Raw genomic sequence first — 71,766 nt, 5'->3', positions numbered from 1 at the left:
AAATAATCAGGTTTTACCAGAAGAGAGCTCGATAAAGTGTCCCCAGCTGGAATGGACTGGCCCGTAGTTTCCCCATGGACAGCACATATCTGGCCTCTTCCTTCTCAGAAGCGCGCAGTGTTTTGCCATGTTAATCTCATTAACCTTCCCTATCCGTTTCAACGGGACAGAAATGAAGACTTGAGAACTTAGAGTTCCTGGCCGGAGAAGTCAAGCTTTGGCTCGGAGCCAGTACATTTGATCTGGCTCCCCAGGCCTCTTCCAGGGGCTTTTTTTGGAGCAGAGGAAGAAAGCACAAACAAGGGAACCTTGCCATAGGAAACCCAGCCATGTGTGATTCCTTGCTGCCCTCTTCCCTCCTCCTGCCCCCAGGAGAGTCCCCATTGCCCTAGAAGGGAGCAGAGCGCAGCTGAGCTGACGGCGGGCCATTCTCCAAGGGCGGTCAAGCATGCCCATATCCCCCGGCCCATTCCCTCCGAGAAGCCTTTGGGGCAGGCAAGAGATAGAAAGGAGGGACAGGGCAGGGGGAGGGAAGAGAAAAGGTTTTCCTCCTCAGCAGGTCTGTAAGGCGAGACTGGGGCATGCTAACCATTTCCCGATGTGCAAACGCGGAAACTTGGACTTCTTTTCTTGTTAGATTTCTTAGATATGCAAAAACCTAACCCAACAAAAGCAAGTAGCGAAATAGATTTAACTTGGACTGGTTCAGACCCTGGTGTCACCTCTCTAACCAAAAAAAAAGATAAAAAATCAATTTCCCATTTCTAAGGGCAATATTTAAAACCTTAGAAAGAAAACCCCAATACTAACTGCATCAAACTCCGCAAATCTGGGAACAGTGTCATTTCCATCCCTGTCAATAGTTACGTCAAAAAGAGTCAGGATGTTGCTCTTTAAGAAGCAAATCCCCATTAGGAATTAATATTTGAAGGAATGGTGGTTCTTAAACACGGACCTCACTTGCTGGAATAACAGAGGCAGCTTTAATGATCTGGGAAGGTTTACTTTACAATTAAAATATTTAACTATATTTCATTTAAATGTATATTTAAACTATAATTAAGTATATATTCAAATTACATTTAAATATTTAATTTAAAATTAAAATATTTCCAATTCCTTCTTTGCTATCTCTAAATGAAGAGCAGAAATTCCGAAGAGCAGAAATTCCAAAGACCAGGCCGCTCGCAAGTTTTCTAAAGCCCCATGGCAACAACTCTTACTTGCCCCAGAAAGAGCTGTGCCCAGTGCCTCTGGGGAGATGCCGTTTTCAACAGCCTCACCCACAACCAAAAACTACAAATGCTGACAAGATGACAGCACCGCTAACCTCTAAACCAGCGATTCCCAGCCTGTTTGGAATTAGGGCACTTAACTCTTTAAAAAAACTGGCTTACACTTATTTTTAAAAACTTAAATTGCTTTGGGCTGGGCGCGGTGGCTCACGCTTGTAATCCCAGCACTTTGGGAGGCCGAGGTGAGCGGATCACGAGGTCAGGAGATCGAGACCACGGTGAAACCCCGTCTCTACTAAAAATACAAAAAATTAGCCGGGCGTGGTGGTGGGCGCCTGTAGTCCCAGCTACTTGGAGAGGCTGAGGCAGGAGAATGGTGTGAACCCGGGAGGCAGAGCTTGCAGTGAGCCGAGATCGCGCCACTGCACTCCAGCCTGGGCGACAGAGCGAGACTCCGTCACAAAAAAAAAAAAAAAAACTTAAACTGCTTTCAAATATTATTATGTGATTAGAAAAATGTTTTCTGTGATTTTTCTTAAAACCTGTTCCAACCTCCACTGCCAGGACCAGTATGGCCTGTGGCAACTATATAAACTTACTTTTTCCTTGTCCTTTCTCCATCAAGCAGTGAAAGTTATCCTAAAATAATTAAGTGAATTATCGCACCTCCCCACCTCCATTGCTGGCTTAAAACTCTTCCACCAGGGAGCTTCCTGATGCACTGACGGTAAAACTAAGACCTGGCTCCCATCTACATTGCCAGTCCTCTGTGGTGCTTCTCTCCCCTCTTCATTCTTGTGTTCAGTTCCTTGTGCTCAACTTCTTTGCTCCAGGACCTTTGCACATGCTCCCCTCTGCTTGGACTGGTGTACTCTCACTCCTGGCATCCCTGGCTTCTTCTCTTCCATTAGGGATCAACTAAAACACCACCTCTTCACAGGGGCTTGCCCTGACTGTGCTATCTAAAGTAGCCTTCTCTCCCCCATTCATATCTATCCCAGCCCAAGTTTTTGTCCTTTGCAACACATATTCCAGTCTATAGATGTTTTAGTTTTATGTGTGTCTACTTGTTTTTGTCTGCCTCTTCTTACTGGAATGTAGGCTCCACGAGAGAGGAACATGGCTTTTTTGTTTACCATCACCAGCAACTTGCATATTGGCTGGTACAGAGTCGATGCACCATAAATATTTGTGGGAGAAAGGAAAGAAGGAAAGAAGACAAAATACTGACTTGAAGTCAATGTTCTGCTTTCCAGCCTGGATCTATTCTGCATTATTCAGGGTCAAACCTAAGCCTTATATTAAACAGACCCCAAAATAGAGTAGCTCATAAGGTCGAATTGATTTTTCTTTTTTTTTTTGAGATGGAGTCTTGCTCTGTTGCCCAGGCTGGAGTGCAATAGCATGATTTTGGCTGACTGCAACCTCCACCTTCCAGATTCAAGCAATTCTCCTGCCTCAGCCTCCCAAGTAGCTGGAATTACAGGTGCCTGCTACCATGCCCAGCTAGTTTTTATATTTTTAGCAGAGACAAGGTTTCACCATGTTAGCCAGGCTGGTCTTGAACTCCTGACCTTAAGTGACCCACCCACCTCAGCCTCCCAAAGTGCTGGGATCACGGGGTGAGCCACCGTGCCCAGCCCCAGTTGATTTTTCTTTCACATATATTGTGTCGTTGTTTGTTTTAGGCTGGGAGGACGTTCTGTCACACATAATGATTAAGAGATCTAGATTATTTCTCCTACTCCTCTATCCTGCGGGGCAGTATTCATCTGCTTGGTAGAATGGGATTACCAGCACATCAGGTGCCCACCTATTGGAGGGGAGAAAGAGAGCACGTCCAAGAAGAGTGATTTCCATTTAAGATGGGAAACAGGAGTTGCACATATCACCTATGCCCACATTTCAAAAGCAATCATTTAGTCTGCAAGGGAGGCTGGGAAATATAGTCTCTAGCCGAATGGCTTCATACCCAGGAAGAAAGGAAAGATGGATTTGGAAAGATGGATTTGGAGGAAACTAGCCATCTGCCACATGTTCCTAGACTTCTCTCTGGGTATAAAACATTCTGTGACCTGCCCTGGAGTAGTGGAGCCTGTGCATAGACTCTGTCCTTAATTGGACAGGGAAGACCTCCACCCAGGATCCCTCTACCACACTGCAGAGCTCATGGGAGCCAGAAAGGCAGCACAACTTAAGGGTGGCAAATGGCTGCAGCCACATTGAATACTGAGACTCCAACTACTCCACCTTTCCCTACCTCTCTTAGCTCTAAGCTTAGAAAATATCCAGATGCATTTTTGTCTTAGCACCTAAATTCTCCCAGTCCGTTCTTCACTTACAGTGTAAGAAGAACATGCAAAATTCAATTGCCCAGAGTGCCAGTGATTTTCATTTGTAAGGAAGAAAATAGATAGGTAGACCTCTTCCGTATCCCCAAAACAATCCCAGCTCAGTGGTTTCCTTCCAGGTGATCTTCAGCAGATTACTGAATGTCCTTAAGACTCAGTTTGCTCACTTCCAAAATGGGAGCCAAAATACATTTGTCATATGGTTATTAAAATGTAAAGTCATGAATGCATGTAAAGTTCTTTGTTTTTCAAAAAGAAATGCATGGCCAGGCTTGGTGACTCATGCCTGTAATCCCAGCACTTTGGGAGGCCAAGGCAGGAGAATTGCTTGAGGACAAGAGTTCAAGACTAGCCTCAGCAACATAATGAGACCCCATCTCTACAAAAAATAAAAATAAAAAAATCAGTTGGGTGTGGTGGCTTGAAACTGTGGTCCTAGCTACTTGGGCAGGAGGCTGAGGTGGGAAGATCACTTGAGGCCAGGAGTCTGAGACTGCAGTGAGCTATGATCGCTCTGCCGCACTCCAGCCTGGGTGATAGAGTGAGACCCTGTCTCTAAATAAATAAATAAGTAAATAGAAATACCTGACAGATACATATTTTCTTACAATTAGTGGCTTTTCTTTTGCCAGTTTCCAGCCTGGTAAACTATCTCTCTTCCTCAAACTAATCAAATTCCTCCACACTATATTAAATTCCCCTGTTGCCTAAAGTCTTCTCGGAAGTAGTCCAGTAGTCCTTCTCTCTCTCTCTTTTCTCAATTCCTGTCCTATGAGTGTTCACATATTTATGCAATGTCTTGGGTTATCCTCTGATTGTTTCATAAGTATTTATCTCATTGCCAAGACTGCATGCTTTGTGAAAGTAGTAGAAACCATGTTGGTGGGTTCTGGTAGCTCCTAGCATCTAACACAATGGGGGCTACATCATATCATGCAACAGACACCCTGTTGAGTTATTGAAATGGAGACATCAGCAAATTAAAGTTAGGTCTACATGATCCTAGAGAAACAAATTAATTCAGCAGATTATTCCCAAACATTTGTTGATTCGAGATTTCTTTTTTTAAATAGTTAAATCTGCTGCTTATCTGAACTGAATGACTAACTTTCTATCCCTGTGTAGAAGAAGCTGAAAATGTTGCCTAAAATTATGTTATACACAGGGACTTCTGGTAACTTACGATACTGCCTTCTGGGTGGTGTTTATTCTATGCCACAAACACCTGAATTACTGAAGTTGAAATCCATCCAGGTTCTCTGTTTGGGGTTCCAGCACTTTGTGGACTGGCACATGTGTCTGACAAAAATCTGGGGAATGCTTGGCCTTTCATTCCTCTGAGAATTATGCCATTTTCCAAGAAAAGCTAAATAGCTCATTCATGTTTCACCCTCTGTTCTTCCAGGCTGGTTTCCTGAGGATATTTTTTAGCCAGACTGGTGTGTTTTCTTTTTTTTTTTTTTTTAAATAGGCTGCTATACATTGAGAATATTCAACTTAAACTGATACTGAATGATTCTTAAGTGCATAGTTAAATAACGAATATTATCCTTATTTCGTCGATTACAGATGAAAACAATATACACATTCGTGGTGTCCACTCAGTGACATATGTTGACAAATTCCCCCAGAGTATAACTCAAATGCACGTGAAATTTCTCAGTACTGCTTCCGAGGGGAGCTAACTAATAAGTACCGTCAGGTAACAAAACTGTTATTTTTTCTTTCTGCGTCACTTTTATCATCAAGAGAAGTGAGGAATTTCACATTTCAAGGGCTTTACGCTCAGGAAATTCTAGTGTGGCCTTAACACAGATTGATGTCTCTAGGGGGGAAGTAATGGAGTAACCTGAAAAACTGAAACAGAGGAGCAAAGCTCCTTGACTGGATGGCATCCATCTGGGGCTTCCAGAAGGAAACTGATAAGTCTATATACCACCCGCAAACACGGAGCAAGCTCCAGACCATCTGAATCCTTGGAACGTATTTTCAAAAAGAGGAGACGCATGAACTGCAGAGCTCTGAGCCCAGGTTCACTCCCCAAAGCTAAGCAATAAGCTTAAATGCCGACAAGGAAAATACTGGGTTTGGCTTACCTAGCTGGTTCAGGCCAGTGTGAACTGGACAGGGTAAAGAGCCCAAGAATTTCTGAAAGTTACTTAGAAAATAAAAAGGCACGAGTCAACTGATATACAAATGTGTGTCTCCCAAAGCTAAAGGGAAAGGCCCCCCCACTTCTTTGAAATGATGAAACCAATGAAGGCTTCAGAGAAGAGGACACTTGAACTGGGTCTTTACTCACAGCCAAATAAGAGCACGAGGTGGACTAGGAATGTACAGGTGGCCCTGTGAGCACAGAGCAAGTGCTGGGCTGACAGGGGCAGGAGACAGAGCTGAGTGGGAAGGGTCTCAGGAAACATGTTAAGGTGCTGGGACACCACCTTGTATAGACTGCTGTGAGTTTGTTGAACTGGGCTGTGGATAAATAGGTCTTTATCTCCCCTCACACTACATGAGGAGCTGAGGATTCACCAAGCATCACAGAACATGGTTGCTGCCTTCAGGGCACAGGCAATGGAGGTTCCCTTGCTTTAGAACGTACAATGATGGTGAATTGTGTGGCTTATCAGCAAGTAATTGAACCACAGAACAGCAATGCAACCTGATGCTAGATGACACTTAGTCCAATCGTGGCAGGTAAGAACAAGTAATATTACTGCTGAACTGGGGGAGGGGGGACGAAATGACATTTTTCCATAGCATTTATCACCGTCTAAGCTACTGTGGCAGTCAGCATCCCTGTGGGAAATAGATGGCTAATTCAAATGGTAAACTGGGGTGACACTAATGAAGGATCTGTTTACAGAGGTGGAGTGAGGGTTAAGAACACCAAAACAGTGGTGAGCAGTTATCACTCCTAAGCTTGAAGTACCACTGTTAAGGGCCAATTCCCTCAATTGTGGAGACTGAAAGGAACTGGCCCTTCCCAGTGGCACTTCTCCACAATTGGAGAAGGCTGACTTCCTCCACTGGGAAGGGCTGATTCCCACCTTTGGGGAGGGCAAATTTCCACCATTAGGAAATGCTGATTCCCACCATTAAGGAAAACTGACTCTGACCACTCAGGAGGGTTGATTCCCTAACTTGTGGAAGACTCATTCCCTCCACTGGGGAGACCTGATTCCCTCCACTGGTGAGGGCTGATTCCCACCACTGGGGAGAGCTGATTCCCACCATTAGGGAGAGCTGATTCCCACCATTAGGGAGAGCTGATTCCCACCACTGGGGAGAGCTGATTCCCACCACTGGGGAAAGCTGATTCCCACCACTGGTGAGGGCTGATTCCCACCATTAGGGAGGGCTGATTCCCACCATTAGGGAGGACTGATTCCCACCACTGGGGAGGGTAAATACTCACCATTAGGGAGAGCTGATCCCCAGTACTGGAGAGAACTGATTCCTACCATAAGGGAGAGCTGATTCCCAACACTGGGGAGAACTAAGTCCCACTATTAGGGAAGACCGATTCGCGTCATTGCAGAGGACTTATTCCCAACTCTGGGGAGGGCTGATTCCCACCATTAGGGAGGGCTGACTCTCAACATTGGGGAGGACTGATATGCAACATTTGGGGAGAGCTAATTCCCAACATTAGGGAGGGCTCATTCCCAACATTGGGCAAGGCTGATTCCCACCGTTAGGGAGGACTGATTCCCAACACTGGGGAGGACTGATTCTCAATATTGGAGTGGGCTGAGTCCCTCCCAAAAAGAAGGCAATTGTGTTACCCTCAGGCCATCAGGAGGGACAGAGGCATCAGGATGCTGAGCTCACTGTTGTACTCTTCAGTCTCAGGTTACTGACCCAGGTGGATTCTGAAAGGCAAGGAAATCATTGATGCCCTCTTTAATGACCTATGCCCCACAGGTTCTCTACAAAGCAGGGCAGAAAAGGGTATCAAGGAGGTATGGGGAGGCAAATGGAAAATGGCCCACCCACATGCTGTGTACTTTACTTTTAGATGTTCATTGACTACCTTCCCCTATTAGAAAATGAGATTCTGGAGGACAACTATTTAGCCAGTTTCATTCCCTGCTGTGTCCCAAGTATCTGCAAGCCGTGAGCATGCAAAGGATATTCGTTGAAAGACTGAAGAGGAGCAAAGAAGAAAACTGCCCAATATTTAACAGGAATTAAGTAATAAGAGACTAGCAGTATTTTTTATAATGAAAATATTTCTGAACAGAATGTTTCCCTATGGTATACGGGGTCTTATTTTGGCCATTCTGCCCAAAGCAATATAGCCAAGATATATAAGAAGGAAAATATAATGGGGTACCAAATTTGCGAAAAGATTATGTTTATGCTTTGCTTGGAGTGAAGAAACGTTGAGACTGAAGTATTTAAAATTGCCTCTTAAAAAAATACAAGAAATACATCTTTCTCCCAACTTTTCAGACCTGTGGTCTAAGAATGAGGGATGGTTGCCAGGATTACTAAAGAAACTGTGTTCAACAGGAGAAAGATGTCAGGTTGTGGGATTTTCTGCCAGGAGAGGTTTTAGAGACCAACATTGTCTGGATTTGATGACAGGTAATGACATTAACTAATTACAAAACTAATCACATTTGGAGCAGTGGAAGCTGAGATCATGATAAGCATAATCAAATCCCTGACTTCAGGGCTTTGGGAATCGGAGGATAAGCTTTCTTCTATTGCAAAGCTTGACCAGATGACTTTCAGGGCTGTTGGTCTGAATATTTTGGAAGCTGCAGATACAAATGGAAGTCTGAACGAGGGCACTGAATTGCAGCAGTCTGTGGCCTGATTGGCAGTCAGCAAGGGGACTGCACTACAGGGACTCTGCGTGGGTTCCTACTGGCTGAAGATGAGTCCTGCCCACTCCGTTGTCAGGAGTTCCATTAAGGTACCTTCCTGGCCCCATTTCTCTTCCCCTAAAAGCCTGAAGACCTGTACCTCCACACCCATATCTCTGGTTGGGTTGCCTTGAACTAACTACAATCCGCAAGAGGATCCGTTTCTTCCTCTACAAGTAGAGAGAAAAATATCTTTCCCATTTACCTCAACACATGGATGTAAGAATCTGGTGAAATGTAGTTTACTTTCCATACTATAAACCTCTCTAAATAGAAAACATGTTTTGAGTCTTAAGCCGAAGTAAAGGCCCAAGTGCCTACATTATGAGTCCCTCAATCAGCAAAAAGGTAGGAAACTATTCCAGTTAAGAAGCTGGCTACCTTCTAAAGGTCAGTTCCTCTGCCATGTTGTCCCCTCTTCCTTCTTGTTGACTCTGGCCTCCTGGGAGGAGAGGGATGAGGTCCAGCTCCTTCAAAGCCTTTCCAGCCCTTTAAGGAGACAATAGGGCCTGGAGCTATGCTGTGGAAGTGCCCTGGTCATTCTTCCCGTCTACTCACATTCCTTCAGCCCCTGGTGTAAAACTTGAAAGGAAATGAAATCCTAAATGTAAACACTATCTTTCAGTCACTTGGAAAATTATCTACCTCTCCTTTCTCTCTCTTACCAATTCACTCACCCTCAATTAAAGCCGTCCTTTGAGTTCAGCCTCACTTTTCAGAAACCAAGCAATCACTTAAGAAAGAGAAAAACATTAAGAGATCCAGATTTCAATTAACTTTGCCATTGATTTTTGTGTAATTCTAGGGGAGGTATTATTCTTTTGGCAAAGTAGGGGCAAAGAACTCAAAGATTAATGAAGGTCCTAATGACAGCAGTGGGCAAGGACTGAGACATTTGCAATCCTGTCCCCCAGGCCCTGCTGAAAAGCAGAAGCAAAACCAGGAGGAAAATGGCCTGGAAGTGAGGCCTGTGACTAGCCCACAACAATGTCTGTCATTCAGGTGGAAAGCCTTCCGTGGTCAGTGGATACAGTGTTTTCTTTCTTTCTCTCTCTCTCTCTTTTTTGTTTTTGTTTTTGTTTTTTGAGATGGAGTTTTGTTTTTGTTGCCCAGGCTGGGGTGCAATGGCACGATCTAGGCTCACTGCAACTTCCACCTCCCAAGTACAAGTGATTCTCCTGTCTCAGCCCCCCAAGTAGCTTGGATTACAGGCATGCACCACCACACCCAGCTAATTTTTTTGTATTTAGTAGAGACGGGGTTTCACCATGTTAGTCAGGCTGGTTGTGAACTCCTGACTTCAGGTGATCCACCCGCCTCAGCCTCTGAAAGTGCTGGGATTACAGGCATGCGCCACTGTGCCCAGCTGGATACAGTGTTTTCTTGTACTTTTTCATTTTAATGTAATTTGTGTATTTGGTGATTTACATAATTGTGCCTGGGTTTTTTTTTAAACTGATCAATAAAATATACATATCCAACCTTGCCTTTTTAAAAGCTGCAATTATTTCATAATTTTAAATATATATTGATCATAACCAGGAACCAGTAGGTTAGCACAAAAGAGCACACATGTACACACACATACACACCACATAAATACAATAGAGGAAACCACTGATACAGATATAATTTTTAATGTGTTATGTCATTGGATGTCTATCAGAGGAAAAATTCTCTGTGAAAATAGATTTAAAACAACAGGCAGTTTAATCAGATAAGCACACAGCATTCATCTTTGTCCGCTAGCAATATGATTGCAGCATAATGAATGAAGGGTGGGAGCTCATCAGAATATTTCTCTTCTGAGCAATAAAGTAAAACCAACTGTCATCGAGCATCCTTTCCTGTGGTGGGAGCTGGAGCAGGATCTGCCGCTGTGATCATCATCATCATCATCAATAGCTAAACTATTAGACTTGAACAAAGAAAATAAATGATGCAATTTGGGATTTTATGTTAAAAGGTTTATTCCAATTTATGCAATGCCCTAATGGGGAATTTAGCGTTGCAACACAACTCGCCAACTTGTGGAAGCCCCCGCTAAGGTAGAGCAAGGGTTCCCTTCCATGGGGAGTCAGTGAAGAGAAACTACCTTTCAAGGAAGTGTAAAGGGAGTGAATTGGAGCAAACATCCTCCTGTCAAACCAAATGCAAAGAGTGAGGCTATTCAATTACAAGGCAACCTAGGTAAAGCTATAGAATGCACTTGTTGCTTGCCGCTCTTGTGCAAAAAAAGAAAAAAAAAAAAAATTAGATTTGTGTCTGGCTCTGTAGCTCAGTCAGAGTAAGGCTGATGGCTGCTGTCTCACAGGGAACAATAGGGTTGGTGAGGGAACCTGAGGGTGCCAGCACACCCAGTGGCCCATGTAAATGCCCATGAGTTTGTCGACTGCCTGCTATGAGCCAGCCCTGTTGAGGGCTTTACCCCTCACATGACCTTGTGACCCTGTGAGGCAGGTCCTGTTATTCCTTCCATTTTCCAGACAATGCAGAGAGACATGAAATGGGTTATTGCGTTTTAAAGACACATTGAAAGCCACACAGCCAGTACTGAGAATACCAGGTAACCACTATGAAGCTGCTCAAAGGAATTGAATTATTTGAATGAAAAATCAGAGAAGTGGTGGGCTGAAGACAGGAAATGATTTGGCTGAGTTGTAATCATCTCCAAAATAAAAACTGACTTGCCCAGCTCCCCCTCCATCTCAGCAGTGTTCAGCAACATTTCTATGAGTTCCACCGACAGACAAGTGTCCTCTCCCTGCCCTGCCTTCCAGAATCCCTTTCTACCACCACACCTCCAGAATCTACCTGCATGGTAAAACCAGTCCCAGGACTGACACATGCCTCATAGATTGCTGAGAGAATGGGGGCCAGGAATGGAGGTGAGCCAAGACCCTAGAACTGTGAACTCAGCAGCTACCCCCATCACCCAGTCCTCAGGCATTGGTTCTCCCAAACTGCCTTGGACACCCTCTTGTTCCACCCATGTGGCCCTTGCCCTGGTGTCTGGAGAACAAGGACAAGGCTCTTTCTCTCTTGAGACCCCACCATCATGACCATCACTTCCCTGCAGACTTGCCTACTGCCCTGGGTGTGTGCTCTCAAGTGCTTAGCTGGGCTCTGAGGCCTCTTTGCTCCCCTAAGGACTGCGGCTATTACAAAACAAAACAATGTCTTGGGTAAGGCTTGCCTATGGATGACTATATCAGAAACTCCAACAACAATGGCTTGACCAATAACATTTATTACAGGACAGAAAAATATCTGATACAGTGCTCAAAGACACAAACAAAGAGCCAGGCTCTTTCCATCTTTCAATCAGGTCAGCTGTGCCCTGACTGTTGCCTGCCTCGGGAGCAAGAAGGAGCTGGACCTGGAAGAGCAGCCATGATGGACTGTGGCCTGCAGCTCATGGGGTGTACTACTGTAGGCATCTGAGCGCCCCAATTTGTAGGGCAGTTGGGAAAGGGAGCTTTTGGCTTTCCAGCCTCCACAGCAGGAGGCTAGTTAGAGTGGGGATATCTAAATGCCAGTTAGAATGGGGATTGCAGAGGGGATTGAGGGAGTCAACCTAAAGAATCTATCACACTCAGGAGAAGACTCATTTTCCACATCGTTTCCCTCCCTGAAGCCCCGAGCAAGCAGTGGCCAGTTGCTTGAATGAGGAAGAGGTGAAAAGAGACACAGAGTGGTAAAAAGGTGGATAATGCTCATACAATATTATCCCACCTCATGGGTTGAAGAACACGGTCTGGGTAGGTGGCCCAGAGAGAGCTCACAAGCTGTGTGTGGGTCCACCACAGAACCAGACTGGGAGTAAGACACCAAGACCTCCGATTCCAACCCCTGCCACTCACTCATGGGCAGCATGACCTACACCAAGGGCCTCTATTTTTCCATTCTGACCCTGGCTTGGCCTAAGAGACCCAACAGGCACTTGGTGAATACATGCCAAGCCAATGAAGCTCCCACGTTTGTGAATGGAAGAGGCTGGGCTAGAACACTGCAGGGGCCTTGCTTCCTTGACATAAATGACTCCAGTAGGCCTAGTTGCCAAGCAGAACCACAGAGGCCCAGCCATTCTGTAAAAACTGTGTGCTACTCAGCTCTCTAAAGGGCTCCAGAAAGGTCAGTTCCAGGCTTGGTTCAACTGCAGAGATCCAAGGCGCCCTCCAACCCCTTGAGCTCCATGTTCATTCTGGCTGCTACCTGGTGTGGCAGAAAGTCTGACCTGCTGAGCCCATCTCTTTATCTGTGAAATGAAGACAGTAATGCCTACCTCACAGGGCTGTGTGAAGATGAGAGATGATGGATGCCTGCCCACCCAGGCCTTTTTAGTCTGCAGTATTGGCTCTTCTCACAGAAGACCCTGGGGACTTGGACTGGACCAAGAACAGAATCCAAATCAGTGCTGACTGCTAGAGATGTGAAAGGGAACATTCCCACCTGGGTAAATCTACCTCCAGAAGCTGCTCCGGAAGTTGGTTTTTTATGGGGAAGGGTTGGTGGTAGGCCGGGTTGGCTGAGAATGCTCCCCAGGCTGGCATGGCTGATTGGTACCAAACTGTGGGAATTTGGAACTACTGACCTCAATTTGGAACTACTGACCTCAATTCAGCATAAAACTGTGGATGTTGATGTGCCCTGATGTGGAGTGGCATTTTCATCTTTTACCTACAATGATAGCATTTGCAAATAGATTGACTCTTTTAGGCTCTTTGAGTACCTTTAAGACTATGTGCTTCTATATAGGCATCTATACCCAAGTATGAAAGAGGATTTTTAATCAACACTCAGCGTAGAGCAACTAAAAATGATGTGTTTGCCAAAAATAAATAAAATAAAATAAAGTCCATCTCTGGCAACATTCGTGAAGTCAAAGTCCTGTGTGTTTGAGCAGACTATACCTGAAGTTCTGGTGCGTTCTGTAAGCTGCCTTGTAAGGTGAGAGGAAGGCAAACTACAGCCTGTTCAGAGGAGAGGGCTGGTGTGGCTACCAGCCACAAAAAGAAAACTCCTCCACAAAGCCAAGTTGAAAAAAATAGGACTGTTTTGCCTGGAAAAAAGAAAAAACAGGTAAAGACAATCTTCAAATATTTGGAGAGAGCTTTCATGTTTAAGAATGAGCCTTATTTTATGTACATCAAGAAGGAAAGCTACACCTGTAATCCCAGCACTATGGGAGGCCAAGGTGGGCAGATCACTTGAGGTCAGGAGTTCGTGACCAGCCTGGCAAACATGGTGAAACCCCGTGTCTACTAAAAATACAAAAATTAGCTGGGCGTGGTGGTGTGCACCTGTAATCCCAGCTACTAGGGAGGCTGAGGCAGGAGAATCACTTGAGCCTGGGAAGTGGGGGTTGCAGAGCAAGACTCTATCTCAAAAAAAAAAACAAAAACAAAAAGGAAGGAAAACTAGTGCCAATCATAGAGCTACAAGAAGACAGGTTTTTACTCCAGTGGGAGACGGAAGTGCAGCCCTGAGGGGCAGCAGGATCCACAAGCTAACAGTATTCACGACTTTAGGATGAGAGCCTGTAGAAGACATCATATCCCACTTGCCTTGTGGAGTTGTGGTGCCAACTAATGAGACCATTGTCTCAGACCCCCCTGCCAGCTACCTCTCAGGTGCAAACTCAGCCACACTGCCCAGGGTCATTGCCTAATTGTTCACCAGAGCTGCCTTGCAATAGACTGTAGAGCACAAGATCGAGCGGAGCCTCTCCTTCGGTACCTTGCCTGGCTTCTCTCCTCCCACCCTGGGGCTTCTCTGTTGCCCCTGAAGCATCAGATATCCCAGCAAAACTCCGTGCACAACCATGCTCAGCCCAGAGGTAAGAGGAGGAAATAATGGAGGATTAATAACCCATGACAAAAGCCACTTACCAATCAGAGGCTGAAGCTGGCAAACAAATTATTTTCCCTTCCTCACTCTCCCTCCACCCAATCCGTCTGTCCTGAGACTTAGTCACTCATGCTCTGGGAGGATGGTCCCTGTATTAGTTTCCTGTAGCTGCTGTAACAAATTACCACTAACTTGGTGGTTAAAAACAATAGAAATGTATTATCTTATGGTTCTGGAGGCTAGAAGTGTGAAATCAGTATCACTGGGCTCACAGCAAGGCATTGGCGGGGGGTGTGCTCCCTCCGGAGGCTCTAGGGGAGAATTCCTTCCTTGCCTACTCTGGCCTCTGGTGGCTGTGGCTTGGCTTATGACCACATCACTCAGATCTCTGTCTCCTTGATCACACTGCCCTCTCCTCTTCTGTGTATGAAACCTGCCTTTGTGTGTTTCTTGCAAGGACATTTGTGTTGGGCTGTACCATTCACCCAGAAAACTCAGGGTAATCTTGCATCTCAAGATCCTAAATGGCATCTGCAAAGTCTTCGCCATATAAGGTAACATTCACAGGTTCCAGGGATTAGGATGTGGATATTTCTTTGGGAGCCAATGTTTAGCTTACCAAAGCCCCAGGTGATGGAGTAGTCAGCTACGTGTCATTTGATGACAGCTACGTGTCATCAAATACATCAATAACGCACCCTTGTATTCGCTCCTTGCATTTCAGCCACACTACCCTTTCTTCCAAACTCCTACTACTCTGGGATGGAACTCTCCACGAAAGAGGCAGCACGTGAGATTTTCCTCAAGCTCTACTTTCTGGGAAACCCAGGGTAATATACTTAAGCCATTAAGAACAGTGCACACAGTAATGATAGTCACAGTAATAGTGGTGATACAGTATAGTTTTCAAAGAGGTTTAACTTTCTTCCACAGTATTGCTTAATCATTAAAAAACAGACTTACACACTGAGAGAATGGAGGCCTTCTATTGCAGTGGAATTTTACACTTTGTTGAAAAAATCTATTTCCTGTCTACAAAACATTGCCAACGTGGTGACAATTTTTTCAGTAGAATACCTGCTAAGTGAATAGAATTAGAAAAAGAAGTGTATTCCACAGCAAATGGAAGAAAATTCACTCTGTTAGAAGAAAGTTAAATAAATTAATGTTGACAACTTCCTTACTGACAAAATGTCTTATCTGCAGCAGCATTAAGTCCTTCTATGAATATGCCTTTTGTATGATGAAACAAATTATGTTTCTTAAAACAGCAGTGTCCTGGGTCCTAGGAATATCTGAGAAGTCGCGTACTTCATGGATGAATCACAGAATTGATACTATCACCTCCAAATTCAGTCAGCAAGGCTGTGACTGTCTTTTGTGGGGGAAACGAGGAGAGTAAGGCAGAACTTTCTACTGCACCTCTCAGAGGTCTTTGCAGGTGACAACTGTATAATGAAAGATTCTGAAAGGTTTTTTTTCATTAGGCAGCTTGATTGGCACCTTTGTTTTAGAGAATCTTATGACTTTTAGGTTCACCAGTAAATCTGATGAGAACAAATGATATGGTTTGGCTATGTCCCCACCACAGCCCATTGTAGTTCCCATAATCCCCATGTTTCATAGGAGGGACACATGGTGGGAGGCAACTGAATCATGGGAGCAGTTACCCTCATGCTGTTCTCATGATAGTGAGTGAGTTCTCATGAGATCTGATGGTTTTATAAGGGGCTTTTCCAGCCTTTGCTCAGCACTTGTCTCTCCTGCCACCATGTGAAGAAGGACATGCCTTCTTCCCTTTCTACCATGATTGTGAGTTTCCTGAGGTCTCCCCAGCCATGCAGAACTGTGAGTCAATTAAACCTCTTTTCTTTATAAATTACCAAGTCTCAAGTATCTCTTCATAGCAGCGTAAGAACGAACTCATACAACAAGTATCCAGTGACACTGAATATAAGGAAAATATTGGCAAACTTCCCCTACTAAAAGGGCAAATATCAAAATCAGAAACTTTTAAGTATTTCTCTTACTATGACAAGGCAAATGCAATATTTTGGTGGAAGCTGCTTCCTCTAGGCATCATCTCATCTCAGAAATTACAAGACACATCATTGAATAAATATAATCTGAATGAAAAGCTGTATTGAACAGCATGGTAAAATAAGCCTATATCTAACACACCCATGTTTAATATATGTCACTTAGCTGGGTAATTCATATTTGAAATGTCTTTGATATGGATTCACTTGGACTTTATGTACAAAATCTTAGCTTTCGCATCTCCCAAGCCTGGATCATTTTCATCTTTTAGTTGCTAGTACAATCTACTACCAACATTTCAGTATCTCTCTTTCTCTTTCCTTTCATGGTATGTGCACTCAAGAGACAAGCATATGCACACAGTGTAAAACAAGGTGTCAGGCAACATTTTGTAGAACAACAGGATTACTCTCCCTCTCCAAGTTCATCTACTTTCTCTTTCTCCATAGCACAAATGAAAGCCAACTCCTTGGACAGCACAGAATAAAACAGAAGAATCTATGGACTTCTGGAGGATTCCAGCCATAGGAGTCTAAGGACAAAATAACTGAAGAGTTACAACTCATCTTTATACAGTCATCACTCCCTGGAAAATTTCAGCTCTTTTTCTAGCTCATACAGGGCTCTTAAATCATGTTAAATAGCAGATGAATGAGTGAACCAATGAACTAAAGGACTGAACATTTCCAAAACTGTAGAAAGACACATGATGTAAAGAAGCATTATGGTATACCGGAAAGAGAAGTGACTTAAAGCCAGGAGAAGTAACTGCCAGCTGTTCTACTGGCTTACTATATGATCTTGGGCATGCTACCTAAATCTCATTTCCTCGCATGCCAAATAGGGATGATAATTTATTCTAAAGTTTTATAGATAGCATCTATACCACAAATATAGTACCTATATGGTTTAGAAAACAATTGGATTCACATTCTCTCACTTGATCCTCCCAACCACCAAATGGTGGGAAAGGATGTTCATCATTTGTCCTGGAAGCAGAAGTCCACGATGTTGACCATAATGCCTTGATGTAGTTAATAAAGCTGCACTCTAAGCCAGGAGTTCCAGATATGTGTACACCTTCTTCTCCAGAGAGCAGGCAGAGAAAAAGATGGCTATAATCAGTGATTTACCCCTGAGACAATAATGGCAGAATCTTATCTCTAACCATGACTTCTTACCTTAAATCATTCTTGCTGCCTGCCATCCATATACCTGCTCTGAATACTCATAAAATTAACTCACAGCCAAAGGCCCTGAGCATTTCTTCAAATGAGTACTACATAAAAATACCTATAAATTTATTTCTCAGTATGGAGTAGGTATTGAGTAAATGAACAATGAGCTGGATGGAGAACATCAGGAATTGGCAAACTTTTCCTGTCAAGAGCCAGAGAGTAAATATCTTAGGCTTCGTTGGCCATATGGTCTCTTCCACAACTACTCCATGCTGTGGCGCGAAAGCAGCCATAGATAATACAGAAACAAATGAGTGTGTCTGTGAGCCAATAAAACTTTATTTACAAAAGCAGGTGACAAGTCAGACCTAGCCTGATTGGGCCTTGTTTTCCAACCGTTAGACTGCATCCACTTTGAGAAAAGTCTTGTCAAAAGCATCATTTTAGCGCTTTCTTTTAGAGGCAGGGTCGTGACAACTCTTGATTAACACACACATCCAGGCACTTTGTCTCTCTTCCTCCGTTGTCCTTTAATAAATACCAACTGGCGGAGGGGACATGGAGCATTTTTCCTTCAATTGCAGTGATTCTGAAAGACAAAGCCGGGGCAGAGATTAAAACCAGACCTCAGGTCTTTGTGCCATGCTCGGCATATCAAGTGCCCCTCTTCAAATTGTACTGAGCTAGCTGTATACCTTAATAAAGAAAATAGAACTATTCTTTCACTTAATAGTCTTTTAGTGAGGGTATGGGGGCCAGGTTTATGAAAGCCCTTATAAAATACTGGCTGAAAGGAAATAATACTCCTTGGCACCACAGAATCTTTTTCATGTGAAGCTACATGATCACTTTTCATTTTGTTTCTCAAGCACTCCATGGCACCCATCCATGTATTAGGCTAATAACTGCATGAATCTAGTTAAAAGGAGCCAAGCAATTATTTTAATTAGAAGAGAACAAATATAATGCTCCTGGCTTCTGTTTTAAGGGGCAAGAAGGAAGTAGTCAGGGTTCAAAAAGATCCCACAAAATATTTTTGTGAAAGGAAAAATAATTAAGGCCAAATTTAGAATGTACTTGCAATAAATGGGCCAAATAAAATGAATGGCATCACTGTGCAGCTAGAACCCATTCATAGATAAGAGCCCCAGAAAGTCCGTTTCTACATGATACCATTTTGAGGGTATAGCCAATTTTACAAAGTGAAGGTGAATGTCTAGCAGAGATTTAATGATCCTTGTGAATCTCCCACATGATTTCCTAAAGAGAGTCTGTGTAAAATCTTTTATTAATAAGAGATGGGGGAAGGATATTGGTCAATTTGCTTTTTGGGCAGGATTGTTTTTTCATTTACATTCTTAAATTGCTCAAATTTGTTTCTCTGGAAAAATCTATCTTCACAGCAAATCCTTGTTGCTAATCCCTTCTATAAAAAGCGGATTCCATCATAAGAGGATTTTAATCAGCTAGACTGAACTCAGTTGTACAGGAAGAGATTGTTATCTACAGATCTTCCTGAGCCTTTGCCTTCCTGCCTCCTTCCTGCCTCCCTTCTGGTCATGGCATTTTGACCATTTTATTCCATCTCAGGCTTCTATAAAGAAATGAAATGAAACTCAAAATAGTCAACTAGTCACCATTCTTCCTTCTGTTTGGATCTGTCATTGTTTATTGTGCACCTGTTATCTACCAGCAAACAGGAAGTTATGGGTGTACATAGGTGACTAAAACCTAGACCTTGCCTGCAAAGAGTTTACAGTCCAGTCTGACAGACAGACACATGGGCAGAAAGTACAGCCAAGCAGCCCAGCTGGGTGGAGGGCAAGGTTACCTAGCCTGAGCTGGTTGTTAAAGAATGGATTATCCAGAAGGATATGGATAGTCTATTCCAGGGATAAAGGTCAGCACAAGCAAAGGCACAGGCACAGAGAACCACAGGGAGCACACAGAGTTGGAACCAGAAGATAGAGCTGCAGAAATGTAAAGCCAAAGACTAGAGTGAGACAGGAGAGCAGACTGAAGAGGTGAGCAAGAGCCAGGTGCTATGGTCTGAATGCTGGTATCCTTTCAAAACTCATGTTGGAACCGAATACCTGATGGGATCGTATTAAGAGGTAGGGCCTTTGGGGAGTGATTCAGTCATGGGGGCTCCCCCATCATGAGTAGGACTGGTACCCTCATAAAAGAAGATCCAGGGGGCTTCCTTGCCCTTTCCACCATGTAAGAATGCAGCAACAAGGTGCCATCTATGAAGCCCTACCAGACACCAAATCTGCTGATGCCTGGATCTTGGACTCCCCATCCTTCAGAACTACCAGCGATATATTTCTATTGTTTATAAATTACTCAGTCTAAGATATTTTGTTAAGCAAACTGAATGGACTAAGATACCAGATCATGCAAGCACCTGCACCACATTGATAAACCTGGACTTCATCTTGCAGAGCAATACAGAAATCACTTGGTTTTCAGCAAAGGACTAATGTGGTTAGCTTTCTATTTCAGAGTCAGCACCTGCATGGCTGAGAAGAAGATAAATGGAGAATAGTATCCCATAGACGCCATTGCCCAGGCAAGAGGTGACAAGGCCTTGAACTGGGACAATACTAAGTAGGAAAGGAGAGCTGGGATGAGGAATGATATGCATGCTACTAAAGGATATTTTAAAAATAAAAATTAAAAAGTCTTTGGAGCAGTGACTGACAAGGTCAAAAGTCAGAGATTAAATTGACCTAGAAGATTCTTGGCAGGGATCATATATTTTATCTGAACACTTGTCATATGTCCAAAAAGGTTTCTCAACTGATGAGCCTTGATTATGGGTTCCAGAATTGAGATGCAGTAACAAATTTCAGCCTTGGGCACATGAACATACTGCTGAGTGCCATATGGAAACTCCTAGAAGATAGTCTAATTCCTATTTACTTTCCCATGCAAAACTCACACAAAACCAGCTTCCTGCTAAAAGTCTAAGTTAAAATACACAGAATCATAGAAAGACAGAAAACTGTAGTGAGTCCTTCTCAGGATAAACTACATATATGTTTAACTACTATATGAGATTAGACTCATTTATGTTTTAATTTCTAAAAGACTATATACTTCTCAACTTGTTTTACGAGCCAGTGGAACGTTGATAACACATTTGACAAAGACATTACAATAAAAGAAAGTTACAGGTAAATTTCATTCATAAACATTTCTATAAAAATTATTTTTAAAAATATGACCAAAGTACATGCAGTAATATGTAAGACAAATATTACATCACACCCAAGTTGAGTTTCATCCAGAAATGCAAGATTGGTTTAACATTCAAAAACCCATTGAATAACTCACCATGCTAACAGAATAAAGGAAAAAAGTAATATGAGCATTCTATAAAGAAGTGGGTGCTTAATTTATGACAAAAGTGTCCCTGCAGAGCATTGGAGAAAGGAAGTCTTTTCCATTCGTCATGAAGGGTAAGTAGATATCATGGAGTAAAGAACCAAACTTGATCCCAACCTCACACCATATACAAAGAGCAATGCCATACGGATTGTAGATCCAATTGTGAAAGCTGAAACAACACAACTTACAAAAGATAATATGAAAGGATATTATTATGGCCTTGAAATAAGCAAAGCTCTCCTAAATAGGACACAGAAAGCATTAACCATAAAGGAAAATAGACTATATTAACATTAACATTAAAATCAGCTGGGCACAGTGGCTCATGCTTGTAATCCTAGCACTTTGGGAGGCTGAGTTAGGAGGATCACTTGAGTCCAGGAGCCCAAAACCAGCCTGGGCAACATGGCAAAACCCTGTATCTAGAACAACAACAACAAAAAGACAAAAATTAGATAGGCATGGTGGCGCATGCCTGTAGTCCCAGCTACTCAGGAGGCCGAGGTGAGAGAATCACTTGAGCCCTGGGGGTTGAGGCTGCAGTGAGCCATGATCAGATCATTGCACTCTAGCCTGAGCAACAGTGCAAGCCTCCTATCTCAAAAAGCAAAACAAAACAAAAGAAAAAAGTTAAGATTTTCTATTCATCCAAAGACACCACAAAGAGAATGAAAAGTCAAGCTCAGGGTGGTACATATTTTTAACATATGTAACCAAAAAGCTATATGCAGAATATATATCTCCTACAAATCAAGAAGAAAAGATGAAAAGTCCAACAGAAAAATGGACTTAATACGACCACTTACAAAAGAGAATATACAAATAGCCTCTATACATGAAAAAGATGCTCAATGTATTAATAATCCAAGAAAATGGAATTAAAACCACAATGAGACTCTATACATACCACTAGAATGACCAAAATCAAGAAGACTGAGAATGCCAAGTGGTAGCAGGGATGTAGAGCATCACCCACTGCTGGTAAGAGTGGAAACTAACACAATCTCTTTGGAAAACTGTTTGGCATTATTTATTAAAGTTGAGCATAGTCATGTTCTACAATTTGGTAACTTCCCCTTTAGTCTATACATAGACTAAACATAATGCATATACACAAGCATCGAAGACATGCACAAGAAAGTTTCCAGCTGCACTGTCTGAAAATAGCCTAAAACTCAAAACAATTCAAATGTTCATCAAGGGTAAAATGGATAAACTGCTGGGCATGGTGGTGCACTCCTGTAATCCTAGCACTTTGGGAGGCCAAAGTGGGCAGATCACTTGAGTCCAGGAGTTTGAAACCAGCCTGGGCAACATGGCGAAACCCTGTCTCTACAAAAAAAAAAAAAAAAAAAAAAAAACACAAAAATACAAACATTAGCCGGGCATGGTGGCATTAGCTGGGCATGGTGGCATGAGCCGGGCATGGTGGCATGAGCTCATGGTGGCATGAGCTACTCTGGGTCTGAGGATCACTTGAGCTCAGGAGGTCAAGGCTGCAGTGAGCCAAGATCATGCCACTGCACTCCAGCCTAGGTGACAGAGGGAGACCCTGTCTCAAAAAAAAAAAATGATAAGTTGTGCTATATTACTGATACAAGGATACAAGGGAAGAAAATATAACAAAGAAAACATACTATTAGTATACCCAACAACATAGACACAAAAATAATGTTGAGAGAATGAAGACAGACAAAAGAACACCTATCCATGTTTAATGTTCTTGTCACAATAAAGATGAAATTTAAAAAAGAATACCTACCATATGATTCCATTTACATGAAGTTCAAAAAAGCAAAAGAAATGTATGGTGTCAGAAGTCAGGCCATTGGTTACCTTTGAGGGAAAGGGGCCTTCAGGAGCATTGTTCACATTCTCCTTCTTGTCCTGGGAGGCAGTTAGAGGATGTGGTCACTCCAGAATAATTTATTGAGTCACATACTTCTGCTATTTGCAGTTTTCCATATATGGAACCCCAATAAAGCTTCCATTTAAAAGTTTCAAATGTTGATTTCCATTTTCCTTGAAGTAAACAAAGGGAATAAGAAAATATTATAGAATATCTTCATTAAAATCAATCAATTTTAATTTGCTAACCAAGCTGGCTCTTACCTGTGTTCAGTTTTCTCCCCTGATGTCAGCTACAGAGCAGGAAACAGGAAAAACCACGCATATGATTTTCAGGCAGCTGGAGGAAGAGGAAGAGAATGCCTTGCCTGTGAGGGAGAATGAATGAAACTGGGACCCTCAGCAATTTAGCTAAGAGGTGAGTAATGCATACAGAGGAAAAAGAAAAAAAGAGAGAGAAAGCTGAAGGTCCAGTGTATAAAATAATGACAATAATAACGGGCCTGCTGGAGGCTCATATATTTCTAGCCTTATATAAAATGGGATTAAAACATAACAAATTTAGACTGGCTACAAGAAATGCTTTTTTATGAAATGTATAATTAACCTGTAGCCAATGGTTTAGTAAAATCCAACTCCTCCCATCCTCCAAAAAAAATAGCTATTTATAGCAGCCAAACCAGCAACATTGACAAGTATTGTATTACAAAGACTCCCCTGCTTCCAGGCAAAAACTGATCACCAGCTGGGGTCAGGAAGAAAATTTTCCCTTTGGTGTAGTATTTCATGGCTCTGTTATCTAATATTGAACAACTCTCCCAGGCTGAGTAGCATTTGCACCTCCATTCACGGCACCTGGCTCTGGGATCCAGGCTGGAATATTGAAATAGGCTATTGTTTTAATCCCCGGATGGCAACACCTGTATGCCTGTATTTAGGCAACACCTTGTGTTTCCAAAAAGTAAACACAATGAATATAATCAAAATTGTTCCCAACACTACTGTTTTTATATCAACAATCTATAAATATATGGAAGAACTCAATATATGTGAGAAATAAACAGAAGGCATGCCTACATTGAGGTAATTCAAAAGATGGCTCTATAATTTACCAGCTTGAATTTCAATTGTTGCATTTTTAGGTATGAAACATTATGAAAAAAAGAGATATTATTCATCAAAGTGATTGTCCTGTGCACTTGTATACCTTATATAATTTATTTTTTTCGGGGCTTTTTACTTCAAAGAAATCACTAGCTAATGACATTTCAGACTTTAGAAATTTTTTCTGATAGCACATTGGAATTCCCCCAGGCACAGAATTGTGAATAAGTGGATTTTTTTAAAGATCATTAACAGATATTACAAACCAATTCAAACTGAGCATTTTCTTTGCAAATTACCTTTAACTTTTAAAGCCATTGGAAAAAAAAAAAAAAAAAGACAGTGAGTGATTTAATTTACTTAACCTGTCTACAAATTGCAGCTCTGCGCTCCATCGGCGATTGCATTTTCAACCAAAAAAAAAGAAAAAAAGAAAAAAGGTCTCTAACTATCTCTAATAGAGATATTTTTCTAAATTATCACACCCGATGAGTGATATTTCAAAAGAAAGTAATGTTTACTTTTTTTTTCATTTAGCAAGTTGCCCTGGAATTGAGAATGTTTATTCTATTGATATGTTTAAAGTGAAAACACAGCCCTACACTGTCTATATCTGTTGCTTAATTAAAACTCTCCAGCAATTAGCAGGTTTATCATCTCCAGAGCAAATGGATGGTGGTGGTGGAGCTTTGGTGGTGGATTGTGAGTTTTTTTAGGGGAGGGGAGTGCTCTTTTATTTAATGATCAAACCATAGTTTCTGGGCTAAAGAGCTAATATTTGGGGTGAGAAGCCCCTTTATTCCTCGAATACATCAGGCCTGATTCTTATTGGCATCAACACCCCGTTGTGTATGTTTTCCATTCAAAGAGTTCCCATGGACTTCAAAGGGAGTTGCCTGCAAAGATGGGAAATGTGGGAGTCCTGACAGGCCCCAGAACAGGCCCAGAGCTGGAAGAAACCATGCCAAGAGTACCTCACATTGGAGCCCCCCGCAAAACCATGTCACAAAATTAAAGGATGTCACCTGCCTATGCCATCCCACAGCACACGTGGGAAACATCCTCAGGCTTGCCAAGCGCTGCTCTGACTCTGCAGGCTACTAACATATACATATTTGATGACAGTAGAGCTCCATTTATAAGAAAGTATGTTGATAAGAATATTCTTTGAGAATGGTGTCCAGTGCAGACTTTAAAAGGGTCATTGTTTGAGGTACCAGAGGTTTCCTTTATCCCCTTTTAAAGTGCAAAGTCAACTTACTATAAACCAAACAAAATAATTGCACATCCCTTTGGATGTCCCATCAACAACAAATGGGTAGAAGTCTATTCTGAAGAATGTTCTATTTTTGGAGTGATTAATTGAATTATTAACAGTAAAGGGGCAGAGAAACTAATATTTCTTGAGTGTTTCTTATGTGCCAGGTATTTTAATTCCTCTCTTTTAATCCTCACCAATATATTATGAGGTAGATGGTATTATCCCCCAATTAAAAGGTGATAAAAATGGGCTTTAGTGAGATCATGAAAACTGTCCACTCCAAAGTCCCATGACAGCAAGTGAAAAGCATGTGGAACCCAGCCCTCCCCAACTCCAAATCCCATGTTTGTCTCTTTATATCACACTCTTTGTTGTCTGCTGATTTCAAATGCCAAGTTCACGTCTTACAGCAACTGCCATTTTTCTAAATGGCTAGAACTCACAGACTGTGGGTTCTTTCCATTCAAGCTCAGACAAGAGATACTGTATTCCAAATGCCGATGATTAAGTTGCAAAAGCATCGTTTTGCTCCAAAGAATTACCAATGGAATCCTGTCAGGAAACATAGAATGGAAGCTGGTTGAAGATCTACACTAGCTATTCTGAATGTCACACGTGTCCCCAAATGCTGACACACCTAAATGAGTCTCACATGATAAGGGGTGACCCTAGTGATCACAGTAGACTCCCTTGGAAACAAGTCCAAGGAGGAGGCTGGGCCAGGGCTTCGGGATGGCAGAGGACCAAGATGCTCATTGGTAGACAGGTAGCATATCCAGAATCATTACAACCACAAATATTTAAGTGTAGGGACGGGGGAGAGAGCCAGAACTTCCATTGATCTTTTTGGTCCCTGCCCCAACCTCAGGACTTCAGAGTCCTAATGAAGTTTAGGATGTGGACACCCAGTGGGCACAGAGTGGGATTAGGGAGGTGGAGTCTCCCGTTCACCTGATGAGCAGACACCAACCAAGGGCTTGACTGTGTGGAAGTGATAAGAGGAGTGGGGATGGTCTGTCAGGGCCACCCCTAAGCTCCTTCCCGCTCACCACAGACTCCTCCAGCAACGGCCTCTGAGGCCACTGGTAGAAGCCCAAGCAATTCTGAATGTGGCCACCATTTGCCTCGGGCTCACAGAAAGCTCACCAGAACACAGGCACATGTTCCAGAGACCTTGCCAAGTCTTTTCCATTCTCCCAGGCTCCACATCCTTGTTTTCGAAGTGGAGACAATATGAATACCTGCTCAGCCAAGTATGTCTGGTGATGACAAAGGGGACGGATTCGTTCGTGAAAGCACTTCATGAGGTCCAGGCAGTGGGAGGGCATCTCAAGCTGCTTCCCTCTAGCTGCACGCACGTGGCTAAACACCAGACCCCATTCTCCCCACTGTAGCTTGGTCTTGCAGCGAAAACAAATCTAAATGGAAGTGACTTTTTATATAATAGAAATTGAAACCAAAGTTTAAAAATAAAATAAAATGGAATGTTTCTGAGCATGCAACAGCCATCTACTGTATTTGTTTTCTGCTTATTCAGCCCATTTGTATTAGGTGCTGAGTGGAGGCAGAGGTGCTCCGTCACTGGATTTCTGAGCACACTACTTAGCCTTTGCACTTGGGAGAAAGTCAAACTCCTGAACAGGAAGCCATCCTCTCACACCCCACCCTGACCCAGCAGCCCAGCTCATGGCTCTGCAGATGAATAGGACACGTGCCAGGCCCACCTCCTGGGCCTCCTTCATCCCACTATTCACTGTCAGCCACTCTGCTTCATCCTCGACTTGCCTGAAACGTCCTCTGCTCAGAAAGACCTGCCAGAGAGCACCTCCGGTCCAAAGCAGTCCTAGCCCTGATCTTCACCCTCATGCCTAGTGGGTTTCCTGCAGAGTCATCATTGCCACGTGTGGCGACACTCTTGGTCTGGGATCTCCTGTACCATCTGTCTCCCCAGCTTGACTGTGACCTTCAGAAGAGCAGAGGTCACCTCAGCCTTGTTTCTGCACTTCAAGCCCCGGCACAGTGCCTGGCCCATAAAGTACACAGGAAACAGGGTTTTGCCTCAAAGCAGCTCACCTAATATAAAGCAACACAAACCCCCTGCAGTCAGGGCTTTGTTTCACCTGCTGCAATGGCAGCCCTTGAACTGAAGGAGAAGAAAAGTTTTTCTCTCGTCTACTAAGCTCAAATTCTTTTTTTTTTTTTTTTCAAACAGAGTCTTACTCTGTCACCCAGGCTGGAGTGCAGTGGCGCCATCTTAGCTTATTGCAACTTCTGCCTCCTGGGTTCAAATGATTCTCCTGCCTCAGCCTCCAAAGGAGCTGGGATTACAGGCACAAACCGCCACGCCCAGCTGATTTTTATATTTTTAGTAGAGGTAGGGTTTCCCCATGTTGGCCAGGATGGTCTCAAACTCCTGACCTCAGGTGATCCATCGGCCTCAGCCTCCCAAAGTGCTGGGATTACAGGCGTGAGCCACTACGCCTGGTCCCAAGCTCAAATTCTTTCCCTTGCAATTAATCTGTTTCTCTTCCCTGCGAGGTGGCCACCCTCACCTGATCTGGCAGGAAGTCCTGTGTTTGCTCCCAGCCCACAGAAATGTCCCACCTGTTGGTCAGGGTCCTTCCTGCCAAGGAGGTACGGCTTCCCCTTGTCACCTAAGTGTCCCCTTATCTAAATGTAAGATGGTGATAAGCCTGGTGCCCTGAGAGGCGCAGGTGTGACTGTCAGATGGTCCCCCTAGGACTCCCCTGCCAGAGTTAGCCTGGGCTCCAGTGACAGCCCAGAAATTTAGCTCCCATTACCTCATGAATCCCCCCCCGTGTGCTGCAGAGTGGATGATGGCAAGCAACACTCACAGCATAGTTTATATTCCTTTAATTTTTCTTTATTTTCAAATTAGAGAAGTAATATGTACTTACTGTAACAAGCAAAACAATACTTAAAAAGGTGAATAAGAGCAAATATAATTATTTCTTCCTATCCCACTTCATTACCACTATCTCAAGAATACCAAGGGCATGTGTGCATGTGCCTATATCCATGTATAATATATAAAGAATAAGCCAGGCACGGTGGCTCATGCCTGCAATCCCAGCACTTTGGGAGGCCAAGGCGGGCGGATCACCTGAAGTCAGGAGTTTGAGACCAGCCTGGCCAACATGGTGAAACCCCGTCTCTACTAAAAATATAAAAATTAGCCGGGTGTGGTGGGCGCGTGCCTGTAATCCCAGCTACTCGGGAGGCTGAGGAGGAAAATCGCTTGAATCTGGGAGGCTGAGGTTGCAGTGAGTCGAGATCATGCCCTTGCACTCCAGCCTGGGTGACAGAGCGAGACTCCACTTCAAAAAAATAAAAAATAATAATAAAATACATCTCTAATATATAGCATATATATTATATATATTACACATACCTTATATATCATTTTACATAAGTGGGATCATATACATGCTGGGGGAATTTTAGTGCCATATTTTGTCTTTATTTAATTATCTATTTTTGCATGCCTTTTGCAGGTGTGGTTCCTCCAGGGACTCATTGGAAAGCGCGGATGTCCTGTGGCCATGGGACCACACCTGTCTTCAGTGCACTGTTTCCCTGTTTGTTCTTGAACATGCCTGCTGCCTTGGTTACACTGGCCTACTGGTGAGTCTTCAGAGAAGTGGCACTGCCGTTTTTTCTTTTCTCCGTTGGTGGTTTTGGGATATCTGAGATGTCTCCTACTCCCACTCAGTCTCTTTTATTTTCTGCAGTTCCTCTGGCCTGTCTTGTTCCTTGCTCTTTCTAATTGGCTCTCATTTCCAGCTGCCAGCCCCTGCATTGCTTCTGACCTTGTCTATTTCCAGAGACCTTCCCAAATTCACAAATCTCTTGACAAAAGGCTCCTTTCCTTTTCTGTACAGGTGCCTCTCCTTATCCCTCCTCAAACAAATCTTACCCAAGCCTTCACCCAGTACTCAGCTCATTTGTCAGTAGAGACCATTCTTCCTGACCCTTCCCCTACCAGGTCACACATTTGATCAATACATTTGTGTATTGCTTTGTAGATTTCAAACACATTCAAATAGATTACTTCAACAAATTCTTACAACAGCCCTATGAAACAGAAAGGGGTAAGTATATTGCCTTCCCAAATATATAGGTCTTAAAGGACATTAACTGACAATTTGCAAAGAAGACATTAAAATGACCAGACTTTTTAAAAACTCAGTTTCACTGTTAGTGAAAGAAATACAAAGTATAAGAACACTGATATACTTTTTGCCTATGAAATTAGCAAATATTTAAAAGAATGATAATACTCACTGTTCGGCAAAGGAGGATAGTGGTGGTACACTAGATTTTTGCAAATAGGAGTGAAAATTGGTGGCACCTCTTTGATTAATACCTTGCCAACACATATTAAATTAGAAAACCATGGAGCCAGGCAATTATAGAAATTTATCCCAAGGAAATAAACAAAGCTATGTAGAACATTTTAGCTACAAGTATATTTTAATATGCAACTGATTAAGTTGAAGTCCAGTCATGCAATGAAATGCTCTAAAAAATGTTTTAATGATAATGTGGAAGAATATATAATATCATGTAAAGTATTTTGATATAATGAATAAAAACATTATACAATGATACATACTGTCAAGAGTTCCATATACGTGACATATATATATATACACATATGGATATCGATATCATGCACTCCAAAATGGCAAGGAAGGTTATCTCTAAGAGATGGTGTTACAGGTGATTTTTATTTTCTAAATTTTGCTCTTCTCTACTTTCTAAATTATTTTCAATAATCCTGTATGCGTTTGTAAAAAGAAAAACAAGAAAATTATAACATTAAAAAAATTATCCTTGTTTAAATGGAACCAGTTCTACATTTGGTTCTTTAATCCACTCACTCATTCATTCAACAAATATTTTTTTAACTCCTACTATACACAAAGCACTCTGCTAGATGAAAGGGATATAGTAATCAAAATTTTAAGAAAATTTTACAAAAAGAACTGGTGTCTGCCCTGGAGAAGGGGTTCTTAGTAACTGGGAGAAAGCCAGTGGAGTTCATTAGGCATTACTCTTCCCTAAATCCAAGAAATGGCCTCAGAGGATATCAGTGCATCCAGTCATGCTTGAGTGAGACTTGGCATTGGAAATGGACCTGAAAAAGTGGTTTCTGAGAGAGGGCTTGGAGTGGAAAATGAAGAGAATACATGAGAATGAGAATCACCCTCACTCTGAGTGCTCCCAGCTACTGGGTCTCCTGGCGGTTTGAGACAAATGGTTGGAGTGGCCTGGCAGTGGCAGAAATGGTCCCAGGGGTTGCATAACTTCAGATGTTAATCAGAAGGCCCAAAATGATTCCTATTTTAGATAAGTGACTAGCAAAAATTCACCAAAATTCTACTAAAGTGTCCCTCTGAGTCTGCATTTTGAATAAGCATTCAGCCTCCTACTGTTATTAGTTGGCACTCCCCTTTAACTGGTAGGATTGGAACCTCCCACACACGTCAATCAATTTTCCCAGCAAGGAAGCCACCCCCAGGAAGTGTGGCACTTGGCACAGTCTGCAAGAAGTCCTTACAGCCTCTAGGGTACCATTTTGTTACCCCATAGGATCGTTGTCATATTCCAAATTAACTCAAGTCATCTGCTTTGAGTTGTTTTTCCCATAAATGGTAAAAAATTTTGTTGATTCTTTCCCAAAAGGCCATTTGTGACCAGTGGCCATTTGGAGACCTGACTGGGGCTTGGAGGGGGACCACAATGAATGAAGCAGCCCTCCTGGGGACTGAACCCATGACCTCATTAGCACAAGGTTCTAATCAACAGAGCCACCAGGCACATACCTCATTTAAGACACTGAGGCAGTAATTTGCTAAATGTTAATTCTTAGATTAACTACAGATGAGTAGAGTTCCTAGGGGGAAAAAATGAGAGAGATTTGTTCATTCTTGAAAGGAAATTTAGGTCATCAGTTTTTGATCCCTTTGGTTAGTTTTATGGTAAGTTCCAGAATCCTAAGATGATGTCCATCAGGGTCTATGCCCCATGATTTTTTTTAAATCAATATCGTGGTCAGGAGACTTTCAAAGAAAATGCAAATCATGTCACTTCTGCACTCATAAAACACCACACAATGATTTTCGAAAGATACCTCTACAGTTTCTATTTCTCATGCACAATACAGGTGGCAAAATAAAGAAATGAGATTCACATCTGAGTCAGAGATGGTCCTCCCAGAGCAGGAAGGGCTGGACCCCATTACCACCACCCCTCAAAATCCTAAGTCTTGTGGATGAAAAGTCCCCCTCCATGGGGAAGGGGAGCCCCGACCTCCAGACCTTTCTCAAGGCATGCAGGAACCCAACCCACTCGCCTTCTTACCTTATTCCCCAGCCAGTCCCTGAGGAGCCAGTTTTACAAACAGCAAATATGGTTTGGAACAAAGTTTTGACACTGACTTGGTATCTTGTGCTCATATTACGTTTCTATGAATATTCCACCGACTTTTCAACTCCAAAGAAAAGTTTCCGCTCCAAGGCTGCATTTAACATTCAGACTATTTCAACTTCAGTTGCTCCCACCCCAACAGCGATCTTTGAAACTGATATGGCCCTGAAAGAAGCCAGAATAACTTTGTAAAAATGTTAATAATAATGGGCTAGATTCCCAGTCTTTGTAATCTTGTGGAAGAACCTCTGTGAGAAAGCACCCTGGGAATTGAATTGAGTGTGTGCCCACACTAGCTTTTCCATGGAAAGCCTGCTTGAAATGCATGGTCGTTTTGCAGGAGCATTTCTACCAAGTGGAGCAGAATGGGAATGTAGCCTTGCATTTGTCACCTTTCATCCCAGGAGCTTTAAGACCACAATGAAATACCCAGGCTGCTGCCTGTTGATGGAGAGGTCCCCTACATTTGGTGGCAAGACCCAGCCACTCATGTCAGGAGTATACCATTCTGCCACTGTCGGTTAGGGTCCTGTGGGAAAGTTAGGTATCCTCTCTGAGTTGTCAATTTCCTCACCTGCGAAACGATGCTAATTGTAGTTACTACAAAATAGGGTTGCTGTCTCCACACAAAATAATGCACTTGAAATCCTTTAGCTTATTGCCTGGAACATGGCACTTACTAAGCACTCATTAAAACTTAACTATTTCTGTTGCTACTCTCTGCATCCCAAGAAAAACATAGCCATCTCAGTGTAATGGATTGCATTCCAAATATCCCTTTCTTTATAAATCCAAAATGAAAATTAAATAGGTACTACAGTTGTACATCCACAAAGAAGTTTCTAACCGTAAGCTTAACACAAGCAAGCTTTAATAGTATGAGCTGATCGGAGTAGCTAAGAGGGAGCAACCTAAAATGAAAATAGCTAGCTAGCTCTGATTTCTAAATAATGCCTCTAAAAATGTTTTCTTATGAAATGCATTGTAAAATGGCATCAGGAACTTTCCAAACTCGCAAAACCAAAATATATGACCTTAAAATCACAATGCTGTAAAACACAACAAATTTTTAGCCAATCTAGATTCGCAGGAATTTCAAATTCTGAATGGATTAAAAAAAAATCTCCACTAATTCAAATAATCAAACCAAGTACATTTTTATCTAAAAATACAATCTGAGGCAACTCCATTTTATAATCAAGAAACACTCATAGCATTTAGTAAGCTACAATGTTGAACTTCTATTCAAGTTGAAGTTGACAGCAGCTAGATAAATAGAAACTAAACTTCTGAATAGTTACCTATCTTGTAGTTACAGGCTCAATTACTACTTTAATCTCCAGCGGGGACAGCTATTAGTTCAATAAAATAAATATTTTTAATTTCCTTTATGCATTTCCTCAAACCATGCCAATGCACTTATCTATGGCTCACTTAAAGAGTTTGGTGAAGAAGCCTCCACTTACTTAAAAGACAATGTTTGATTTCCCTATGAAATGGAGAAATGGACGTGAGTGCTCATTGTTTTAATGCACTGAGCCCTTAATCACTTCCAGTTCTGATTCATCAGAAAAGTTGTCCTCTTGAGGGTTTGGGGGGCTTTTTTGGTCACTAAATATTGTCTTTCATTTTGAGATATTTATTCCTTGCCAGAAAATGATACTGTATTTTCCCCTAATGATGAAGGATGAAAGATGGAGCAAATTCCATTTGGTGATTATTGAACCACAGAGAAGTAAACTGATTCAGAAAACATATCCCCAAAAGAAAAATAAATGTATTATGTGAGGTAGGAGCATGGGATTCTTGGCAAATATTCAACTGGAGCCAGGATTGGTAATTTAATAGCATCCTTGTCTTATTAATATTTGAAGGGGGAAGGGTAAAGCTCTTGGGCTTTTAGCCATGGGCCAGAATCTCCTATTCTTCACCTCTCCACCGCTACCCCAGCCAGCATGGATGTCAAAGATGCAAATGCCTGGGAGCCTTGCTAAGAGTTGTTAAAAATGCACAGGCCATACATAAGCAGGGATCCAAGATGCCATCACTCCTCACATAAGCCAAAGGAAATAACACAACCTTAACTTCTGCAGCTCAATGGGCAACGCAAATAACCTCCAAGCCCACTCTGAACACTGTTCCCAGAGGCCTGGAGCATCAGACCCAAATCAGAGCAGACAGGTGAGTTCATGAAGTGACATCTGCCAAAGATGATTCTCCCAAATCACGCCAATTTGGTAAATGCGTCACTCTACTTTCAACTGGTCCTTCTAGCTTGCCCTTGCTGATTGGCAGAGTTTGACAGGAAAAAAAAAAAAGAGCTCTTCCTTTGGAAATCCTGGCCACATCTTTGCACTACAAAGGGACACCCCCAAGTGGTATAGATAGGAAAGCGTTTAGAAGTCAGCGCTGTAGTAACACACAGCCCCTTTCTAGGACTGCATGTTATGAAGTGTAGCATTTTTGAGCTTTGGTTCTCTTTCAAGTTTAAAGGAGGAGAGAAGGATATTGAAAAATGAAAAAGAGGCTGGACGCGGTGGCTCACGCCTGTAATCCCTGCACTTTGGGAGGCCAAGATGGGCGGATCATGAGGTCAGGAGCTCTAGTGCAGCCTGTCCAATATGGCGAAACCCTGTCTCTACTAAAAATACAAAAAAAAAAAAAAAAAAATTAGCCGGGTGTGGTAGCATGAGCCTGTAGTCCCAGCTACTCGGGAGGCTGAGGCAGAAGAATCACTTGAACCTGGGAGGTGGAGGTTGCAGTGAGATGAGATCATGCCACTGCACTCCAGCCTGGGCAACAGAGCAAGACTCCATCTTAAAAAATAAAAAAATGAAAAAGACAAAGAAGGAGAAAGACAAGTTTAGTCCAAACCCAGTCCCCAAGACAGCTCTGAATTGCCAATTTTCTGCCATAAACCTTTTCAATTCTTGGATTATGAAATGTGTAGAAAAAAACAAATTTAATTGCTAACAATCTTACCTAATTTTATGGTCTCCATGGGCGTCTGAAAAGAAACATTATATGACTCACACAAGTGTGTGATAGATGGTGGTATTAGTGGTGATGGTAATGGTGATGGTGGCAGTAGTGGGGGTAGCAGTGACAGTGGTGATATGCTGGTAGTGGTGGTGATGGTGATGGTGGTGGTGCTGGTGGTGGTGGTGGTGATGGTGATGGTGGTGATGGTGGTCGTGGTGATGGTGGTGGTCATGGTGATGGTGGTGGTGCTGCTGGTGGTGGTGGTGATGGTGATGGTGATGGTGGTGGTGGTGATGGTGGTGGTGACAGTGATGATGATAGTGATAACGGTAGTGGTGATGATGGTGGTGGTGGGGATAATGGTGGTAATGGCAGTCATGGTGGTGATGGTCATGATGGTGACAGTGGTGGCGATGGTGGTGATGGTGGTAGTGGTGATGGTGGTGGTGGTGGTGATGGTGGTGGTGACACTGATGATGATGGTGGTGGTAATAGTAGTGGTGATGGTGGTGGTGATGGGGATAATGGTGGTGATGGTGAAGGTGGTGATGATGTTGATGGTGGTGGTGATGTTGGTAATGATGGTGATGGTAATGGCGATTGCACTCAAATCCCAAAATATGAATTAAAGACTTTAACTGGTATGTTAGATACTTGAGAAATCTACTCTACCTGTCTTCTCTGAGTCTTAATTCCTATCCCTCAAATGTTGATTAATCTGATTACAATGATGTTGTTCTTTGATTAAAACTTGAAAGCACATTTGAAAGAAAGAAAAAGAAGTGAAGTTAAAGCAACTGCTTGAGGGATGTATTTCTCTCCATGCGTGAGTTGTTAATTCTTTATTATTATTTTCATCACAGTCCTTGTCACAGAAAGGATTTCAAAGTATCAGCAGTCCTTGAGGCTGCTGTATTATAAAATTCCAAGGATATAGGAATTTCAGTTCATGGAGACTATTGTGAAGCTAGATGACAACACTTTTTTCTACCAATGTAGAAATTTCTGGGGCAGAAAAATTCACACTCGCAGCATTAATTATTATAAACACAGAGAAACCCCTTCCCTGTGCAGTTATGTCTAACAGATGATGGGACATAGGACAGTTTCCCAACTGCTTTGCAGTTAGGCATGGTCAAGTGACTTTCTTTGGCCAATAAAATGTGAGTAGAAGGGACAGGTGTCACTGCTGGACAGAGGCTTTAGGAGCCAGGGTGAGCCTCACCATGTTTCCTTCCTCCTGTTATGATGAATGTGGAAGCAGGTGGAGAGGGGGCCTCTATCACCCTAGGTTTCTAAGTGTCTATGACAGGCAAACCCCCTCCCAACCCATAACGGACATGCAGTGAGAGCAAAAAATAAACTTCTGTTTTTTTAAGCCACTGCGATTTTGGTGGTTCTTTTCTACCACATCATAACCTACCCTATCCTAATACATACAGATGGCAAAGAGCCAAAACAAGGAAGTTAGAAGTCACCTGTGGTCACATTGGGGAAAAAGGAATCTACCTATCTCCCCTAATAAACCAAACCCTCAAGGCTTCTTGTTACCCAACCACAAATTCCAAGACATTTAATCGTTCTGCAGTGAAGGTCAATTCTGGACAAAAAGTGCCTAGGAAAAAGGTATTCCATGACCTGCAAGGAACTGAAAGTCACTCACCCACACAAGCTCTGCAATAATTTGGAGATCTCTTTTGGCCAAGTTCTATTTCAGACAATAAACCACCTTCTTACCATTATCCAGGCAGACAGCACAGATCTCCTTATCATTTTCAGAACTGTTCATTTCAAAACTGCACTCCTGAAGGTATAAGCCTCCTTAAAGAACTCTACTTTTAAGAAAACCAAATCTCATAAAAGTTAGTATATTTCCACATTCAAAGTGGGGCAGCAAATGTGAAAAGCCCATCTGTGCCCACCCTCCCCTCCACCCCACAAACTCTACCACCACCCAGAGCTGTAGCTGGGCATGAAAAATCTAACACATGCAAAGTACAGAGGCTCTTTGAAAATTTGGCCCAGTGTGTCTTATATGTGAGTTGCAGCCTTACAGAGTCTTGCCAAAAACAACAAAGAGGAAAGAAAAGGAAAGGTTTTCTTTTCTCCGGACTTGGGAAGGAAACATAAAACTCCTTTTTTCTGCAAGGCTGAATGGCTCCAATTTTCCACACTCAGGATGAGCTCTCACTGGCCATTACCTTCATAATATCCCAGTGGCTTTTTAGTGGACATTTCTGTCCTCCCAAATGAATTGCGTGGCGGCAGTGGCCCAAAGAGATGCCCCAGCTCCCTACTGAGAAGCCTGTGGCCCTCACACATCCTCAGGGTTGTTGTGAAGATAAAATGAAATGGATGATATGAGTGTGCTTTAAGTGTTACGTTAATGGTATTATTTCTACCATTCCTAGCTTCTGCTGCATCTACCATGTCTACTGGGTCTAACTTGTACAGTTTTAGGTTTTCTGGGGTCTCTACCCAGGTAAGAACATAGAGGATTAACAGTCACTGGCTCTAAGTGCAAAATTCCGCAAAACCCTATGAGGTGAGCACTAGTGAGTCCAGGAATGCAGAGAGGTGCAGAGAATTAAGTGGTTTACCCAGGGTGACACAAACAGCGGTAAGTGGAGAGCCCCTCTTTGATCACTGTTTGAGTGCCCAGAGACACACACGATGCCAACACACACGATGCCAACCTCCCATCTAAGCAGTCTTACTGCTCTCAGACAAGTCTGTTCCAAAAAGAATGGCTGTGAAGGTGCCACCTATTTGGTTGCTGAGAATGTACTAAGCTCCCAGGTTCAGTTGGTGAGGCAGAACTCTCAAGCTAGATTTTCTTAGATGTGACCAAATCCTACCTTACAAAGAAAGAGCAAAATAAGCAAGTGAGGAAGAACAGATGACCTCTGCTTAGGAAGACAAGGCAAGACTGAGCAACTGTGGAAAAGAAATTCAGGATCAACTCCAATTAGTAAGATAATGAAAACTGTATAAAAAAAAGTGTTGTTCATCAACATTGGTTCGAAATTTCCAGTAGCTTCCTATAGAAATCTCTATAGGAAGAGCACAAAGTACGATAGCTACAGAAGCAAAGAGAACAGGGAGACACTAGGGCGACATGGACAAAGGACAATCAGTAGAAGCTTAAGAAATAGGGAGAAGGGGACTGTCAGGAGTTTGAGATCAGCCTGGCCAACATGGTGAAACCCTGTCTCTACTAAAAATAATTAATTAATTTAAAAAAATTAGCTGGGCGTGGGGCGCATGCCTTTAATCCCAGCTACTCTGTAGGCTAAGGCAGGAGAATTGCTTGAACCTGGGAAGCGGAGGTTTCAGTGAGCCAAGATCATGCCACTGCACTCCAGCCTGGGCGACAGAGCAAGACTCCAACTCGAAAAAAAAAAAAATCAAGAAATATGGAGAAGGAAAGTAGATGTGAGGTCGAGAAGAAATTCCAGCAGTATCACTGGAAGGATGGGAACCAAAGAGTGAAGCAAAGAAGAAAAAGCCTGGAAATGGGAGATTAGTTTTAAATGTGAAGAGGGAAAAAGGACAAAAGGGAAGAAAATCCAAGGAGCAAAAAGCAATAAACCAAAACTGAGAAACTGGAAGGAGTCAACATTATTTCTGCAAAAAGTAAATAAATATTATCTCCTTAGAAAACAAGTTGAAATTGGCAGCAGAGGCACCAGAAGAACCATCAAGGACCAGCTCATCTGACTCCGGTTACGAATGCTGATAAATTTATTAGCTACTTAAAATGTATAACCAAAATAAAAGAAAGGAAAGCCTTTCATTATTCAAAACACATGTAGGTCTCTAAAACATATTTTTGTTGTAAGCCTCCAGATTTTTACTGAAGTCTTTTTCTCCATTTATTCTCCTACTTTATATTCCAAAAAAAGTTACATATTCATCTCAAATAATTATGAAAGATGTTCTGTGACATCTTTGCAAATGGCCTCACAAGAAATTCTTCATTTCGAGGGCTACGTCCATATTCCTTTACAGCAATCTTTGATTTTGATCTATCTACTCAAACGATCCAATTCATTTTTTAAAATTTAGAACTACTTAATTCGTTTACTGAGTTAACTGGTTCACCAACTTAACTGGAATTTATAGCCGAATATATCATTCATTTCAGTCCAAATGGGCCAGCCATTTAAGCATACAGACACATAATGTGCTTTCTTCAATATTAATTAATTTGCACTGCTTCCTCACAGTGGATTATTGGCAAAATGGCTTTTCTTCAGATCTGGATCTACAATATGAACATTCATTATTGCACTCACCAACCCATAAATTCCCAAAGTTAGAGGGATAATTTTGTAGCTCATGTATTTTCTTATGGAGAATTATACCTTTAAGAGAACATTTCCTGATCTCCTTCAGTAATTATTTCCATCAGCAAAATCTTCCTATTGATAATATGATGAAAACAGGAAATTTGAGACCTTGTGTAGTACTCTTAGAACACAACTAGCGAAAAAAAAGGAATTGTTCCTACAATTTAAAATGATAACAGTTTCCAGCCCCAAACAAAATACAGTTTATTGAAACTGTATTGGCTCATTTTTGTAATGCTATGGGTCATATTTTCTAAATAGCATCTGTAGAAGAATCATTTAGAGTTCTGGTCTCAGAGACTTTGCTAGAGAGGAGTAAGGTGACAGAACATTTAATTTTTTTTTTGTCATTCAGACCGGATGTTTCATATTTACTTCATATTTAGCAAAACTGCCCTGGAATTCACATAAATAATGAATTAATGAAATAACTTTCAAAGTTCATGAGACATAAGAAAGTATTCTCTGGGCATATGCCAAAGTAGAAATCTGAGTTTAAGGCTCTCAATTCTCACCTATGCAAATACATAACCTCTCCAAGGTAAAGTTCCATCCCCAGTTCTGAATCATAATATTCAACCAAAAAAAAAAATAATGATACACAAATGGTATTTCCAAATTAAAATAATTTAGTCGTGGCCGGGTGCGGTGGCTCATGCCTGTAATCCCAGCACTTTGGGAGGCCCAGGCAGGTGGATCACGAGGTCAGGAGATCAAGACCATCCTGGCTAACACGGTGAAACCCCATCTCTACTAAAAATACAAAAAAAAATTAGCCGAGCCTGGTGGCAGGCGCCTGTAGTCCCAGCTACTCGGGAGGCTGAGGCAGGAGAATGGCGTGAACCCAGGAGGCGGAGCTTGCAGGGAGCTGAGATGGCGCCACTGCACTCCAGCCTGGGCAACAGAGTGAGACTCTGTCTCAAAAAATAAATAAGTAAACAAAATAAAATAAAATAAAATAAAATAAAATAAAATAAAATAAAATAAAATAAAATAATTTAGTGCAGCAGGGAATACCAGGGCCTTAGCAAACGGACTTGGAAAATTTGAATAAGGTGCATGGCAAAAGAGTGTGTCTGAGATCTTCTTTTGTTTATTTCTATATCACCTTCCATTTCATGGGATGTCTTATGATCTCCAGCTGTGGCACAGCAACACTGAGTCACTGTGAAAGTAACAACAGTTTTGACTTATAAAGCAGTTTTTCTAAGGAGCTTTTCATAAAGTTATTTCGTTTCTTCTCCCAAAGTCTTTATGCTGCTGAAGTCAAATGGTATCACCCTCGTATATATGCATGTGGATAAAGAGATATATTGTTGACTAACGGGGTCATGGTTAAACCTGAGCCAGCTAACATTATTGATGGCATGCCATTCCACTTTATTGTGGATGCTTTATCAATGATATGCTCAAAAAGCTTCCCAACCAAAGAACATTCCTAGGTAGAAAGCCAGAGTGTAGTTTACCCAACAACAGATGAGCTGCACACATGTTGACTGCCAAACAGGAGAAACTCTGCTGGGGTGGCTGGAGAGAAACAAAGAGGAACAGGACCTAGAGCTCTCACGGGCAGGTCATTTCACATCTCTCCTAATGGAGACAAAATGGCATCAAAAGTCAGCATTCTTTTATTGCCTCTCCTACCAAAGATGAAAACATAGTATCATTAGCCAAATTTACTCTGAACTTCCACCTCCTCAGGTTGAGTCAATGTATCTTTCCATCAAGGTCAATAATGTAAGAGGCAGATTGGTAACTGAATTGCTTAAGGAAAAATTCAGGGCAGGATGTATTTCTGGTTTTGACAAGGCTTTGGATCATTAGAAATACGGTCCTTTAGGGAAAAAAAGGTACATACTGGCTGGGCGCGGTGGCTCACGCCTGTAATCCCAGCACTTTGGGAGGCCGAGGCGGGTGGATCACAAGGCCAAGAGATTGAGGCCATCCTGGCTAACACGGTGAAACCCCGTCTCTACTAAAAATACAAAAATTAGCTGCACATGGAGGCGTTCTCCTGCAGTCCCAGGAGGCTGAGGCAAGCGAATCCCTTGAACCTGGGAGGCGTAGGTTGCAGTCAGCCAAGATTGCGCCACTGCACTCCAGCCTGGTGATAGAGACAGACTCCATCTCAAAAAAACAAAAAAAAAAAAAAAAAAAAAAAAAAATAAGAAGAAGAAAGAAAGAAAGAAAAAGAAAAAGGTACATATAAGCTCTGGGGTTTTTTTGTTTTGTTTTGGTTTTTTGTGACAGTCTCACTATGTCACCCAGTCTGGAGTACAGTGGCACGATCTCGTCTCACTGCAACCTCCACCTCCCAGGTTCAAGTGATTCTCCTGCTTCAGCCTCCAGAGTAGCTGGGACTACAGGTGCGTGCCACCACACCCGGCTAATTTTTGTATTTTTAGTAGAGATCGGGTTTCACTATCTTGGCCAGGCTGGTCTCGAACTCCTGACCTCAGGTGATCCACTTGCCTTGGCCTCCCAAGGTGCTGGAATTACAGGCATGAACCACCACACCTAGCCTCATATTAGCTCTTTATTCTGTTTCCTTCCTCACTGAAATTTGGTTTGTGATATTCCAATCCTTAATCATATTTTTTATCATTTCAATTGGTCATGAAGTTTCGTCAAGCGTTAGAAATATGAATTGGTAATAAATAAATAGATTAATAATTTAAAAAACTCAGCATCCCCAGGCTCCCAAGGTTCACCAGTATAAATTATAAAATATGTGATTTAAGTTGGACTTCATAGAAAGTTCACGACTGCAAACATCTTAGCCCTATGGGACCCTTTCAGACCTTTCTTTCTGAAAAATAGTCTCTCTGGAGGTTTGAACTCAAAACGGTACCACCCCTTGTTATACTGAAAGAGTTTTGATAAATCTGCAAAATAATTAGATATCTGGGGAAAGGGAAAAGGACAGAAAGGTGGGGTGGGAGCCTGCCTCTGAAGTTAGAATCGAGTTTGTAGCACGCATGTGAAGTTAGTCCACATGCACAACTACCACACAGACATGAAGGATTGTAAGGGTGAGAATCTTTTCAATTAATATCTCTCAAGTTAAGAATTTATGCACAATAGATCATATCAGCATTGGAGGTTGGGTCTATATGGCACCCTAATAACTAACTAAGGTGAAAAACTTAGAAAGCCTTCCAGATGTTGGAGCTACATCATGTCAAATATATGACAATGTAGAAGTATCTGATAGTCTGAGGCCTGCAGGGCCCACCAGAACAATATTTTACTTGTTAAAGCTGGATGCCTCCTGGCTGGCAACATTACCAAAGCCTGTTGAGGTGCTGACACTCCCAGTAGGATAACTGGAGATTCCCTGGCCACCTTTGCTATTCTTCATTTGCCCCTCTGAGGAATTGTCTCTAACCTCTGGGGTTGAAATATCAAGCTGAACCTTTTGGAATGTATCATAAGCCTGGCATCTGTGCTCAGCAGCAGAGCCTCTGAATTCAAAACAGGACTGTTTCCTGGCTCAGAACTCCAGCTCCAAATTCCTCAGGCTCAGAACTGATGGGAAAACAGATCTTCAGCATTCTTCTGATTTAGAAATCATTCAGATAAGAAATTGACAGATAAGAAATTGACAAGGAGGTACAAAATCCTTAATTTACATAGCTGTCTCTTTTTTTCTTCTCCATGGTAAAGAACAGAGCGTCCTTAACCTTGATTTTCTCACTTCTCTCAGTTTAAAGCACAGCCCATAACATTAATTAAAGTGTGTGTGAGCTGGAGGGGAGAAGTTATATTTCATATGCCATACCACATGGCATTCTAGAAGAGCTGTATGATTTTTAGGTGTGCTTTTTTTCCCAACTTGATACATACATCGTCCTACAACTATTCGGCATAACCTCTCCCGTACTCTACCCAGGACCTCCACAATAACAATTTTAAAATAAATGCAGTCCCAAAGAACAAATGCTGAGGGCACTGGTGGCTTAAGGATTTAGGTAGATGAAGGTAAATTTCTGACTCAGAGCTCCAGAATACTAAAGCTGGGAATCACACTGAGATGATCAGTTTTTAATACTGGTAATCTACCGAAGTTTAGAGATGAGGCTTACAGAAGGTAGATGGCTTATGTACTTCAGGGTGAAACAATACATCAGGAGTAACTCCAGGTATTTCTTATAACCCCAAGTTTTAGGGCCATAAACTACTTTGAGATACTGATGTAAGTGAGATATTTTCCAGGAAAAAAAAAGTCATATACACATATACATACAATGCTAGCATATAAACTCAGGGGGCTCATAGAACCCCTTAAACATCTTTGGATGTTTAAGGAGTCTCTGATCTCCAGGTTAAGAACTCTTGCACCTGAATAAGCAGCTTTTCTAAATATGAAGTGCTACTTTTAATCGCTTTGAAAACTTACCACCTTTAGCATATAAACTTAGATTTAATGAAGTAATCTATAAAATTCAAAGGAAAAGCAATTCCCACAACTTAAATAAATGATTTAATCCCTAATCAATATTTCCATATTTTTAACATGTGTCAAGGAAAAAAATGTGCAAGAGAAATTTAAACCTACATGTATTTTATCACCAATTTCACATATGGACATGGAATATCTTTTCTCCTAATATGGAGATGGCTCAGCAGTATTTAAATGATTCCTTATTCCAAGTCATATAAATATGCACCAGATGTATCTTTTGTAAATGTTATGTTTTTCAACTTCTCAGCATTTGCAAGTAGTTGAAAGCTATGTCAAGCATGCTTTAATGGGGCATAAAAGTGTATTGTATTCAAAGAGATGGCACAGCTCTGTAATAGGTGAAAATACAAATGTTGTCAATGGATACATTTTCATTTTATTGATTTACACTGCATAATGGAATGCCCTGTATTCTTCTTTACATGCAAGTTCTATAACAATTGAAATATAACTAGATATAAAAAATCATGCTTACATTAATGGATTCTCTAGATGACAGAAAATTCAAAACACAGAATTTTATGACCAGTAGGCAACTTAAAGATCAACTAAATCCCACACCCTTATTTTACAGATGAGAAAACTGAAACCAAGAGGGTTATGGGAGGCCACCAAGTCACTAGGCTGGTTGTGGCAGACGACACATGAATTTTTATACCCCTAAATATAAGGAACCTTTCTGAGCTCTTCATATTATCTGCCTCTTGACTACCTAAACAAAAAATAGAGGAGGCAGTAAAACATATATCGTTTATTGATTTCCTGGGATTTACTGGAAAGAAGCAGAACATGACCTATAGTTTGCAAAGTATCAAAGTAAGTATAGAAAGTAAAATGCCAATTGCTAGCATTAAAGGTTGTCAAAGAATATCATAAAGCCCTTTCTCCAATGTAAAATTCCAGCAGACTACAAGATTGGCTTTTTTATTGTGAATACAAAAGATGTAGGAAATTCCCCTATGAACATTTTTCTTTGGGGTTAAAGATATCAAAGATGTTTAGGAAATATTTTCAAGTAACATGTAATTGATAGTCCACCTTGAAAACAGTGTCTTTTTTCTTTTTTTAGATAGAAGTTAACATAGATTAATCGCTTATTGTTAAGCTTTTTAAAATTTTTTCTTTCTTCTTTTTTTTTTTCTTTGGAGTAAACAACACTTGATCTCATGTCATTTTCTGTGGCTTTGGAACATCTCTAAGCACTTAGGCTCTTAGGGACCCACAGTAATGGATGCTCAGTTTACGCTGGCTCCCTTTTCCCAACTTCATTTCTTACCGACATGCATTTTTATAAACTGCCTCACATTCTTCCTTGGAATGAGGCAGAATATTAGTTAATTAATTAATTAATTAGGTGAAAGTCATTTTCTAAAAGCCAAGTAACTTTTTCACTTCAACCTTTACGAATAACACTTTGCCCTTTGGGGTCCGGCGGCAGCAATGAAGATTTCATTTAAAATAAAATCATTGTTGAAGTTTTTTCAAACTTTATGTCACTGTTGCCATGAGTCGAGTACCCGTGTCTCAGAGTTCCCTAGCTGATTATATGTCCTCCTAGGCCCAAATCAAAAGCACAAATTTTCTCTCTTGCCAAGAACCAGCATTCACATGTTCTGCTTGCTTTCTGGTCAATGTGCAGAGCAGCAGTCACCAGAGTCCCAGATCTCCCTCAAGGGGCAAGGCCTGGCTCAGAGTCCGGCCTCCCTGATTGATGCTTGGTGTGCCTGAAACAGCTTCATTGTTTCTCCAACAATGCCAACGCCAATGAGAACGTTTGGATGGTGGCCCTGCCTGTGTTCAGTGAGGCGTCCACGTGGTCCCCTTCTAAGGTGTGCGTGAGCTGAACACAGTGACAAGTAAAAAACCAAACCAGCCCTCTGGGCTTTTCCCTCAGCACTGACTGGGTGTCCCTCACAGCCTGGAAACAGGGATAAGTTCCCCAGTCAATAGTCAACATCGTGGTTAGAACACTGCTTCCGATTAATAGCTGTTTTCTTCCCCAGGTTGTTCATATACAGAGAAACAGACATACTCCTATACGTATATTTAGCACAAGAGAGTTTAAAGATACACACACATGCACGTTCTGAGTCCCCTCTCAAAACGCGCCGTGCTTCATTGTAAATGGAGCATCCAAACCAAATTGTAATCATCATTTCAGGTTACTACGTCCAGCCTTATTCTGTTCTCATCCTCACCAAGGGCTGGGAGATGTGGCAAAGAGTGCAGTCGTGGGATGTGAAGAGGCCTTAGGGGCCTTGGCCATCTTTGTATTCACCAGACAGGGTTGGGGAGAGGGCGGGGGATGCATTCACCAAATGTCACAGAACTGCTTTGCAAGCTAGCCCAGACTAGGCCCTAAAGGGGCAACGTTTGGGGGATTCCCAGAAAGGTAGAAAGCAGCAGGTCCAGAGTTTAAGAGACAAGACTCAAGTTCAAAACCCGGTGCCACCATCATGTGACCTTGGGCAGGTGACTCAGCCCCATAGGCCTCAGCCGGCTCATCAACCTAGATACAAATGATCCTTCAGAGGGCTTTCAGGAGCTTAAATAGGGTAATATAAAACCTGAGGGGCGTGTTTCAATACCTGGTACATGGTAAGTCTTTAGCACAATTTTATCATTATTATTACTTTTGCCATCATCATTGTTGTTATGGAAATTCTCCTTTGAGTTATCACACTTGGAAATGAGAAAAGATTTGCTTAGAAGAACTCACTTTTTCTCTTCTCCCTATGCTCAGAGAGTGAGCACATGCTGCTGAATTCAGGTGGGCAATTCCCCCTCCATCCCATTCAGGGAAGTTCAAAACGGAAAACAGGAGAGAGTGCCCAGGGCCCAAGCTCTAACCCATTTGGAGTCCAGCCACCTGGGCCCCTCCATGGGTTTGGCACCCTGCTGACAAATCTAGGCAGGGTGTGGGGGATGTAGGGGGTATCAACAACATTTTCACAGGGAGCTGAGTGAAAATCTCCTGTGAAAATGCTCTCTCTGGTTCCCCTCCTGGTTTATTGTGAAGATAGTGGAATCACTTATGTTTCAGTTCCTGCTAAAGTGATGATAAAGAGTTTTCTGGTGGGGAAAGGGGTCCACCAGTTCAATCTCATTCCTCTCCAGGGGATAGCTTCGCATTCCACCCCCATTCTCCACAAAGAACACACCCATGCTGAAACTGATGGCCAGTGACCATGGTTAGTAATGCGGTTGTTTCTTTGAAATATCACCACCAACCCCACCAACTCAGTCCTTGTCTTCGCTAAGTTTTTCCAATGCCTGAAACCCGTTCCTTGCTTTCTCAACCCCCGTTGTACAAAACTGTAACATCCTTAAAGCATAAGGCTTGGCTCAGGAAATTTAAAAATAGAAAACAAATTTATCTTCAATGGTTAGTGCACCTATCCCTTAAGAAAATATATACAAAACTTTTTTTTTTCTCCTCTCCACCAAAACCAATTTGGCTGTTACCCAATGCCATTGACCTTCCTAAGACAGCAAGCTAAAATCAGTTCATTGGCACACTGGCCCTGCGCCCAGAGTGCAAGCAAATGTGCTACCAGGGGCCTGTGTGGAGCTCTCTCTGAGTGAGGAACTTTCCTTAACTTGCACAGCGGCTTCCCCCCTCCCACATAAGGAGCTGGAGCTGGGCCTGGTGGGCTGGTTATGTTTAATGTGCTTAACCGAGGAGGGAGCTCTGTAGGGCCTGGGAAACGGGAAAAAGATGGAGACCTGGTCACACCCAAGCTCTCTGAAGGGGTTTTCATGTAGCTGCAACTTATTTCTCCTTGTCCACTGATTTTACTACAAAAGTGTCCCATCACACCGGGTCTAAGAGCCTCACAAGTGGGACCTTTGCTTCTGACTAACGCATGGTTGTTCATGTGCCCAATTCACCAAAGTCAGTATTGGAAAAGAGCATTATTTTCAAGATGCTTTTATATTTATAATAAAGGGCATTTCTTAAGATCACATCACAACTGTTTTGGATGTCTTGTGCTTTTTTGTCTTGTTTTATTGTTTTTTTTTTGTTTTTCCTTTAAAGACTCTGAGTTTTGAGCTAAGGGCAGTTAATAGTAGCCAGTCCTGATTGGCCAACATCTGTTTCTTTAGAGGAACCTTACTTGCCAAGTAGCTGGACAGCAATACTCATTTGGTATTCATGGGAAGTACTTGCCGAACAATAATGACAATAATTGCCTCTGATTCTTGTGTTTACAACACTGCCAAAGTATCATTAGGGCCTTATTTATAGATAATAATGCTTATTAATCACAAGTATTTGAATTTTGGAATGTATTAGATTAATATTCTTTTGTACCTCAGTTCTGTACTAATGCTATGAAAAGACATTTACTGAATGCAACTCATTGGGAATGCTTATTTTGAGCTGCAAAATAATGTGTGTAATTTGCAGGTGAAAGATAAAGAAATTACATGGCTACCTCTCAACAGCCGCCATCAAGATCAACGGCCAACATGGAGAATTAGACCCTACCTCTAAAATGAGAAAAGAAAACAGCAAAATAAATATCCCTATAGGTATTTTTTTTTTAGAAAATCTTGTAAATACTTATGCCAAGAGAAATTTCTGATAATAAGTCTATTATTCTGTTTTGCCTTAAATCTTCCATTGATGGCATCGCTTTATTGAAAAGGGTCTGGGGTGAAGAATAATTAGTGATTCTGGAACAATTTCACACTGTATAAGTTTTTTAAGTCTCAATGAAAAAAATGGTATAGGATGACTAATAGTTCTAACCAGCAAAATACAATCTTAGGCCTAAATGCCTAGTTGTTTAACATTCTTTATTCACTTATTCACTAATATCTTTGTGTATGTTTAATTTCTGTACAAACATTAAAGCTATTAAGTAGTTTTCTATTTTTATATGCATCTAGAAATACGAATCATTAAAAATTTCAAATAATTAGCACACTTTTTCTAAGGTTAATCTGGAAATACAATTTCTGTTAATATAATAAAACAACTTTTTAAATAAATAAAAACTATTACTAACCCATAGGTTTCACTTAGCTACTCTCTCTCGAAATTATAGCAAAAATGAAATCAGCAATTTTTTTTAGTCTAAGCACACATTTTTACTTATTCTTGGAATACTCATGCTTTATGTGTTAGAACAATACTTCAGCTTATTTAATTAGATGAATATAAAATGAAGTGACATAATTTTCCAGAGATTTTCAGGAAAAGAAGAAAGTTTATTAATATAAAATCTAGGTGCTCTTTCAAAAGTCATATTTGCAACTAGGTATATTTTTAAATGGCCTGTAATTATTGTTTACTATTGTCCTTTAGATTAAATCCAAATGATGTTCAATCTTATTTTGCTCTACCAAAAACTACTTTAAAATAGTCAACGGGCCTAATTACCACCTACAATTTTTAACCTTGTCCTTTCTTATTCTCTTTTGCCCGTCACAGAAAGTAAAGAGACTGCACCTTTCAAGCCACCAAATTACACTGAGAAAATTGTCCTCCCTAAAACACTCTTGGAGTTTTGTTCAGCAAATGTTTCCAAGTCAGAGCACACAAGGAGAATAAGATCCTAATTCAATAAATGTATAATGCTAACATTTTAATCCATTGCTAAATGTAAATAAACTTTAGTGATCCCAGTTGGGCTATTTAACATTAATTTAAAGTATTTCATAATATAGCATTGTCTCCTCTCATGGGGCAAAGTAGAAAGGTGAAAAATTACCTAATAACTTCTATCAATGTACTCAGCAAAACCTGGCAAGTCATGCCCCTCAACTCCCTTTATTTAGATTTGGGGTAAATGTCTTAACCCATATAACGACCTCCACTGGAGGTCCATTCAGGTGTGCGCATCCATCTCTGTTAACATCCATCTCTGTTAACATCGGTAGAATGAAGAGTCAAGCAACAGCTTATAGAATTAGTTGATGTCTTACAAATTTAATCACAGATAGATAGCCAGTCCAAATTGTTCAAATTTCACTTTTTTTTTTTTCTTAACAGCTAGAAGGGAGAGCAACAATGCCTGGATTATCCAAATGATTAAATCAATTCTCTATTTTGCCTTCAGTAGACATCGTCTGCCTCTCTTTTTAAAAGACACTGGTAGTTGCATGAGGAAAGGAAATAAATGTGTTTTAAGAGAGCACAAATATACCTCAGTACACTCGATGTGTGTCATTGATAATGTCTAACCACTGAGGCTGAGGACCTTCAATCCCCCTAGGGTGTCTCTCTAAGCTTTTCTAAATAGCCTTGTCCAATTGCTTACAGACTTGGAGATGGGGGGAAGGAAAGAAAGAGGGGAAGGAGGGAGGGAGAGACATGGAGAGAAAGAAAGAACGAGAGAGAGAGAAAGAAAAGGAAAATGGTTAGTCATGAAGCTGGAGTTTAAATTTGAGGGTATTGAAAAAAATAATTAACTACGAAAAATGGTTTGACAGAATAACTTATACTCCACCAATATCCCAGCAGTTTTCTAAGAGCCTAGTTGGATATGAAACTTGAGATCTGTCAACATTTTATAGTTGCCCTGATTTAATAAGCATTTTTCCTTCTTTTCTCTAACTGCCAAATTTTTTAATGAAATTGAATCTTGGATGCCTACATTCTGGGGAGTTTTATTTGCTATATTATAGTTCTGTCTGCTTTTAGGCCACAGAATGCCAAAGTATTTATTCTTACAAATCTTTCTACATATGTAATTTGAGTCTACTAAAATAGTCCTTTACCCACTTCATTAATTAAGTTGACAGAAAAGATTATTTTACAATTTTGTAGCAAATGACTCTTCATCCAAATTTTTGAATCAACGTTGTGCATTTTTATGTTATTTTATAGCCTATGCCTCCTCAAATCACTTCACGCCATCAGATATAAAACTTTCTAACACAAAAGACTAACTTTTCCAGTTGATCTGAAACCTCAACTAGAGTAAAATATTTTTACCTCTTTCCAAGTAATAGTTGTTGGTTTTTGTTTTTTTTTTTTTTAACTTTCACTTGCGGTATTTCTATCAATTTAACCTCAAACTTTTTAGGAGATTAAGAAACAAACCTCAAAAAGTAGTTAGGCTAAACTGATTTCTATTTTCACAAGTTCATCACTAATATTTAGACACCACCAATGAGTCATTAGTCTTAAATACTCTCTGAAATCAACAAGCAATAAATCAAATGTAGGAATAAATGTCATCATAAACATCATATATGTTTTTTGTAAAGAAATATACATTTACATAAATGTGAATAAACAAACAAAATATTTTATAATTCAGTACAAATAACTCTCATTACATGAGACAGCTCCTTTTATCATGGTCTTGCATAAAACTTCAAAATTTCATCATTTTGATTACTTTATCAACTAGGACAAATAACACTTAAAGTATAAAATTCTGGTATATCATTTCTTTCCATTTTCTTAACACAAATGAGCATTTGGACTCTTGCCAATGAATGCCAATGTATTCATTTTAACTGTAGTTCTTATTTTAACCAGGAAAGGCCTCTGAAAATCCAAAGATTCAAAATACCATTTCAAGGAAGCAAATAAGTAACATGGCATCCCATATTATACAAATCAAATATAATATATGCCTCAAATTTGCTTTTACATTTTGAATTATCACTAGATTACTGAATGTCTTTTAATGCATATAGAGGACCACAAGATCAACTAGTTAAAAATGTTTTCTTTACAATAGAATAGAAAATAAAACTACTGATCTCTTTCATTGCCTCTAAAATTTAATTTTTGTTCTAAGACAACAGTATGTAATGTGCGAAAAAAAAAAGACAAAAAATAGGTACTCGGCTTTAGATGGAATGTTTATATTTTAAATATGCTGTCCATTTTATTTTATGTAAAACGAGTTATTTAAGTTCATATTTTAGAGGGGGTGTGCATAAAATATTAATACTACGAACCTATTATTTACTGATTTCTGTGGTGCCATCTACAGTTAGCACAATTCAGATTTCAAAACAAATTTTGAATTTTTTTCAATATGAATAAAATTCACTCACTTCTTATTTTAAGACTATCTGTTATAGAACGTATTGTTAATCATAGAAGTTTGCTATATTACACATGGGCATGTTATATGCAAATGTATTCAGTTCGGGTATGTATATATTTTGTTATGTTATGTACATAAACATCTACCCTTGTGCATATGTATATTTACATCATGTATAAATATGTGTAGTATATTACCAAACTGTACTATACTTAAGGAGGAGGAGGAGCTTCCAAGGATTGCCATACAATATTTTAGTTAACTGAGTACTGTTTCCTGTGAAAGTAATTAGGTTGTTTTTTGTTTTTTGCTTTTCACAGTCCCAAAGGTGGGTGTTTACAGTCATAGTTTAGTAATTCACCATTTTCCAAAAGGCTAGTTTTAAAATTTTATGTCAACATATGCTTTAAATAAATAAAAGTGATCCCTTCCTCTTCACCTTTCCCTTCTTTTAGGAAGGCCAATGGGCAAACAGCTTGATAAATAATTCAAAGAAAAGCTAAATCTTGATTCTAAAAACAAAAGCTCATCGAGTTAAACACTCACATTTTACCATTAACATTCTTTGTTAAAATTTACCTGCCATAAATTATCTTTTGAAAAACAGTGATTGAAATTGTGTCAAGACACTAGCTGGGGAGGGCCTTTGGCAGAAGCTACTGAGTGTGTCTAAATGTTACCTAGAACCTTTCTCTAGGACAACAGGCCCTATAAAGAATTATGGCTAACAGTAAAACCATCTAATATTAATAAATCCAAGACAGAAAAAATATATATCACAGGTATTTCCAAATTCGTGAAAATCATTAGATGCAAACAGTAGGGTAACAAGGGGACAACTAAAAGCATGTGCTTCTTTTCTTTTTAGAATCCCTCTGAATCTCAGGTTATCAAAAATACATTTTGGCAACTGCGTTCACGGTCTCAGTGAAGGAGAGGAATGTTTAACCTTTTTCTGAATTTTTCTGTCCTGTTTCCCCTTGAGAGTAGAACAAACTTGGTGGGACCAGGGAGGGAGGGAGGCCCCGGTTAATGTTTTAAGAAGGAGGAATTTAATTTGGCCCAAGTTTTCTTCTGCTAGTTGCCTTTTCTCTTATAAAGAGATCCTTGACAGCCCTTGTTTTGTATGAAATTATGGAAATCACAGACTGGGAAAGGGGAGTCATTATTTCAGAATTGAAAAGGTATGAGTGTCTTTACTCGAACCCCCTCCCACCAAATTTCCCATCACTAGAAAGAAGCCAGTAAGTTGGAAATGTGCATAGGAGGGCTACAACTGGTCAGGTAAATAAAGAGAAGCCCCAAAAGTGATTTGCAATTGGTTCCTACCTCCCTCCTATCCCTCCAAAACTAAAAACAGCCTCTGCGCAGCAATTTTTAAGGCCAAGACAGAGAAAAAGCAGATACCCAAGTCCCCAAACGTGGCTTCCTGGTGCGTGAAACGAGCAGGCTGGATGATGGACATGCCCTCCGCTAACATTGTCCCTTTCAGCCTGGCTCACGTGGGTAAGGGTGTCCATGAAAATCCCCGGACCACAAGGGGGATCTCTTTGGGAATCAGATTGGGAAGACTCAGGCGAAAGAGTGAGATGCCTGTGTAGAGAACCGAGGAGGGGGGCTGGGGGAGAATAATCAGCTCTAAGGTTGCAGATTTAGATCTCAAGGCTGAAAAGGATATGCTTCCACCACAGCATCCTGTAGCGCCTCCTGTCCTGCCCTGCCCTGCCCTGCGCGCGCACCGCACTCACACGTACACCCGGTCCTCGCACGCGCACACACGCACACTGCTCCCCGCCGCTCTACCCTCTAGACTGCAAGGGAAACGGCTCCTCTGGGGCGCGCTCACTGGAGGTGAGGCGACCCAGCCCGGCCCAGCCCAGCCTGGTACCCAGCGCTGGTCGCTGCCCCTGTGGGGAGGCAGCGCGGCCTTCGGGGTTCCGGAGCGCGCGGGCCCGGAACGAGGCGCGCGGCCGCTGGCACATGCGGGGACTGCCCAGCGCGGACTGGAGAAGGGGAGCGAAGGGGTGGGGAGGGGGTGACGCCGGCTGCCCACCCCACTCCGCGACTCCCTCTGTGGCCCTCTCTCCCTTCTTCCCCTCCTACCCTGCCGCTCCCCGCCGCGTGTGGAACTCGCGTTTGGAAAAGGCACCGAGAGCCCGCCGGCGCCACGGAGCAAGCGGGCAGCTGTACGTGTGCGCGCTGGTGGCCTCGGACGCAGCCAGCGCGAGGACCTCGGCGCGGCGGTAGTGCCCCGGCGGGCCCTCCAAGTGCCGGCCTGCAGGGGGCGCTGGCGCGCTCGCGCCCCGCGGGGTCTCAGCGGCCCAGCCTTCGCCCACCGACGAAGGGTCGGAGGGAGGACCCGGACTGGAGCAGGTTCCCTGCGCGCCTCTCTGGAGGGTCGGCGGGGCCCTCAGGCTGGTGCTCACCCATAGAACCGGGACGGTGTTGTCACACTTGTCACCAACGACGGCCGGCGTGGCGTCGCAAGTCCGCTTTCCAGTCTCCGCGGCTGGGGGAGGCCTCGGGGCGGCAGGGGGAGTTTGCCTCCCGGCGGGCTGGCTTCGCTAGACTCAGTCATTACTAAGGGGTTGGGAGGGGGAGCTTGTCTATTCTCTCCTGGCAGAGCCGCGGGAGGCGTCGGAAAGTTTCCTACCACTCGAGGGACGAAGGTGGATGGATCGAGAGCCTTGCTTCCCTGCTGGGATGACCGAATGTACTAGAAGTCTCGCTGGCGAGCAGCGCCCTCGGCTTCCCCGGCAATCATCCCAAACGCACACCCTTCCCCTGGCCGAAGGAACCCCAGGCTGCCTAGGAAACGGCCCCGCGGACCTGGCGGACCCTCGGGTGGAGACCCGGGCGGGGTTGGGGGGTACTCGCGAATCTGCTGCGGGCGCAGCGTTGGGATGTGTGGTCCCTGCTCAGCCGGTAGGCCGCGTCCGCCTTCCCACTCAGTGAGGCTTTGCGCCCCCACCCATGGGAGTTGCCCGTTCTGCAGCAGAGTTCAAAGGGGAAAGTGGGGGCCACGTTCCCAGAGGAACAGAGTTCCAGACCTCTCAGGGCACTGATGGGGACTCCGTCGGACCCACGGGTTCCGCAAATACTCCAGAGGGGCTCCCAGGGCCGAAGATGCCTCCTGAGCAGACCTGAGCTTGTGAAACTCCGAATGGGTGTCCAGCTTCCTTTCTCATTTCAGCAGTTCAGCTGAGCTTCGTGTAGTGTCTGTCCCCCACCCTGACCCGGACCCACCAGCCAAGCCGAGGCCAGAGGTGTGCGGATTTTTTTTAAGACCCACATCTTGTAAATGTGAGATTTTTATCAGGCAGCACAGATTACTTAAAGCGTTCCATTTCTCCGCGATCCAATTTTATTAGGATTTACTCTCATTTGTGCTCCGCTTCTCTGGGGAAATAATGCTTTGATTAATGTAATCCTGGCCCGGGATCCGCCACATGCCCCTCGACCCTCTCCCAAGAGAAGGACCCTATTTGACAAACAATAACAGAGCAGTAACTCTTGCAATCTGCCCACACCTTTGGGGGTGGCTGGGGAGAGGGTGATACACGTTCACACACCGCTTGCTAAATGCAGTGGCGAGAGGAGGGAGCAGGGTCTACATGAAGCGAACTTTTCAAGCGCAGAGCCCTGACTCCTAGGCGCGGGGGCTCACCGGGAGGGGACGGGGCGAGAGAGCGCGTGGGTGCGTGGGTGCCTGTGCGCGCCTGCCCCTTTCTTGCTGGGGTGTCCGCCTTTGTCCCCCGCCGCGGGCCTCCACGGTGGGATCTGCGCGCGGCCGGCGGGCAGCCCTCGACCCGGGGCGCGTCCACAGCGCCCACCCGCGGCCCCCAAACACCTCGACAGCAGATCTTAGGGGTTAACCAGGCACCGACCTGAGGCGCCCTGCAGCTGCCAAAAGCTCGACCGGAAACCTAGAACCTGGGACCCAATTCATCGGTTTTCCTCTTCCATACATGCATCCATCCATCCCTGCATGCGTACATGCATGCAATACAAATTCCGGGACGCCGGCACAGAGAGCTGCGCCTCGCCCTTGCTGCGGGCTGAGAGCGGGTACCCCCCTTCCAGCTCTTCCTCCTCCCGCGCAGCCCCGGCCCCCTCCCCGAAGGGAGAACAGCTCAATTACGAACAGGAGCCAAGGAACGAAATCCCAGGCTCAGAGGCGCCCGCCGTTGCTCCTCTGTTCCCGGTCCCTGTAGTGCAGTCCCCACCCCCACCGTCCCCAGCTCGGGGAGGGCGGGGACGCGGCAGTGCGAGGGGTCCTGCCCTGCTCCGCCGGAACAAAGCCCGCCGCGGGAGCCCGCGGCCGTGCACCGAATCAGTGACAAAGGCAGGCGGGCGGCGCCGAGCTCCAAGCCGGCGCTCCTACGGCTTGGCGGGAAGGAGGCCCAGAAGATGGGGTGCGATTTGCACCCGGATTTTCCTGGGCTGCGGCATCTCGCTCCTGTGTACCCAATGACCTGTTAGGGTGACTCAGCGTTTATCTCTTCGCCTCCCTGCTGCCCCATCTCCTCTCTTGTCCTTTTCTGTCCCCAGTCTCCTTCACCGCTCCCTGCATTTTTTAATCCACCTCACTCCTTGTACCTTACCCGCTTCTCACTTTGCCCTATTTACCTCTTTCCCTTTTTCTTTCCCATAGAAAGGCAATGCTAATTCGACTTCTGAAGGCGGCTCTAGATGTTCAAATAACAGTCTGAAAGACCTTGCTGGGCAGTGCTCAGGGAGAAAATGGGAGTAATGGGATCTTTTTAATTTTATTATGCAAACTGTGCTCTAAATAAAATAAAACGCCGTTAGAATGCGATCTAAGGAAGCCGAGCTTAGCCCTGGGGCCCCCAAAATAGCCGGGGATTCGGGAGAAGTCGCTTCTCGTGCCCACAAATCACAGGAATGGGGGGGTGAGAGGAGGACCCCGCCGCTGTGGAATGGAGATCTCAGCGCTGGAGACTCCAAAGCAAACCTTTCTGGGAAAAGTTCTCATCTTACTTTCTAACCCTGAAAAGGAATTGCTTGCCAGGCCCCTCCAATATAATCATAGTATTTTCGAATTTAGGATACTTTAATAGTCAGTGTTTTTCCAAGTGAAGTTTTACTTGTTTGTTTTTGTGACGTGAATTAAAAATGAAGGGAACGCAGCCATTTGAACAATATATGCCTTGACTTCTAGAGGCTCTTTGCACCCGGATTTAATACTAAATTAACATTTGACGTGTATTAAATGGCACTGTAAGCCTGAGCTCCTTCCCTTGGGCTTCACTGAGTAGCCAGGCTCCCTACCGAAAATTTGGAGAGAGGTGAGCGTTCAAAGCAACATCAGACAAGTCACTTCTAACTTGAGACTAACAAACTCCAAGCTGCCTGAAGCTACAGTGAGCAAGGTCACTTAGCTCCACCACCAAAGCGTCTACCAGATACGTTTGTGCTGAAAGTGTATCACTGCAAACCATGGTATTTGTAGTATCAAATATCAACGAATACATTCGGCACCGTATTTTTAAAGTGAACAAAAATAAACACACTTTCTTGAAAACACCCCTGAGGCTGGCCATCCAGGGCAGGCACTGGGGTGTCTTAGGGCCCGGGGGAAGGAGCGGTATAGTGAACTGTGTGTTTCAGCATTCACTGGAGAGAAGAGACCACAGAAGCACAGTTTGAGGGAAATGCCGAAAAGAGCAGCCTGACGTGCTGCATCTGCACCCAGCTTCTCAGACAATAGCTAAGTTCAAATGTCAAAAAAATATAATAATAATAATAATAATAATAATAATAATAATAATAATAAAAACAGAGGTGCCAAACTGCAAGAATTGTTTTCTGGGATGTATGCCACATGAATCTCTTATCCACCTCCAGACGACCCTGTTCCGACCCAGAAAGGCGATGCTGTATAATAATGTATGAGGAATGTTTGGCGTAAGGAGTGTCCTCAAGACAGAGAGAGCTGTTCAGTTCTGTTAGGACCACCACAACCTCAAAGAATCAAACCATTTTTCTGGTAAAGCTGAATTAATATTTCTGGGCGTTGTTTTTACACACGTACAAATACACACAAAACCCACTAAGCTGACCTTGGAATATTTTTCTAGCTAAGAAATGACCAAATTTTGTTAATGAATCATCGTCATCATCATCTCTGGTCAATCAGCCCAGCTCTATGTTACCTAGCCCTGTGAATTTAAATTTGAAGAAGAGCATTGCACTCAGTGGGGAGGCAGGGAGGGTGGTGAAGGGGCAGGCAGGAACAGTCCATCACACTATGTCAGCTCCAGCTTCCCTGGCAATTGGTAGCTTTCATTACCAGACTTGTCAGGTGCACGCCTGCATGCAGCTCGAATGGGCAAACTGTTGGAAATGGGTTGTTTTAAAAGCATTCACTCGATTACCAACTTACTATGCTTTCTTAGTTTATTTCCCACAATCTGAAATGCCCTGTAGTTTAAACCTGTCGTATAAGTATCAGAAAGAAAGCTTCTTGCTTTCGGGTGAGAAATCATAATGTCTTTGAATGTATTACTCTTTGAAATCATCTAAAAACCTATGTACTTGCCCCTTTCCTACAGATCAGACAAATCAGTTATCAAAATGATACAAAGAATTAGGAGAAGAAACACTTCAAAAAACTTAGCAAGACGAAGAAACAACTCATCCACTGCCAAGACGACAAATACTTTTTTCCACCCAAAAGCTACCGTAGAAGAGCCGTCCCCTTTGTGTATAACACAGAGTATGGGTTGAGAGTATGCTTAACATTTTAATTTGTAAATGCTAATGGCAAATGTGCTTCTGAACTGCAGCGATATCAGAGCACCTTATCATTCTCAAATGGAAACAAATGAGTAAATACCCACTTTGTGTTTTGTACATTTGACCCAGGTAATGTTCTTCATTCTCTCGTTTGGCAAAAGCAATTTCGCCATCCCCAACAATTAAAAGTCTGTAGCTTTGCCCAGCACTTTGAATCTTAATTCATACCCAGCTTGATCGCTTCCACCCCCAAATCATTATAAAATGCTAAAGCCATCTCTATAATATGTCAGTTCTTGTCAAATTAACTTGTTGCTCTACCCAGATTTCTTATTTTCTGTTTCTTTTACATTAAGGAACCTAGGACTACAGATATCATGAGGGGCAAGCATTTTATCTTTTCTGTTTATTGTTTAATTACATTTTCAAAAAAAGGAAAGTAAGCAGCAAGACAGTAACAATCACAGATCTTATGAAAAGTGGCACGCAAAAATTATGCTCTAAATATATATAATGATTGCCTCGCCAATGTTTTTTGCAGAATATCAGGCTGAATTGAAAAGTTTCCTTTCTCCTTAATAATTTTTAAATGCATTCAGCAGCCCTGGGCATGCAAAGTAAGCTAGAGCTTTAAGACATTTGTCCACTTCATGTGGATCTGCCCCAGAAGTCTTTTGTCTGAAATGTCCCAAAAGCCAAAGAGAAAGCAATCTTTGGGCTCAGGTTACAGTTTTCTCAATTCTCCCTGTTTTATTAGCGCAAACCTGAGAGTACCTTTCCTGACTCTAAATGTGAGAGCTCGGGGTGAAAATCACAGATTACAATGTGTTTGAGTGTGCCCCTTTTGCTTATACTGTTCCCAGAATCTCTTGACCCTCCTAGAAAACACACTACTTAAATCCAAACTCTGACTTACTAAAGTTAGTGTCAAAGAAAAACTTCTCCTGGTTGGAACCTGGTTGACTTGGAGCTGGGTTAGAAAGAATAAGGTGTCTTTTCCTCTCTTGCACAGGAACATGAGAGCCATCATGTAATGTGGCCCGTACTAACAGGCTCTGTGACACATTCACAGGTGTGTTCGGCTACTGAACCGTGGAAGCCAGCTTCTCACTTCCAGTCACTCCGGGCTTCCTTTTCCTAGTCACACTCTCTGAATCTCCTTGGGAAAATTCTTAATGACAAACTGACTAATTCTGAACCAGTCAGGATCTGCGCTTCACTGCTTTAGGAAGTTTTCCACATATCTTCTTCGTCCTTTACCACAGTAAAGTTTAGTCTTCATTGGCAGTATGTAAATATGTTTGAGGCAGAAACCTTGTGGCTCTATTGAAACTTTTCTTCAACTGGGTTAAGTAATGCACTAAAAAGCTTCAAGCCCACAGTTATCTCTAACCCGTGGCTATTTTGTATTTTCTTTTCTCTGCCAAGCCTTTCAAGGATAAATCCAAAATCTTTCTAAAACCATAAGTGGTAACAAGAATGAAAGTAGCCACTAAATATCGAATGGAGTAAAAGTGATCCTGGGCCAGCGGACTAAATCTCTAGGACCCAGAGATGCATTTAGAAGTCAAAGCATGTATCAGGTTGAAGAACTTTCATTATTTAAACAGATCATATCCTAGGATGCATTTCATTTTCTTGACTGTTAAAACAACAACAACAACAACAAACCCTGAAAGGTAGCTTCTTAAGTAGCCTATTAAATCCCCTTAATAATAATTTTCAAAAACTATTCTTGCTTTCACATCTCATTTCTGTTTTCCAGCCCAGAATACACTTCACTGAAATGGAGGAATAGTTTTTGAACTGTATTTTTTTCTGGGCCATTTCACAGACATGGGCGGGTGGGGGATGGGGAAGTCATTGTCTTCATATTTTAAAACCCTGTGTTATGCAATGAATTCACTTCTCATTGTGAATATGCATAGAAAGGTAGCGGTATTTGTTCCTTTGGCAAGTTCGGAAGAGCAGATTTGCTTTTGAAACAGCTACATTTTACTCAGTACTCGCTAAGACGAGTCAGTGCGCCCCCTGCTGACAAGTCAATAGTGCTACTCCTGAGCAAAGTTTATTTTGTTCAGTAAACCGTGTCATATAAAATTAACAACAGCCAATAAAATTAGCTTATATGTTTCAACTGTAAAAGTCCAAAACAAAATAAAGCTAGTTTTAGTGGCACTAGAAATCTCTAGTTTGGCTTCTTCTCTTTGGCTGAACCAAGGTCCTTTTATCTAAAGCCCAGTGCACAAACATATAGCTTAATGTGACTAGTGTTCTTCCTTTTATTTCTTTCTCTATGGCAACCAATATGCTCTGCTCAGAAATGTTCCCCATCAAGGAAACAAATGATCTTCAGGGAGCAGCTCTATATGGCATCTGGTCCAATGGAGCACACAGAGTTAACCCCAGTCAAAAGCAACGCTGCCAAGCACGTAAACAAGGAGTGGAAAACGCGATTCTGAGCCCCCTCCCCAACTGAAACCTCTTCCTCTCTCGTTACAAACCGTTTCATTGATTTGGCATCAACTGTTTCCAAATACATTACCAATTCTAAATTTCAAGGTGTTCTGTGTAAAAAAGTGCAATAAAATTCCAGCCATTGGATTCTCCCCCCTCATCATCACAGACGCAGCTTCCCTTAAAAGAACAAAACCAAGAAGCTTTTAAAATTTTCTCCGGCCTATTTCACTAAGGTAAGGCACTCAAATGGGCCTGGACTTGGCCTAGCTATGTCCTCCGGCCATGTTTATCTAATTAACTGCACCTAGCAAGTAACTGCACCCTCAATTTTTACAAAACCCAGGAACAGTGGCAAGGAGGGGACAAGTGAGGCTGTCAAAAATAGAAAACAAAGTGAAATCGAGTCTGCGATGCTAAAGCTCCAGCCTCCTTTGGGAATGAAGTGTAGGGATGTCCTGGTTAGTTTTGATTGATCACCCTCTTTCTGATGGGCTTTCACTACCGAGCTGGGAGGCTGCAGCTCCCCGCCTGCTCCCCAGACACAGCATTAACCAGGGGTGCCCTGACTTCCTGCCTCGCTTCCTCCTCCTCCAGCTCTCCGCCTTCCCTTTGCCAAGTCCCCCTCCTCACTCCATCCTCCTGCTCCCAGCATGCGTCCCCCCACCCCAATCCAGGCAGGCACACACAATTCAGGACATCACCACTGGCTACAGAAATAGGGTTTCTTCCCCTCTAGTCCTGATTCTCTGGGGAAAAAAAAAAATCCCAATCAAGAAATATTTATATACTGCATCCTTAATAATCACTTCTTTTCCAGGGTTTCTTCCCCCTCCTTCCACCCCACCTTCACGATCAACAATTACAATGAATAGCATTTTCCCCCCACCCCTCCAAAGTAAAGTGGCTTTTGCTGTGTGGGGCTTTGGACGGAGTCCATCTTTTTATGTAATATTTTAGCAGGGTTGGATTTTTTTAACTCCCCCCCCAACACATCTTCCCTTCCTTCCTTCCTTCAAACAGTTGCTCTGTGAACCCTCTCTTGTCCCAAGCAATGAAAATAAGCTCCCAAACCTACAAGAACATAAATAAATAAGACAAAAAGGAGGGGAAAAAGAAGAGGAAAGCAGAGAAAGAAAATGAAAAAACACTTACCGAGCAAACTTCCAGGATTAGGTTTTTAAATAAAAGATGTTTTTTAATATTTTTTTCAAATAAGGTGACTGGGTTGGGGGTGGAGGGGAAGGCATTCTCAACTCTCCAGCACCGATGCGTCCTTAGCCTTCCCTTCACACTGACGCCTCGAAGCCCAGCTCTCCACTAGTCTATTATTTTCACCAAAATATATGAAAATGTATGCAAATGAAAATCAGCACTAACTGTTCTCCCCTTGTTATATACTTTGGATTTTTTTTTCCAGACAAAACAATCACACTCGCAAAGGGAGGGGGCGGATAGGGTGGGGCAGCGTGGAGGGGGGAGAGAGGCCCGGGAGCGATTCGAGAATTAAGTACGACGAAAGGGGGGAGGAAGAAGAGGACAGACCTCGGAACAGAAGTGTATTTCTGTTATCAAGGAGCACAACGTTTTGGGGGGCTTCCCATACGCGCACACACACACCCTCTTGAAAAGAAAGAAAGTGGATCTGTTTGCAGAGGCGCTATCACGTTTCATCAGGCCACCTGAGACTGCTTTTGAAAGCGTGTACTGTGAAATTCATAGCAGTAATTTAGACAAAATCCTCACTGTATATTAATGAAAGGCGGCCCCATGGCTCTGTTCCTATCCTCCCCATTCAGTGTAAACAAAACCACGAGACTCTCTTGGTTTTTGAGCCGGATCCAAGCAAAATCGGCAGGAAAGGAAAACACGGGGTGCTGGCACCGACTATTCAAACGTCTGCACCTGGAGATCTCAGATTTATTCAATGAAATCTGTGTTCCATCTTTTATATATACATATACGCATACGTAAATATAAAAAGCAACCTTTGGGGGCCGCAGAGGAAAAAAATCCGTTCTGTTTGGGGTTTGGTTACCACCGCCTTTAGTATCTATACCTTGGCAATAATGGCTTTGCTAAAACCTACCTACGATGGTATCTCACCCGGCAAGCAGGAGCTGGACTAGAGCCTACATAAATTCTACGCGTCTAGTGTTAATCTTGAGATCACGCAGGGGCTGCCTAGCTGCGGCTGGGCAGGAGAACTCCTGCTTTCACTGAGTTCACTTAACTGCGCTCGGCAGAGGCACGATACAGCCGGAGAGAAGGGCAGGCCCGTTCACATTTTAATCGGAGCGCACCAGCGGCCGCTCCTCGTCTGCGTCCTGGGCTGCCGCTCGGGCTCGGGACTGCCAGATGCAGGAGCTGGCTGGGGGCGGCGGGCGCAAGGCGGGCGCACCCTCAGCTAGGGGTGCGGGGTGCACGCACACGCACGCTCATTAAAAGCCATGAATTTATTGAATGTCCGAGTTGGGTTAGTTCATTGGAAATCCCCGAGGAGGGCTCAATTTGCCCTTGTTTTCGTTGCCACTTTCTCTTTTTTCTTGGTTCGCTGAGGTTCCTCTATGCAGCGTTTCCGCTTGGCCGCGTCCCCCCACCCCACCCCACCCCACCCCCGCTTCTCTCGCCTACTGGGTGCACTCCCCCTCCCGTCCCCCTTAACTCTTTCAGCTGGGTTAGAGCTGAGAAAGCATTTGTCGCCGCCAGCCCCATCCACCACGCAAATCCATCTGAGACAGAAAGGAAAGAAAAAAAAGCACCACCATGCCTAAGAATAGACAGCGAGCAAACCCCCCCACCGCTAATAACACACACACACACACACACACACACACACACACACACACACGAGGAAGCGGTGGAGCAGAGAAGGGCGCGGCTAGCCGATTCCGGTTCTTTCGCCCGGCTCCTGCTGCCACGGGAATTCCTAAAGCCATTGGGGTCGAATACACTTACGATGAATCTATGGGGGAAGGTCGGACTGATTGCTTTTCAAATACATCGCACGGCTCCGCTGACCGGCACCTTCCAAACTCACAAGGGCACGCACGCTACTTGCACGAATCCCAGAGGAGGGAGGAGGGAGGAAGGGAGGGAGAGCGAAGGAGGGAGAGAGGGGGTGGAGGAGCGAGCGAGCGGCGGCAGCGAGCGGTCCGTCTCGCACGCGCGGGCACCGCGCTGGTCCTGGGCTGCAGGTTTCCCAGATGATGGCATCCGAGAACTTAAACAAAGGGGGCTGCCGCCGGCGCGCAGCGGCTGCGGAAAGTTGCGGTGGCGGATTTCCAAGGAGCGTGGCCACGACCAGAGCTCTTGGCGATGCGAGTCCCCGCGTCCCACCCCCGCTGATCAGAGATGGGGGCCGGCTGGTGAAGGGAAGAGGAAACTTTGAAACCACTGGGGACACATCTGTCTATAGGTATTAGCTTGAATGGTACATCCCTGCCGCGCGCTTTACAAATCTCTGGCGGGGCGGGGGTAAGGGGGTGAGCAACCCGACGCGTACTAGGTGGGGTGGGCAGGTTGCTATTTTTCATGTTTCTCTCTTCGTTTTCCTTCTGATTCTCTTCCCCCCTCTCTTCCCTCCCTCCCTTTTATCTCCCCTTTCTTCCCCCCGCCCAGACCTACTGCGAACGCCCAGAGCCGCCGAAAGAACGCCAACGTCTGGGCCGGACACTAAGAGTTAAGATGTGGCGGAGGGGGCGGCGGGGGAGGGGCGGGGAGGGGAAAGTGGTGAGGGGGAGGGAGGCTGGGGGACGACAGATTTCCAGCTTCTACGACGCTCTGCCTAAATTAAAAAGCAACCAATCGGAACGGCCGGAAGGGGGGCCTCGCGTCCTGAGCCAGTCATTCCGAGCCTGCCAATCACCCAGCGGGTAGCCAATCAACGGGGGCCCTGGTGCTCGACTTCCTTGTATTTGGGAAAGTGTGGTGGTGGGTGCGCGCTCGCGGCGGAGGGTAAACATTCGACAGTCCCCGCTCTGAGAGGGAGGGACAGAGAGCGAACTGTCAGATCCGAGCGAGAGCGGGCGCCCGAGAGAGGGAGAGAGAGAGGGAGGGAGAGGGAAAGTGAGAGAGGGAAAGAGAGCGCGAACGAGGGCGCAGAGCGAGCTCCTGCTGCAACTCTGCTCCAGCACGGCCAGCGCCAGCGCCCGCCGTCGGTGCACTCTACGACCCGTGCAACGTGCCCACTGGAGTTGTTGTGTATCAAGGATCGATCCCCTATATGCACACACACACCTCCACCTCCACCAATGCACTCTTCTTCCTCCTCCTTCTCCAGACAACTGCTGGGAAAAAAATAAAACAACCCCAACCGTCAGCAACAAGGTAACAGAGCGATTCGACATCATTTTTTTCCTGTTCAATTTTTTCCTTGTTATATTTGTTTCCTAATTTCTGCCCAAAAGGAAAGATGTCGCATCAGACTGTGACTGTTGCGAGGAGAATGAAAAAGGACTCTTGTTTCAGAGGCAACCAAGAGCTCCGGCAATAGCAACTTCAGAGAAATGCACCATCGCAAGAAGTTTTCCTAGGACAGAACAAAACTTGAAACGAGAGGACCAGAGGGGGAGAGCAGGAGCCAGCCTCCCCTCTCCGCACTCGCGAGCAGCCAGCAGCACCACGCCTTCAAGGACGAAAAAGTTTTACTACTCTAAGGGAAAACGAGTGAAATGTGTTCCTGAGGAGGAGAGGAGAGAGCGGACAAGAGGAGTGGGCCGGTTGCTGGTCATCCGTAATTTGGCTAAGGAAGAAAGGAGCAGCTTCTTTCTTTGTTATCTCCCGTGAAACCTTCACTTAGCAGGTGGACGGAGCCCCGCGGCCGGGCAGAGTCCGGGCTCGCCCGAGGACAGGAGGAGGAGCGGGAGCCCGTGCGTCCCGGGAGAGCGCCCCGAGTGCAGGTCCCCGCCCCGCCCAGCGAGCCCCGCTGGAGCGAGCCCAGCGCGCCGGGGCTGGGGGGCGGCCACGACCCCCCCTGAAGGGGGTGGCCACGGAGCGCACCCCGAGAAGCGAGCCCCCCTCCCCAGAGCGCTGCTCCTGCGGCTGCTGCTGCTGCTGGTGACCAAGGCCGGCCGGCGACCCCCGCGCCCTGCCGAGCGGCCTTGCAGCTGCAGCCGGGGGCCGCGGCGGCGGCGGCGGCGGCGGGGGCGGAGGCGGCGGCGGAGGAGGAGGCGGCGAAGGCGGCGGGGCCGGCGGGGGCCCGGGGCGGGGGCGGGGAAGGAGGGGGGAGGAGGCGGGAGGCGGGGGGCGCGGCGGCGGCGGCGGCGGCGGCCGCGGCTGCTGCTGCGGCGGCGGCGGTGGTGGCGGCGGTGGGGTGGCGGGAGCGGAGCGGCATGGCCACGGCGGCTTCTAACCCCTACCTGCCGGGGAACAGCCTGCTCGCGGCCGGCTCTATTGTGCACTCGGACGCGGCAGGGGCCGGCGGCGGCGGGGGTGGCGGTGGCGGCGGCGGCGGGGGCGGCGCAGGGGGCGGGGGCGGCGGCATGCAGCCGGGCAGCGCCGCCGTGACCTCGGGCGCCTACCGGGGGGACCCGTCCTCTGTCAAGATGGTCCAGAGCGACTTCATGCAGGGGGCCATGGCCGCCAGCAACGGCGGCCATATGCTGAGCCACGCGCACCAGTGGGTCACAGCCCTGCCCCACGCCGCCGCCGCCGCCGCCGCTGCCGCCGCCGCCGCCGTGGAAGCGAGCTCGCCGTGGTCGGGCAGCGCCGTGGGCATGGCTGGCAGCCCCCAGCAACCACCGCAGCCGCCGCCGCCACCGCCGCAGGGCCCCGACGTGAAGGGCGGCGCCGGGCGCGACGACCTGCACGCGGGCACAGCGCTGCACCACCGCGGGCCGCCACACCTCGGACCCCCGCCGCCGCCCCCACACCAGGGCCACCCTGGGGGCTGGGGGGCGGCCGCCGCTGCCGCAGCCGCCGCCGCCGCCGCCGCCGCCGCCGCGCACCTCCCGTCCATGGCTGGGGGCCAGCAGCCGCCGCCGCAGAGTCTGCTCTACTCGCAGCCCGGAGGCTTCACGGTGAACGGCATGCTGAGCGCGCCCCCGGGGCCCGGCGGCGGCGGCGGCGGCGCGGGCGGTGGAGCCCAGAGCTTGGTGCACCCGGGGCTGGTGCGCGGGGACACGCCGGAGCTGGCCGAGCACCATCACCACCACCATCACCACGCGCACCCTCACCCGCCGCACCCGCACCACGCGCAGGGACCCCCGCACCACGGCGGCGGCGGCGGCGGCGCAGGGCCTGGACTCAACAGTCACGACCCGCACTCGGACGAGGACACGCCGACGTCGGACGACCTGGAGCAGTTCGCCAAGCAGTTCAAGCAGCGGCGCATCAAGCTGGGCTTCACGCAGGCCGACGTGGGGCTGGCGCTGGGCACACTCTACGGCAACGTGTTCTCTCAGACCACCATTTGCCGCTTCGAGGCCCTGCAGCTGAGCTTCAAGAACATGTGCAAGCTCAAGCCGCTGCTGAACAAGTGGCTGGAGGAGGCGGACTCAAGCACCGGCAGCCCCACAAGCATCGACAAGATCGCGGCGCAGGGCCGCAAGCGCAAGAAGCGGACCTCCATCGAGGTGAGTGTCAAGGGCGCGCTGGAGAGCCACTTCCTCAAGTGCCCCAAGCCCTCCGCGCAGGAGATCACCAACCTGGCCGACAGCCTGCAGCTCGAGAAGGAGGTAGTGCGGGTCTGGTTCTGCAATCGGCGCCAAAAGGAGAAGCGCATGACGCCGCCCGGGATCCAACAGCAGACGCCCGACGACGTCTACTCGCAGGTGGGCACCGTGAACGCCGACACGCCGCCGCCGCACCACGGGCTGCAGACGAGCGTTCAGTGAAGCCAGGGCGCAGAGCGAAGAGGGCCGCCGCCGCCGCAGCCTCCGCAGCCGCCGTCAGCACCGCCGCCGCCCCCGCCGCCGCCGCCGCCGCCGCCGCCGCCGCGCCGACCCTGCACCTGGGCCGCTCCGGGCTCCAGCCCAGGCCCATCCGCCGCCCTCCCCTCCACCCAGAGACAGGCATGCCCGCCCTTGGAGGAGAAAACGCGGGAGAAACGGACCAAGGAGGCATTTTTGCAGTCCAAGGAAGGAGGGGCCAAAAAATAAAAAGCATATTAAACACCCAGACTGTTTTATATAAATATATAACAAACAAAACCAGAAGAGAAAAAGGGGGCGATCATGAGATCTCGTTTATACTGTGGTGGTGTTTCGTTTTTGTTTTTGTTTTTAAAGAAGGGTGAAGATGCCTGACGCACGAAAACTGCACTCGTGAGGTTTTTCCACCCTGAGATGACCTACACGGCAGCGGTGGACAGCACCTGCCTCGTCTTCTCCTCTTTGAAAAAAAGAGAGAGAGAGAGTCCCCTTTCCTTTCACTTTCTCCCTCCAAAACAGCTGCCTAAAGAGATCCACGGAAACTTTATTTCCTGGGAGCGACCTGAGAGAAAACAGAGGCACCAGGTTCCATCAGGGGACGACACCGTGCTCTAGGACCCTGTTTTTCTTGGCCATATTAAAGTCATTTGGAAACAAACAAATCAACTCTGAAATGGGAAGGAGGGGGGAAAAACAGTTTCCAAGAAAAAAAATAATTATATTGACAGCTTCTGAAACTAACAGACTGAATAGCAAAGCCAAAAGAAAAGTATCCTCAAAGTAACCTTGGAAATAAAAGCATCGGGAAGGAGCAGAGGGAGAGGGGGACGTCCGCTAAGGAGTGGCGAGAGGCCCCAGCCGAGTCGGGTCGCGGGCGGGCGGGCGGACTGGGAGCAGAGCGGAGGCCCAGCCAGCGAGGCCGCCGAGCCAGGCCCGGCCGTGTACCCAGGCTTTGACGGCTGCCATTCAGGGTGGACGATGCCTAAAGATTCCACCGCTAGTATTTTTTTTATTAATATTTTTTATTTTTTATTTCTGGACTGACTCAGATAAAGGAATTTAGAAAGACTGAGCACCAGCCGCTGCACTTCTCTGGACTTCTCTCCTCAATCCGTTGCCAACTTTGATTGAATGGGTGCTGTGGATGTGATTATATAATACTGCCATTTCCAAGCAGTGTTTTTGGTAGGTTTTAATAAACAGACTTTTCAAAAGACGGCAATATAGAATTGTTAGATCCGTTGTTGATCTAAAAATATTTGCTTTATATTTTCATTAAATGACTTCTTTTAATATTTTATTCAGAATACTTATGAACTGCTGCAAAACGGTAATTTATTTTTCCCCAGATCTTGTATTACGTGTTTTTTTCAGACGAGCACAAATCAAAATGAAATGAAAATATGGACAGTTGTTAGGTAATAAGGGTATCTTTTGATGTGATCATTTGATTGTAATTTAATTTGAGTAGTGATTCCGTAAGAGCTGATCGAGAAAATAAATTTGTTAGAATGAAATAGTCTGTGTCTGATGCGTAAACACTGTGTGGGAAGAAAAGAGTTCTTTAAGAAATATTTTTTTACTAATGAAAATCCCTAAGTAATAGCGTTGAGGAAGTAGAGCCTGCCTGCTCCACTTAAGGTAGTTTTGGAAATCTAGAGTAAAGCATAGGCATTGCTGAGACAGCTAGTATTTTAACATAGTAGTCACTCCTCGATGATCCATAAATTCACAATATTTTTCTCTCCCTTAATTTTAGTGGATGTCTTTAGTGTTTTCAGGTGAGATTGCCTAAATATTAACCCTTTTCTTGGAGATACCTGTGTTTCTGATCGGAAGATTGAACGATATTACCAGTAAAAATGAGCCAACTGGTTATTAATGGTTAATACAGCCCCTCCCCCCAAGTTCAGCTTCTTTTTTCTTCTCCTGTCCCCCTCCCAACATGTTCCTGTCTCCTTTCTCTTTTTCTCAAGACTATAGTTGTTAAGACTGGCTTATAAGTCTTATAAAATATTTTGATATCAATTACTTCCCATCAATAACTATATGTAATTAAATTTAAATTATTAAGCTTTGGGGTTTTTTTTTCCCCCTGTAATGAAAGAATATAGTTCTAAAATCCTGATTATGGTCCACACTGCATACCCTCTGTGCAATTACCAACTCAGACTTAAGGTTCTATATTTCTGTGTTTTTGTCTCTCCCCAGTATGATTCTATATCTTCTTTACTGGTGCAGGGGGTTTTAGGTAACCTTTTACATAAACCCTGCAGAGTGGTCACGCTGATCAAGTTAATGTTTCAATATTTACAATGTGGGAAAGTGAAAGTGTAATGCCTCAGGTTGTGAGTACTTAAGACGCTAAAGGCTCGGCTTAGTTGAGTCCCTATATATTGTTCTTAAAATAAAAGTATTTAGCAGTGATAGAGCAACGATTTTACAGACAAATTCTCCCCAATCTCACTTAGCTGTCACTCACTTTTTTCCTCCTTCTCTCATCTTCACTCCCTCTCCCTGTGATATCAATGCAGGGGTTAAAAAACCCGGAAAACTGTGAGAGCAACAAGGAACAGTTATTTCTCCCAGACAGGCCCTGTGTCACTTTCATAAATCAAGCCCAGCCAGATGGCCATGTATTGGGTTGCATTATTTTAAACACCAAATCGTACTAAAAATCACAATCATTTTGATTTGTGAAATCTGAAAAAGGCCACATGTATTAAACAGAGAGAAGAAAAAAATGAAGACAAGAAACCACAATTTACTTTTCTTTGCCTTCTTGTTCCGTATTTCTCTTGCTGCTGTAATCCCTATGCCCAGCAAATTTACAACCTGGAGTGGGGGTGGGGGAGAAGTTCACCATTTTGGGGGTGTCTAGAAAGGCGAGCAAAGAAGTCCTAATTGGAAAGCTGAGGACTGGTCAGGTTGTTTTTATGTGGTGGATACTACTGGCAGGTGAGATGGAATCTTGTTTTTCCTATGGGAATGGTGGTGGTTGATTAGACAAGTAATGGGTCTATTAAAAAAATTTTAGGAGGTATCTACTTACTTGATTTAGCTGACAACAAAAGAGCTAACATTAGATTTCACACTGTTTTCTATTAAAAAGCAAACTTTGCTGATTACTTTGGAAGAATCCCTGATTTGGGGGTAGCAGAGTAACTTTGGAGAAGCTGGGAAAGCAAACCCATGTTGTTTCATTATTTGCATTTTATAAAGTGAGCTAATGCTTGCACCCCATTTTTTTAATCAATCCTTTGAATGTAATTACAAAATGAAATTCATGGTTGAAAAACAAAAGAGGGCAGATATAACTGAGAGGTTTTGTGCTAAGGCTTATATTGTTACACATGTAAATAATGAAAATATTGTTATATATCACCAGATCTTTTTAATGAATTTGGTCATTGTGTTCCTTTGCAGCGCAAGTGTCTTGTGCTTCGTAAAGTGCCCATTTGTTTCCTCCATTCCAATCCAACCCCCCCTCCCCTTCCAACCCAAAGGAAAGTGACAAAGTTCTGTTCCATCAGCCTTGCTAATCCCAAGCTAGGCCCACTTACAGTTTACAGTCTCCTGTGGCTCTTGATCAGTTGTCCAAGCCTCCGTCGGTCACCTCACTCCCACAACCATCTTCCCCTGGCAAGTCTGTGCGATAAATCATTCAAGGTGGATTGAAAATAGTCACTTTGCTATTGTTGCTCTGCCTTTTTTTTTTTTTTTTTTTTTTTTTTAGTACTTAGCCAAGGACTACTTCTTTGTTCCGAATAGAACTGTTCATTATTGATCTTAGCAATTCCCTTTGCTGCCCTGTAGCCTCCAGTGTTTGCTCATGACCATGCTCATAATCTGTTTTGTATGAATGGTTTTGAACATTCAGAGAATAATTGGTTCTAATATTAAATGCAGTATATACTATTGATAGTTTTATCGATAAGTGTAATATTTTAAATAATTTTAACAATTAAATTTGTTTTTTAAATTATATATTTGTAAAGTATTTATCCTGTTGAAAGCAACAATATATTGTTGTATTTATTCGTTTATTTTTGTAATAAATGATCAACCTCTTCAAGCTAAATCAAAAATGATACTTTTATATATTTATACAAAAATGTACTTTAAGAGATGGGCATATTTGCACTAATTTGTATGTAAATTGAGTAAAATCCATTAATAACTTGTAGCTTTCAGTACTAAATTGAAGGAAGAAACATTCTCTCCACATGGAGTTTAGTTTGCCCAAGTTCCAGGGTAATTAATCAACTCTA

The 71,766-nt window shown here is 43.8% G+C and overlaps 2 protein-coding genes and 1 long non-coding RNA gene across 9 annotated transcripts; 2 read left to right on the top strand and 1 right to left on the bottom strand.

The window, feature by feature from the left end:
* Positions 1–17,846: 17,846 nt before the first annotated feature.
* Positions 17,847–63,789, bottom strand: LOC129463121 (uncharacterized). Of its 7 annotated transcripts, none has more exons than XR_010115423.1 (5): positions 63,582–63,789; positions 31,525–31,755; positions 23,037–23,183; positions 22,761–22,946; positions 17,847–18,120 (listed from the first exon to the last, which is right to left on the bottom strand). It is a non-coding gene; the product is annotated as an uncharacterized lncRNA (long non-coding RNA). The 7 variants fall into 7 exon arrangements; XR_008651012.2 differs by having other exon boundaries at positions 23,037–23,112; XR_010115424.1 differs by lacking the exon at positions 63,582–63,789 and adding an exon at positions 61,779–62,228.
* A 43-nt stretch (positions 63,790–63,832) lies between these two features.
* On the top strand, positions 63,833–65,415 carry LOC129462960 (uncharacterized). Its single transcript, XM_055243427.2, has 4 exons — positions 63,833–64,041; positions 64,245–64,284; positions 64,611–64,952; positions 65,094–65,415. The coding sequence occupies exons 1-4, from the start codon at positions 63,833–63,835 to the stop codon at positions 65,409–65,411; spliced, it is 909 nt and encodes a 302-aa protein (XP_055099402.1). The 3' UTR covers positions 65,412–65,415.
* On the top strand, positions 65,415–67,551 carry POU3F3 (POU class 3 homeobox 3). The gene has a single exon (XM_063616680.1). It carries the CDS (start codon positions 65,957–65,959, stop codon positions 67,457–67,459), a length of 1,503 nt encoding a protein of 500 aa, XP_063472750.1. The 5' UTR covers positions 65,415–65,956; the 3' UTR covers positions 67,460–67,551.
* The last annotated feature ends 4,215 nt before the right edge of the window (positions 67,552–71,766 follow it).

Source organism: Symphalangus syndactylus, chromosome 14 (genome assembly GCF_028878055.3).
Source record: "Symphalangus syndactylus isolate Jambi chromosome 14, NHGRI_mSymSyn1-v2.1_pri, whole genome shotgun sequence".
NCBI lineage: Eukaryota > Metazoa > Chordata > Mammalia > Primates > Hylobatidae > Symphalangus > Symphalangus syndactylus.
Note: the sequence above shows the minus strand (reverse complement) of the source record. Positions and strands in the feature narration are given on the sequence as shown.

What these genes read in the sequence shown, in the direction of transcription:
- LOC129462960 (XM_055243427.2), top strand. Translation starts at nt 63,833, where the DNA reads ATGGCATCCGAGAACTTAAACAAAGGGGGCTGCCGCCGGCGCGCAGCG. An exon ending in GGGGACACATCTGTCTATAG is followed by an intron (nt 64,042 to 64,244) that starts GTATTAGCTTGA and finishes CCCCCCGCCCAG; the next exon opens with ACCTACTGCGAACGCCCAGA. An exon ending in GCCGCCGAAAGAACGCCAAC is followed by an intron (nt 64,285 to 64,610) that starts GTCTGGGCCGGA and finishes CCGCTCTGAGAG; the next exon opens with GGAGGGACAGAGAGCGAACT.
- POU3F3 (XM_063616680.1), top strand. Translation starts at nt 65,957, where the DNA reads ATGGCCACGGCGGCTTCTAACCCCTACCTGCCGGGGAACAGCCTGCTC.